General features: G+C 28.8%; 4 protein-coding genes and 1 non-coding gene across 6 annotated transcripts in view; 3 read left to right on the forward strand and 2 right to left on the reverse strand.

Moving 5' to 3' along the window:
• The first annotated feature begins 13,828 nt into the window (after positions 1-13,828).
• LOC123303690 (peroxidase-like) lies at positions 13,829-36,867 on the forward strand. 2 transcript variants are annotated; one of them, XM_044886300.1, is made up of 6 exons: positions 13,829-14,003; positions 31,270-31,359; positions 31,837-32,170; positions 32,608-33,214; positions 34,618-35,765; positions 36,069-36,867. In XM_044886300.1, the coding sequence occupies exons 1-6, from the start codon at positions 13,844-13,846 to the stop codon at positions 36,136-36,138; spliced, it is 2,409 nt and encodes an 802-aa protein (XP_044742235.1). In that variant the 5' UTR covers positions 13,829-13,843; the 3' UTR covers positions 36,139-36,867. The 2 variants fall into 2 exon arrangements, with proteins under 2 accessions (XP_044742235.1, XP_044742236.1); XM_044886301.1 differs by lacking the exon at positions 13,829-14,003 and adding an exon at positions 28,879-28,997 and having other exon boundaries at positions 36,069-36,865.
• Positions 36,868-40,627: 3,760 nt separating this feature from the next.
• On the reverse strand, positions 40,628-51,022 carry LOC123305142 (SWI/SNF-related matrix-associated actin-dependent regulator of chromatin subfamily A-like protein 1). The gene is made up of 4 exons (XM_044886769.1): positions 50,384-51,022; positions 49,161-49,527; positions 45,327-46,308; positions 40,628-41,368 (listed from the first exon to the last, which is right to left on the reverse strand). The coding sequence occupies exons 1-4, from the start codon at positions 50,892-50,894 to the stop codon at positions 40,751-40,753; spliced, it is 2,478 nt and encodes an 825-aa protein (XP_044742704.1). The 5' UTR covers positions 50,895-51,022; the 3' UTR covers positions 40,628-40,750.
• Positions 44,142-44,223, reverse strand: Trnas-aga. Its single transcript has one exon. It is a non-coding gene; the product is annotated as a tRNA-Ser (tRNA).
• Positions 51,023-54,781: 3,759 nt separating the features above from the next.
• LOC123302628 (histone chaperone asf1) lies at positions 54,782-57,864 on the forward strand. The gene is made up of 4 exons (XM_044885656.1): positions 54,782-54,899; positions 54,961-55,090; positions 55,151-55,348; positions 56,702-57,864. The coding sequence occupies exons 2-4, from the start codon at positions 54,982-54,984 to the stop codon at positions 57,070-57,072; spliced, it is 678 nt and encodes a 225-aa protein (XP_044741591.1). The 5' UTR covers positions 54,782-54,899; positions 54,961-54,981; the 3' UTR covers positions 57,073-57,864.
• A 3,346-nt stretch (positions 57,865-61,210) lies between these two features.
• The window catches only part of LOC123305077 (homeobox protein 5-like), an 11,944-nt gene continuing 1,065 nt past the window's right edge, over positions 61,211-72,089 (forward strand). Inside the window, exons 1-6 of the mRNA XM_044886692.1 lie at positions 61,211-62,053; positions 64,251-64,404; positions 66,824-67,302; positions 68,548-68,796; positions 69,938-70,454; positions 70,832-72,089. The exon at positions 70,832-72,089 is cut by the window's right edge and continues 165 nt beyond it. Of these exons, the coding sequence (XP_044742627.1) occupies positions 61,211-62,053; positions 64,251-64,404; positions 66,824-67,302; positions 68,548-68,796; positions 69,938-70,454; positions 70,832-72,089 (3,500 nt within the window). The remainder of the gene's footprint in view (positions 62,054-64,250; positions 64,405-66,823; positions 67,303-68,547; positions 68,797-69,937; positions 70,455-70,831) is intronic.

Genomic DNA, 72,089 nt, shown 5'->3' on the forward strand with positions numbered 1-72,089 from the left:
AATTTTGAGTATAAGATTATAAGAATACCCGCCCTCTACATTTAAAAAAATTATATACAGTGTGTCCCCGGATAGAGGTAACTATACTACTAAATTTTCTTATTTTACATTTTAAGAAAAAAAGTCATTCGAAATTTTTGGCTACCCTGTACATTATTAAGTAGTTTTACCTACATACTTTTCAGAATAAGCAAAACTTCTTATAAAGAATGACTTTTTTTCTTAAAATGCAAAATAAGAAAATCTACAAGTATAGTTACCTTTATCCGGGGACACACTCTATATCCCAAACTGCTATACCATTTTTTAGCATGTTTTCAGTACTTCACTAAATAAAGTAAATTGGAATTAAATTCATCAGTTTTATGTGCTGAATAAAACTTAAAAATTAGGTACGAGCAACTTTCTTTTCATTATAACTCCGTTAATTTTCATGCAAATGACTTGAAACTTTTTTCATTTTCAAGGTAGTACTTTAAAAAATGTATGATATAATTTTTACAAAAAAAAATTTAAATTTTTTATGTTTACAAATAAAAATAAAAATGACAAAAAAAAAAAAAAAAATTTATACACGAAAAAAAAATTCACGGATTTTTTACGATACTACTATCGTAATTTATCTTACTTATATTATTGCAGCGCTAGATTATACTTTTTAGAAGTTAACCTTGAACTAATCATTCGCTTTACAAACTCAAAATAAAAATATAAGTATTTGTTCTCTATTTACCTTATTTAAAGTATTTCTAATGAAATGCGACTAAAAGTAGTTTTGCACAAAAAATTTCAAACAATTAGTTTTCAACGACTTAAAGTTGTTAAAAAAGTTGTTAGAACCATCCGTCTACATGTTAACTGTTATAAAAGTTCAAAGTTGTCGATATACATATAACAAGTAATAGTCTAAGAGCTGAGTGGCTATTTTGAGTACATATTTGAGGCACATTGAAAATATTAAAGTTGATAACTTGCGAATGTGTCGATGGTGAAATCGACAACCTGGCTGGGAGGTTGGGGGGCGTTAGTAACCTATGAAATTTTTAATTTGCAATTTTTCCTATGCAAAAAATGTTCTTGAGGCACTTTGAAACCTACATCATTTTAAAGTCAAATATTCAATCATACGAAATATCATCGACTGGCATGATTTGGTGTAGGTTTCAAAGTGCCTCAAGAACATTTTTTGCATAGGAAAAATTGCAAATTAAAAATTTCATAGGTTACTAACGCCCCCCAACCTCCCAGCCAGGTTGTTGATTTCACCATCCACACATTCGCAAGTTATCAACTTTAATATTTTCAATGTGCCTCAAGTATGTACTAAAAAAACCCACTCAGCTCTCCAGCTATAAAGGATAGGAATCTATATTATTTAGAAGATATTTTTGAAAACCTTTTGTAACCTCGAAAATGTTTAAAACATAATTTTTAACAACTTATTTTATGCAAATATTTTAAGTCATAAATTGAGTAATTATAACAATTATATCTTTTTCACGATTATTTTTTATTATTATTAGTATTCAAAATTAGTAAAATGAAAGTCTTTTTGGAATATTTCGGTGTCCATTCGTTCGACAAATGTGATTTCTCTGTAATTATTAACCGATTTCAAACAAAAAAGGAGGAGGTTATCAATTCGACTGGATTTTTTTTTTTATGTGTTTTACTTCAGAACTTTCAACTGGGTGAACCGATTTCGATGATTTATCTATTTGAAAGCTGGTGCTTCCCGTGTGGTCCTATTTCATTTTGGTCCTCTTCTGAAAACGGCATCCATGAGAAAACCATAAAAGTATTATATTTGCATTAAGTATGCACGACAAGAGGACGAATAAATCAATATCACGCCAATCGATTTCGATGATTCTTTTTTTAGTGACAAATTAGTTAGTGTACTTCAGAAGAAAACCGACTTCAAAAGAAAATATTTTCCAAAACAAATTAATATGCACTAAAAAGTAAAAAAATAACGATAATATAATGTAGTTAAAATTATTGTTATTTTTTTACTTTTTAGTGCATATTAATTTGTTTTTGAAAAGTCGGTTTTCTTTTTTAACGTTAAAATTCCTTTAAATTTTCGATTAGAAAAATATATTGATAATATTCCAAACAGATTTTGCAGTATCGTATATATAGTCATCATCTAGGTGGTTTTGATACAAACTAATTTCTTTCCGGCGATAATTTCTTAAATGTAACAATTAATGTACAATTGCGAAACTAAAAACACAATAAAAATGTGAATGTAAAAAAATAAAAATATACCGCATACACCTTTTGTCTGATAAAATCAAACCACTAATTATTAAGCAATTTGATTTAGACAAATTTTAAACTTATTTACTAATAATTTTTCGCACTGTGATACCTTTGATTGTCATTTCCTAATTACTGAATACATTTTGAAATAATGTTAAAAATTGTAAATGTTATAAACAATATCGTAAGATTAATATTTCGTTAGTAAAAAATTACTTTTCATACAAAAAAACCGGATATTAAACTTTAAAATTAATTGTTCAACCCTGTTTACTCAAAAAATGTAGGTCAATTTTTATTATATTTTTTTATATATTTCATTGAACCAAATCAAGATTGTACGAAAATTATTTAATAATTTCGCAAATTATCAATTATTTAATTATAATTCTAAATATCTTTAAAAAAAATAATAGCAAATAATTAATATAAGAAGTGTCTATGATGCCGGCGCAATTTTTAAAATAAAATTAGACTTAGTAATTTGAATAATTAATGTGATTGAGTAGGTTTTATATTGAATTGTTATCTTATATCTTCATTTATGTGACATTGTTTTATATCATAAATTAGCGAATTAATATTAATGAATTTTTTAAGGATGTAATACCCATACCATATTTTTTAAGGGTGTAATAAAACCACTAAAGATATAAATACAATGGATAAGACGGAGAAAAGTGTCGAAAATGGAAAAATGGAGAAAGAGCATTGATTTGAGTGAAACTTTTTGTAACGTGTTTATAGGATTCCCAAGGAACATTCTACATTCAGTGAACTTAACCTACTTAGAAGGGGGAATAGGGCCCCAGCGAGTGGCATATGGAGCTCAAATTTTATAATGCTTATTTTGGCTTAAAATTATCATCTAGTAGGTGTTTTTGGTCGCTGATTACGAATCTGATGCCAGATAAACGAATTCTGTCACGTATTCCAAAAACTTAACTTTAGCTCATAAAAATACATAATAACAAGTGAAAACAAACATTCGACTGAGTTAATTGTTGAAATACCATGTACAGACAGTGTTGATTAGGATCGTGTGTTTTTTACGTCATGTAAGTAAAGAAAGATAGCCACTCTCAGATAGCCAAAGTTACACACAAAATAATAAGAGAATCCTTCTTCTCACTTCCTCAGTGAACATATTATACGCTGTAAACAAACACATACATATATACAATAAATGTACACTTGATACAATATAAAATACATACATACTATATAATTCCTAATTTGCGCCCTCCATGGCAGTTATGTTTAGGAAAAATGTTTCAAACAAAAGTTTTTTATTTTTTTTAACAGAAACATTTTTTACATTTAAACTTTTGTTCTATCCCTAACGGTTTACAAGATGGATCCTACGGACCCAAGATGAAATTGACCTATGTTGCTCATTTACGTACTCGATTTCACTTTGTACGTCCTAAGCACACTTTAAAAATACTTGATACTTCTTTTCATTTTTATGTTATCGTGCCCACAGACGGACTGACGGACAGACGGCCATTATGTGATTTTTGAACACCTATACCAAAATTTTGTTGGTATCATCAATATTTTTAAGCGTTACAAACTTGGATATAAACTTCGTGAAGATTTTAAAGGTTTATTCCAATATTTAAATTTATGTTTTTAATATTTTACAAAACGACAATAAATCAAATAATTTTGTTTACAAGCGATATTGTATACACAGGGTATACAAATAGTACAAATAAATATTATGTTACCTATCTATTAAGAATATTAATATCTAAAGTGTATATCTGATATTTATTACAAACTGTGGTTCGGCCAGAGTGTAATACCAGAAATCGTGTCATAATATAAAGTATAGGGTATCAAAAAACCATGATGAGGTCATCAGTCACAATTTATTATATTATTTAAATAATTTAACATACATTGCATTTTATATGACTTTTACAGCTTCTCGAGCTCGATATGACAATCCCTGTATTTTATAGTAGTAAATTATTTGTATAGTAACATGAATTTAACAATTATAAATATTTGTATGCATGGGCGCCGCCAGGATAGTGTAAAATTTTCAATAAAGCATTCGTTTTATTTAAAATATGATTAATTTTCAATTGTTTACACGTAAATGGTATAGTAATTTTAGTCCCATGTTTGTAAATTTTGGTATAGGTGTTCATAAAATAACCTAATTAGTCCATTTTCGGTTGTCTGTCTGTCCGTCCGTTCGTCTGTCTTTGGGAACGATAACTCAAAAACGAAAAGAGATATCAAGCTGAAATTTTTATAGCGTGATCAGGACGTAAAAAGTAAGGCCAAGTTCGTAAATGAGCAACATGGATGAAGGTCTTGGATCCGTACGACCCATCTTGTAAACCGTTATAGAGAACAAAAGTTTAAATGTAAATAATGTTCCTTATAAAAAAATAAACAACTTTTGATTGAAACATTTTTTCGTCAAGATTACTGTTTACCCGTAAGGGCTCAAATTAGCTTAGAAGCATTATATAGTATGCATATTCAGGTACTTATTGTTTATATTTTAAATTTATACGTTACATATATTATGTATGTTCTGTTTGTTTATCATTCTTTACTTACATGACGTATAAAAACCAACGAATGCGTAATCAACACTGTCTAGTGTCTATACATTGTATTTCAACAGTTAACTCAATCAATTGTTTATTTTCACTTGTTTTCATTTAAGTTCAAAGCTCGAGTGTTCTTAATGGAAAACTCTTCACACGCTAAAATTGCCAGTTTATGTAGAATATAGTAAATATTTTTTGTTTACAAAATACAAAATTATCATAATTTTTTATAGACATTCGTCTACCGTTGCACAATTATTGTTTGAACATATTTTTCGTATCATCCAGAAGACGGGGGGGTCTGTAATACATTACAAACTGGTTTTTCAAAAAGTAATATTCAATGTCCATTGAAATTTCAAAAACAATAGTGTATATAAAAGTAACTAAAACTCTACATAAACATGGATTCATTTATTAGGGTCAATGAATTCAAACATTTAGAGGGTTTAATTTTTACTACATTGTACGAAAATTGAACTATTTTTACAACCTTATAGTTCAGTACCCCAATTGGGAAAAAAATTTTTGGAGGAACACATTTCGTGACCATGGAGGAAAGGTTTCAAATGGTATCAAAAACAAAAGTATAAAAAAGCTGCCCAGAAAATATGAAAGTTGAAGATAACTCAAAAATACGTATTTTGAGCCAAGGCTCGATCTTGTATCTTTTTCCGTTCTCTAGTTATAAGCAATTAAAGTTTTGAAATTGACAAATTTTTTTTCTCGGAACCGGTGAGGTGGGGGATTATAATAGTATTAAAAGGTAGCACTTTTTATGTACTATTTATGAAATTTTTTATCTAAAAACCAGCCAAAAAAGATCGTTCTATAACATGGACCACCCTGAATTTGTTTTTTATGGTAAGAAAGAGATAGATAGTAAATATGTGCGTATTCTAAGGGGAATCGAACAAGCGGTCGCATTTTTTTTCTGTAGAACAAGCCAAAAAGCAAAATAAATTCCTTCCTGAAAATTTTAAGTTTTGAACCATAAGATAAAATTAACAATAATATATCGACAAACCGGCAAACATTCTGCTCTTATCAAGACTATAAATACACACAAAATGTGATGCGGAAGAAGCGATTTTATAATAAAATAAATCATTTGGCATATCTTTAAATCTGTATGTGTATGTTATGAATGTATGATGCGTACGTGACTTATGACTATTTTTAAAATGTGTGTTGATACTCTTACATTAAAATGTGTTTTTTAATTATTATTCTTAATTTAAATACATATTAATGAATTCAATTAAGATGCAGTAAAACAATTAAAATTTATATTAATGATCAAATCTGGGCTGAAATTCTTAAAAAATATTGCTAGCCGGGCAACTAGAAAACGTTTAGACGCGTTCATAATTAAATGTTTTAAATTTTTTCATTAAATTTGTAAAAAAATTAAAACAAGTTAAATTAATTTTATGTTCATGGAAAAAATAGTTAATTCACAATTGAGACGGGCAAACGCAAAGTGGTCGGCATTATCGATTCTGTTCGACGGATTGAGGAGGTCAATTTATGCTTAAAATATTTTTTTATCATTCATTTGCCGTAAGTTTTATCTTGATACGTCTTTTCTGAGCCGAGATATTCAATTTGTTTACTAGGCGGTTATTTTCCAAACTATGGGAGGGGGTTGGAAAATAACAATAATTTTTGGGCAAGACCTTGCAGTTGGAACATTTTCTCTCAGAGGATATATATATATGGCGAACGGCAGGTGAAGAAACCTGGGAAGAAAGTGGACCCTAGCCATCTGGAACTCTGGAAGCAACCGGGAAAAGTTGTGTCAGGCAAAACTTTATGGCGATTTCGAAGGGGGGTGTGGTTGAAGTAAACGGGTAAAAAATTTGATCCTAATCGGATAAACTTAAGTGCTATTTTTTTGTTACAACATGTACTTTTATGAAAAATAGTGGCAGACATCGCAGACTGGCAGTATGACGGTAATTTGAAATAAAGTGTAGGAGAAAGTGCAACTAGTCTTAAAACACCCTCTTCATTTTCTGACAAAAATCGGTAATTTTGACTTCAATACAACTCTGCTATACATCCATCGCCTTCAAATTTTATTATATATGGTTATGATATAATAGTTATAATAATAATTTATCATCTTACAATGAAAGTGTCTCTTCTGCCACCGACAACAGTATTTTCATACAATTTTTTAACATGGTCATTATGAAATAAGTTGGTCTAGTATCAAAGTAGATTTTAACAACACATTTAATTAAGAACAGAAATTCGAGAGTCTGTTGTACAGCTCACATCGAACAACTATTTCCTGTACCTTTAAAAATTCTCATAACCAAGGACTACCCCTGGATGGGGCCCGGCCTTGTATATTAAAAATTTGATTTATTAATGTGTATATATTAAAGTAAATTAATTATGCATTATATTTTGTGTCGATGGTTCAAACCCAGCTAACGTGTCTTTTTTTTAAATTTTACATTTTGTTTAATCATCCCTTAAGTAAGTTTAAAAAAGAAAGAACGACTTGTGGGTTGTTTATTCGCGCGTTGAGCGTTTTCGTAACTTGAGTTTAACATAACTATACTTATTTATAAATAACAAACATCCCAATCGATATGATAAACTGAACTGGTTGAACTAAATAATTTTTAAAAAACTTCTTCCGAAGTTCCGTCATTGGCTAAAAAACACAAATCCTTGTATCGATCGGAACTCCAACCGAGGAAAAAATGGACTAATTCGCCTTAAAACTAATAAAAATTAAAAGAAGTAATATTCTATAACATGGAAAAAATTTAGAATTCTATTTTATAAAATTTTCCCTTAAATAATATGTTACATAGCATAATTAAAACGTTATATTATTTAAAAACATGAATCTAATGTGCATAAATTGAGCTGATAATTTAGAATATCCGTTTCATTTAATGTATATTACAATACCATTCAACAATCAATCAATTGAATGAATAATATTTAATATGTAAATATAATATCTAATTATCTCTATTTCACGCAACATTACTATTATGTTTTTTTTTTTTTTTTTTTTTTTTTTTTTGTATTATCGATTAGTTGTTATTTACTTTTCTACGACACAATTTCATGTAATAGAATAAATTGATTGGCCGGCTTTTTAACATAAATATAAAACAAGCATATTTATACTTACTTAAAATAATTTTTATTTATAAATAACAAATAATATTATTAAAATAAAAATACTGTTGAACACTGACGTTTATTCGAAAACACAAAACACATTTCTTTAGAATTTTACATCTGCATTGGGGTCTAGTTTAGCATTGTACTTGACACTTGATTGTGTACATTTATGTTATGGTAAATGTTTACACTGCACTGTGTTATAACATCAACTGTCATACACAGATTATACACGGAAAATATATACATACAAACTTCTATTATTTGATAGTTTTGTTCATACTTCCACCACTAGTCTCATTTTAATGGAGTCTTTTGTATACTAGTAAACATTTTTTTAAATGTTATACAAATATAGGCATTTGTATATGACTCAATATGCCACCAGTGTGTACGATGAATTCATTCAACACCCACGAAATTACATACAAATATTTAGAAGCGTATGCAAAGTATATTACATATCTGATATGGAAATAGGCCATAACCTATAAATGATGAAGTTGACATTGTTAAAACCATAGAATTAAGAATGTAGAAATTGTAATTCCTGCTCTCATGAAACAATAAAAAGCAAGCTGTTCATATAAATGTCAGTCTAGGCTAGGACTGCCAACTCTCCGGTATTTGAAACATAATCTCCAGTTTTTTGGCCATTTTTATAAGAAAAAAATTATAAATAAAAATATACTTTTTAAAGGTCCGGCTGTTTGAACAATTACGCTGAATGATCTTTTTTTTGTGGTAAATGATAGTTCAAAGTCCCTTGATCACAATAAACACAGTTTTGGGGCCTCTTGCGGGGCAAAATTTTGAATAAAAAAAAAATTAATCGGTGAATGAGCTTCAAACTTCATTACCTTTCGGCGCTTTCCAAAATGAAAACATAAAAAACTTTGGTTTTTGACGCTTTTACGATATTTTTATAGCATTTTATTACATCTACGTCATACAAATTGCCTAGTTGACTACGCAGTTGACTACAAAACAGCCGGACTACCAAATGATATACAGTGCAACCTCGATATAACGAATCTGAAGGGAACCAGTAAATATTCGTTATATCAAGTAATTCGTTAAACTGAGGTTTGTTATATTGAGGTTAAGTTGGTCTAAAATTCGTTATAAAGAGGAAAAAAGTGTCGGAACCTCTCGCGACATGAATTACATATTATGGAGCATACTAACTGTCATATATTGGTGGGACTTTATACGTTATATAAAGGTTTTGAATTGACGAATTTCGTTATTTAGAGGTATTTAAATTTTTTATGTAGTTGAAAATTCGTTATATCGAGACTGTTCGCAAAAAATATTCGTAATGTAGAGGTATATTTTATATTGACTCTTATGGAAAATTCAAGGGGATTGCGAAAAATTTGTTTAATCGAGGAATTCGTTATATTGAGGTTCGTTATATTAAGGTTGCACTGTATTCATAAAATTCAATTTTCGTCAAATATTTCTGTGAATATTAGTTTTACATAAAAATTATTATGGTAAAACTAGTTTAATACAACTTTACTAACAATAAAAATTTCCAATTTTTTAAATATTTACTGAAAAATTTGAAGTCTTATTTTCCCAATATCCCAATATCCCAATTTCTTAAATTAAATAATAATTGTTACTTATACCTAATAATATCGCAGCTCTTGTAAATTTATATTATTCTTATTCACAATATGTTGGAAAAAGGTAAAATAAACATGTTTTAAAATGAAAGCACAACTAATTCTGAGCTGTTTTTAGCTCATTCTTTAAATTTAGCCTAATATTTTTATGCAATTTATATTACATATATCATATAGTTTTGCCGCTCTGCGCAAAACTCAAACATATCAAACAAGAGATTTAATTGTTTGTTTTAATTCTCATTATGAATTTCATACTTATCCGACGACCGACAACCTTCAGGTTCATATCATTTTAAATAATTTACTAAAAAACTCATTTAAAATATTTTTTACAAATGCTTTATTTTTTTTCATTTATACTTTCTTAAATATTCATTACATTATAGCTCTAAATGTAACAACACACACCATTCATTGATTCAAATATGATATCAATATAACCAACAAATCAGCAAAATGAAAAGCGCAAAGAACCTTATCCAGAATATGATATACAGTAATCTCGATAATCGAAACTAAATATAACCGGAACTAAATATAAAATTTTCGTTCAAATTGAATGAACAAACGAACAAAAAGCTAGATCAATTATGAATAACAACTGTCTAATTTAAAGCGTTCATCTAGTATGTGTCAGTTGTGAATCAGAGTGAGGTATTAATTGAACCTAAAAACTTAGATCCAATTCGATGCCGAAGATATGTTCCTTTGAAACTAATATTTTTCGTTTGAAGGATTTTCCTCGATTAAATTTATTTGTCGAGTTTCAAGCATATGTCAACTTAAAAAGGCACCCTGTAAATATATGGCATGGGTGTAAAGAACGATAAATATAATTATTGCCCGGAGCAACTAAATAACTAGATTAGACCCTGGAAAAGTGAATAAAAAAATCAAATAATTAGAGAAAGTTTTGGTAATAAAAGGATCATTTCAGAACGTAAAGTTAGCAAATCCTTACGCGAGTGGAGTTAAACAAGTATGTAGCAAGTTGCTCTTATTATTAGAACACGTGGAAAGTTGTCCCTTTATTAATCATTTTCCGTACAGCACTGGCAGATTCAGGGGATGGGTGCTAAAAGCATTACCCGAAACCCCCTGTAAGCAACCTGTAACATATAAATTAATTAAAACTCATATTATAAGATTTTGAATCCGCCTCTGATGTTAAAGATAATTTTCTTTTTCGAGAGCTAAAATCTTTCCCCGCAAATTATAATTGACTTCAACAATAAGTGGAAAAATCTACTTAGCCGACTAAACCGTAAAAATATAAGCATCCTTTTGAATATTGATAGCTTACTTCATCGCCAACAGATGTCAGAAAAGATTTTATTTTAAAACACATTTCTAATAAAAGTACATTTGGTGCCATTTACACGCAGTCTATGCATGCTACTATGATTGTTGAATATGATCCGAACACTGGCAATTTCATTTTTACCTCTATATACATAAAAGTACTATTCCCCACTCGAAAATTCGTTATGATTTGAACTGATCTTTACGTTTCAAGGTTCCTTGAATCCCTGCAAAAAACAATTTTTACCCATTGGTCTGTGTGAATGGATGGATAGTTGTACTTCCAAACAAAAATAGCTAGATCATTCAAATTTTACTCATGAGCAAAATAGAAGTGTATATAAATAAGCATATGAGCTTTTCGGCCCAATCAGAAATGGGGCTTAGACTTAAAACATTTCGAGTTTTTTTACCCGACTGTAAAGGAGTGGTTATGTTTTTTTGCGCAAATCTTGTATGTATATAAACAATACAAAACAAAATACCAGCTTCAAGGATTGTTTTATCTGTTTTTTACTTTCGGGGGGTGGAAAGGTGGAGCGAGAAAGTAGGGATGAATAACCAAATATTTTCAAATATACCCAAATGGGGAATCAAATAAAAGAGCATGATGTGTACATTACTGTAACCCATACGTAAGGTAATATGGGGGGAAAGACGGGTATAGTTCACATTATGTATATTTGTAAATACTTTATTATATCGTATCTTCCAAAAAAATCAAAAAACCCGATTACGTTAAATAAAAACTGAAAAGAATAAAAAACAAGTCCAGTAGTTTACATAGCGACTTCGACAATTGGGACTCATTATTGAAAGAGCGTCTAGATTTTAATAGACACCGACTGTTAAAGTTGTTATATGTAAACTACTGGCCTTGTTTCTTTCTTTTTATTAACGTAGTCGGATTTTTTAATTTTTTTAATAACTTCATTTTGATATGTATAATCTCTCAAAAAAATCTCATAAAAGAGGCGAAAATTTAGACAACTGATTTTTACAACAATGAGGTTTCCGAGCTCAATTCTCGACTGAGCTGAATCTTTTTTCTTTTTTTTGGCTTTTGCCTGAAATACACATGCCAAGTGGTTGCTGTAAAACGTATGAAAAATTTATTAATATTATGGAGGTTTATGTGGCGTTCACATCAAATTTTTATTATGAATAAGCAATATGTGCAGAAGAAATTATATTGCATTCATACACAAACGCATATCATTCTGATCATGCATCAAGTGCATGACCAATGCATGATATCTGCGTTCATTGATACTAAAATCAACATGTTTACAACTATTTTTATTTGCCTTACCTTACCTTAACTTACTTTAGTTGGCATTATAACTTAATTAATTTACAGAACCAGATTCAGTATTCTCTCAAAAAACGATAAAAAAAAACTTGCGGACAGCAGAACTTTTCCACAAAAGTCATAATTCTCCGTCATTAGATTTTTTTTTTTTTTTATAATTTTTTTTTCTTTGTTTTTGATGTTTTTGAACACAAGCAGATTTACAAACAAATGACATTTACAAAATTTAATAAACACCTGACAAATTTTTCGGGTACGGAATCCTAAACTCGCATTTGAAACGTATCTAAGAACGCTCTCCATTAAATAACCTTGTTCCTTAGAGCCTTTTCCAATCAGAACCAATTTTAAGGATCATAATCTATTTGGTAGTATTTCCGGGTACGGAACCCTAAACTCGCACATGAAACATATCTAAAAACAGTCCCCAATAAATTAACTTCAAACGAATCAACAAAAAAAAATTAAAATCGGTTCATCCGTTTCGGCGCTACGATTCCACAGACAGACACACATAGTTTCCAAACTTATAACACCCTTTTTTTTGTTCGGGGGCTAAAAAAGACAGTATGCATGCCTTTCGGGATGATCCTGAAAGACAGGATCGGGGGGAGGGCCAACACTATACTAAAAGATTTCCTCAGAATTAACTCAATTCTCAAATATATTTTAATCTCTCTAAATCAATTTGATGGATCGGTCTGTAGAGGTTCATAAAATCATAAAATCTACGAAAAAAACGTGATATTTCGACATAAAATAGGGGATAAGGTCACTGGAAAGTCGCCATCCTCAAAAGGCATTTCATTAATACTAATTTACATACACATTTTCAATCATCTAGCTCAATTTAGAAAAACTGTGGGGGTACTCAAAACCTAAAAATCGGAAAAATCCATGATATTTGAACACCAAAAAGAATCAAAGAGGACTGGAAAGTTGACAATACCAAAAGGAATTTCCTTGATATTATCTTAACTTACCTACCAAATTTCAACATTCCATCTCAATTTGGAGGAGCTGTACAGGGGCGTAAACTTTAAAAATGTCGAATAAAGTGATTTTTCTCTCTTGGAACTACTCCAAATTGTTGATATTCAGCGTCGCTTTATTATTATAGCTTTCTTATCAAATAGTAATATTTTTTTTTTACATTTATTTCAGGGCCCCACAGTTTTAAAGACATCCCTGATTTAACACATTCATATACATGCTATGAATTCACTCACAATATTTTAAACTATCGTTCACTAGCGTATATTGTGTAAGTAGTATGAGTATCACGTGAACAAAGCATGACTACTCATATAACGTGTAGGTATGTATGTTTTTATTATTGTATATACATGAAAGTACTTTTAACGAATAGAACTTTCTAGAGACTGTTTCGCTCCCAACGTTGCGTGTTTCATTGCGTACAAACGCTACTATAATCATATAGAATTGCATTCTAAATAAATAAACATTAGATCTAAGATTTTAACTTTTTGTTTTGTTTTTGTTTTTAAGTAATACGGCTTAAAAGTGTAAAATATTGATACCTAATTAAAGTGATTTAGGTACCATTTGCATCTAGCCTATGCCATTGGGAAATGGCCAAATCTCTTTTCAGTGATAATAAAAGTGAAAAACAAATTGATAATAAGTTAAATATTAAGAAGCAATTGAAAAATATTCAAACTACACTTTTTACCGCTAATATTGAGAAAATATCTGACGATTATTGTAACGAAACTAATAAAAGTTCAACTGGTAAGTAGTAAAAATTTTTTATTTAATTGAAAAACTACTTGCAGGTTAGTAATTGTGTGTTCTAGCAAGGTAAAAACCTTATAAAACCTTTATTTGTAATGTAATTGATTTGAAGGCAACAATGCTCAAAAATTAATGTTTTTTCTTCTATTCTCATTGAGTAAGGTTTTTAATTAAAAAATCCATACAAATCTGACCTTATAATTTCAAATCAAAACAAACAATTTTTTTTTGTATTGTTATTGTTATTTATGTCATACTCTTTACAACATCCATCAGTGAAACACCGGTTCGTAGAATCACGCATGCGTGAACTATATAATTTGAAAAATTAGATAATTTTATTTTTTGTTGACATTGAAAAGTGTACTTACTATATTTAGAATCAAAACAAATACAGGTGTAACTTTATAAATGACATTGGTTAAACAACTATAAATATGTTAGAAAAACTCAGATTATTTTAAGGAAATTGAGCATAAAAGATAAAAAAGTTAATTGGATAAGGATAAACTCATTAATGAGTTGAGCAGATAAAAACGCGCCAATTGATCAACCAATAGGCAATAAAAAGTGATTGACCTAAACAAAAATGTATAAGATTGTGATTAACATCGCAATTTTCGAGATGTTTGGGAAAAATTATTTTACTCTCATTTACTTCTCAATACCAAGAACCTGAAGGAGATAATCACAAGAACGCTCCTTTCTATAAATTGATATAATTTCAACGTTTTGCCCGGTTTTGAAAACATAACTAAATAATAAAAGTTCCCACAACATTCCAATTTCCAAAAGTTAAGGTTCACATCAACTTTTAATATCAATTGGTTTCCATTATATTTGAAATTAATTATTTTGTGGTGAAACCGTGATTGTAGTTGTTTGGCTTAGTTTAAAATTATATTAGCCAGGAACAGCCAGTCGACAAAACTAGGTGCGGTCGTCTATAGCGCCTAAATCTGGAGGCGGCATGACTTCATAACATGATGGAGAAACAAGATAATGACATCAAATTCAGCAATAGTTGAAAAATATGTAATCCATATAAAATAAAAAAATTGAACTGTCTGTTTTTGTCTGTCTGTTTGTACCGGCTAATCTTCGAATCAACTGGACTGATTTTGACGAGACTTTCACTAGTAGATAGATAATGTTATAAGGAATACATAACTTAGGCTACTTTTATTTTAGAATCCATGAAATTGTGAACAAAGGGGGAGGTAAGATAGGTCAAAGAAAGTGGAGGTTATAACGCGGTAGTCATTGTTTTTAAAATTTAAATGACCCAGCGAAGTCGATGGAGACATGCTATTATCTATAATAAAAATTAATTTATTAATATTTTTAGCCTAGAAAAAATAAGATGAAAAATCTATTAATTACATAATCTATTTTATTATCTGAAAAAGTAATTATAGTATTTTATTATGATCTATTTTTATATCACAGATAAGATTTGACCACGAATTGTTAAGACTTAAATGAATTAAAATTATAAAATCGTTTTTATCATGTCTTTTGAGACGAAATTGCTTTTGTTTTCGTACATTTGCGCATTTTTTACGGTTTTACGGTATCTATTTTAACAAAGAACCAATATTTTCAGTTACATTTTTACCAAAAAGAGTATTACCTAAAAAATGCCCAATAAAAATGGACCAAGTTTAATTTAAAAACTGATTTTAATAATTTAGAATTCTATTTTTTTACGATTTCGAAAGCACAGCCCTCACGATTTTATTTCTGAATCCGATCTACTTATACTTCTATACCTTTTGTGAATCCATTTCAATACTTGTTTAATACTTGAGAAAAAAGTGATCCGAAAACCATATTGACTCGAATTTAATAATACGGTTCAACGTATTTTCAGTTATTGATTCTCTTGGTTTTCCCTTTATTATTTATGTGTCTTTAATCGTCATTAGTGTGTTTTAGAATACATTCAAGATCTATAATCAAATCTTTCTTAGTTTTGTTTTATTAATTATTAATCGGATCTTATAATTCTCATATTAAACTTTTGTTTTGCGATGTCTTCTTACATTTTCTTATTATTATTATACATCTAATCTGAGCAAATTAGGAATTTGTTGAAACCTGGCAATTTATACATTGGGTGGGTCATTTTAATCTATAAAGACTAATAGCTCGCGTTTTGTAGTATATTGGACCTAGATCTTCGAATTTCTTTAATAGCCAATTTAGATCCTAAACGATAAAAGATAGAGAATAACACTTTAAATTAGAAAGTTGATTCTCATAAAAAAATAATATTTTTCATCTAAACCATTTTTTCGGAAATCGTCAGCTTTCGGAGGAATTGCGACTTATTATTGCATTTAATCAAAAGAAAACATGCTTACCTCGGGAAAATGATTTATCCAAAAGTTGTTGTGTTTTTGATTGGTTAACTACAAAACGAGCTATTAGCTGTTATAGATTGACATGACTCATCCTGTTTGTATTGATTTTCACTGATTTTTTCAAGATTTTAATGTTAATATCTTAAATATCGATTACAAAAATGAAATTATTCATATATGTGGTTCAAGTATTATTTTAACCACAAAATGCCAGTAAACCCTCAACAAGAACACAGAAATTTTATATTTGCCTACAAAAATTTTGAATATAGGCAATTTTGTTACACAAATGTATGTTATAAGTAGTAGAAAATATTAAAAGTTTCTCTAATCAATAAGGAAGGTGATATTATACTCATCATATACGAAATTACATTAACTTTGCCATTTTTTCGTTTTAAAAATTACAATTGTTTTAATAAAATTTTGTGTCTTTAAGGTATCGCATTTATCAAATTATTTTAAACAGCACACGTTCTAGAAACCCATTTAAAGATAAGGGTCATTAGCTGCTAAGATTTAATCAAGTTTAAAAATTAAAACTGTATGCCCTGAAACTTCTTGTACCTATATCATGATGCAAAGAAACTTTCCACAGCCTGTAATTTTTATCCAAAATCTAATACAAGAAGGACTGAGCTCGAAAAATAGCAGGTCTTACTCATAGTATATTTCAGAAGAATAGGTATTGTCTATTACTCGTCTTGTAGATAAAAATTTTTCTCCAAAATAAAGGAATTTTTGTGTTTCATATTTCATGTTATAATTCTCAGTTCCCTAATTCCTTGAATATGAAGTTTTTAAAAATTAATTAATTTGAATGAATTATTTTATTATTATTTTTTGTTCCGCTTAATAACAACATATCCCGCATAGTTATTGATTATTTTTCATAATGTCCTTTAGGATATTAAGAAATGTCCCGGAATGGCTTGTTCAATTATATTCGATATTATGCGGAAAGGCATTAAAACAATTTTAGCTTAGCAGTAAATTCGTTTATTTCGTCAAATAACATTAGTAACGCATGAGTTAGTGGCGCAAATGTCTCTATTTGTTAATAAACGGGACGGTTAATGATAAAGTTGACTTACCAAATTAATAAATAGGCAACTTGAATTACGTAAATGTTATACATGTATAACAGTTTTCGATTATTTGACAAACACTTAACATTTACGTCATACAAGTTGCTTAATTACTAATTTTTTAAGTGAATATTAACACATTCCATGAGGTTTTAACAAAATACGAGAGGTTTCTTTCATTTTCCTTTATTAGCTGATTTCTGTAACATTTTTTACTGTACTATCGTTGAAATGAGATCATTTTTCCGTAATATTTTTTAAGAGATACCGCTTCAAATAATTTATTACGATTTAGGCACATTTACCAATTCATTGAAAAAACAAACTAATAAATTTTATCTAATTTATTTGTATATATATTTCCTATTTTTGTGACGTTTCATAATATGTTTTTGCAAAAATAATGTTTTCTTTAAAAATTGATAACAGATAAATAATGAATTTTAAGAATTTCATGCTTGACCACATATTTAAAATGAATGAACCAATAAAAACACATTCTGATGCCACATCTATTAAAACGCACGAATAACAGCAAATTATAAAAATTTTAACATAAACTTTGATATTTTGTCCTTAGTTCAAAATATTTACGCGACAAGAGTTATTATAGACATAACAAAACTGCCTTCGTGTCTGACACACTAATTGCCATGTGATCTATTTGTAATAATCCCCTTTTTTTAAATTTGTTTGAGAAAATCTTCTGTTTTAACCCTCGCCGCAAAAAGAGTACTTGTGCCTGTGTCGGCATTGTAACTCCTAAATGGATGTCTCCTATTGTAGGTAATTTAGAAAAGAGTAGCTATGTATCAAGAAAAATCGGTTCGATGTGGAGAGAGTTACAAGGCAAAAACTGAATTATAGTCAAGGGTTTTGTAAATTTCACTTGTTGGAGTATTTACTTTTTTAAACTGAATTTTTTACTTTATTTGGAAGTATTCTATTAAAAAATTTATTTAAAATATGATGCAATTATGTTTATGCATGGAATTCAGATTTACAATAAAGGACCTTTTAACCAGCTCCGAACAAGAAAATACTTCAATATTACAGGGAACTTGTACACCCTGTAAACTCAATACCCTATTTCATTTACTTTAAGCAGTTAGTCATTATTATTAACATAATTTGCCCTAAACAAGATTATTTAAAATCTAAATTGACCCAAATGTAAAGTCTTAACGTTAATTTTCTTCATCTTATTATTAGCACAAAAGCAATTGAGAAATTCATTAAACTATTACCTGAAAAGTTGTACAAAATACGACATTCGGCACATCACTAGAGCGTAACGGTCTAGAGCTAGACTATACGATATAGTCTCGTCTCATATCATATTATTAATTTAAAATTAAAAAGTAAAATTAATAATTTTTTACTTTTCATAAATTATACTTAAAAAAAATCACCACTCATGTTTTTATTCAAAATCCGACTATGGAAAAGTTTCAAAAACAAGTCCTCAAATGAGATGCTGATATAATCTGTCAAATACGTAGCACAATGGTATACATATTAAACAATACGTACGATACGATAAGTTAGTTTTATGGCCTAAGTATATTCAATTCGGATGGCTTCGGCAATGTAACGATGGCCCATGAATGGCTACAGTTTTTTTTTTACAAAGTATGAATTGAATAATTTTTTTAATACATTATGACTATAAAAATTGTTGCTAGTTGGAACCTCACCCTTTTTTTTTGATAGACTGGTTCTTGTACGTAATTGATGATGTTACTAAGGGGTAAAAAAATAGGTACTTGATGAAACGAATAATTAATTAGTAGTATTTTTTTATGATAAGCACAATCGACATCGATGTCGTAGGATAGTTTTCGATAATTTTGAAAATATTGAAGTATTTTCTAGCAAACTTTTTTTTTCAAAAGCAAGTCAGTTCGAAAAAAAATAAACTCTGCACTTGCGCTTATGACGTGATGAAAAGGACTATTATATTTAAAATGGTCAAATTTTGTAAATTTTTAGTTATTTAGAGTTCGGTTTTTAACTTTTCCTATAAAAGAAAAAAAAGCATACATAATATACAAGGTGTTCTGTTATCGGCTGCAGATCGTTGACCTACAGAATAAGCTCATAAAGACGAAGGAAATAGTTATTTACCAATTTTGGATCTGAGGCCTAGTTTGCGAGATAATTAACAAAATAAATTAGTATAATATTAATAAAAAGTTAATATATTTATCGAATCACAATTCAATAAAATATTGAAGGCTGGTATTGTATTATTACATAAACTAAGAAATAGTAATAATAATAAGAAGAATAGAGAAGAAGAATCAATGTGTGGTACATTGTACATAGATACAACATTCCCACTACTATATTATATCAATATGCATATACTAAACTAAGCTGATGATGATTGATGACTCACGCCAACTAATTCAGACCTGCTATGGATACAATATTATGCATTTTTGGTGTGTTTTTATTTTATGTATGTAAATAGAATGTAGGACCACCTCCTACCTGCCTCCAATATTTTATTGAATTGTTATTCGATGTAGTTATTTACTTTTTTGTTAATATTATATTAATTTATTTTGTTAATTATCTCGCAAACTAGGCCCCAGATCCAAAATTGGTAAATAACTTTTTCCTTCGTCTTTATGAGCTTATTCTGCAGGCCAACGATCTGCAGTCAATAACAGAACACCTTATATATATTTTTAATGATATGATATCTATACATATAAAATGGTTTGTCCTGAATGACTGATTGACTGACTGACTGACGGATCAACGCACAGCCCATGGTAGAGAACTGAAACATGGAGGATGTGTTCTTTGTATGACGCTAAAAAAGAATGGATACAAGTACGGATGTTTTATTCATGCCATATCACTAAAGCGTACAAGGAAGTTATGTGGCGTGCATATCAGAATTTTTGTTGAAAAATGATTATCGTATTCATTTTTTTGATGAGATTTAACCTTAAGATGACATATAAAAGTAATTTATTTTATTTCGAATATACCTACCTCCCATTAATAGCTAGTTTTTTTTTTTAATTAAATGGAGAATAAGCAGTTCATTATCTACCTCCTAGATTTTAGAATATAATAAATTAATTAATTATGCATAGTAGTTAGTTATGTAACAAAAATATTAAATAAATAAAAAGTTTTTTTTTTGTAATTTTTGCAAAACTTAAAATTGCGACTTAAAACTTGTTTCTTCTTGAAAAAACAAGCATTTTTTGGTTTTCTTCTATCTCTTACTATTTGAAATAAATACACGTTTTACGAAATAATCGAAACAATTTTTCCTAATAATTTTCCATAATTTCCTAATCTTTGATAGAAATTTCTCATTATACTTGACATAGAAATATGCCGCTATCCAAAATTTTTAAGCCTTATTTCATGTCAAAAGTGTTCATGGAATACAGTAAACATAACGAAATGATTTTGGTTTTCATGCAGAATTTTATGAGAGAAGTTGACTCCTTCTTTGAAGCAGGAAAACTGTTCAGTGGTGCAGTAAATCAGTACAGTAAAAAAATGGAGCTTTTTCTGAAAATCGTTCGGATCCAACGGTATAATTTAATTTTGATTAATTTTTTGCTATAGATAATGAAAAATGATATTTTCTATACTTTTTGTATACTATAATTTTTGTATCTAAAATGTTGATTTTAGGACCAGCATGCACTAACGAGCCGAGCCCCGAGCACAATTTGTGTCAAACCGTGATATGGCTGGCAAGTCATGGTTGTTGTCCTTCGTCAATGGTATATTTAACATAGTTTGTAGAAATTTTGAGAAGCCATGGCATAACGAATATCTCAAAAATTTAAATTTTTCTTTTTACATAAACAAAATGGAAGTCTAATAGATTTTCCGGTACTTCCACATAGATTAATTCTCTTCTATAATATACATATACATTTTCGAGATAATGACATTTGCTTGATAATACCTCCGAAACCGTAGCTCAAGACAAAACATTATAACTATTCTTAATCGGGAAAGGCTTTTATTAGATAATCTTAAAGCGAGTTTTTAGGATTAGAATCTCTTTTCTATTATCTAATCTCTTTTCTATTATCTAATCAGTCCATGCGTAAATATCCATCTGAATCTATATTTGTTGAACCATATAGAAAGGCTTTTTCAATTTCTAGAATAAAGTTTTTAGATAGTATGAGATATGTTATTTAAAAAACTAAAATTTGGCACACTCATAGCTTTGAATTAAATAATTCGCATTGGAAATTAACCAATTAGGTCATTAATTAAAAGTAATACAGTAGAACCTCGATAACTTAAACCTCGGTAACATAAAAACCTCTGTTACTTCAAAAAATACTATGTTCCCTTCCCATCAGAGCCCAAAACCTCTATAGCTTAAAATACGTAACCTCTATAACTTATATAAATAATCTCTGTATAGGCCCTCAGTAACTACATAGAAACATGTACATACCTCTATATTAACTAGGGTACATAGAAACATGTACATACCTCTATATTAACCTTTACCTAACATAGACCCTTGATAACTTAAAATCTCTATAACTTAAAATATTTTGTGTTTCCCTTGGACTTTAACTTATCGAGGTTCTACTGTAGTACCTACCTACCTAAAGCATAATGTTTGAGTACCAAATTTATAAAAAGTACAACTCAAATTTATTAGTAATTTTCTTTTTCAAATTTGTTTTTTAAATACTTATTTGTAATAAGAAGATTAACTACAAAAAAATTTGTGATCTAATCATAAATAATTTCCTATTTAAAGTCCAACGAAATACAAAATTTAAAAAAAAAAAATAAATGCTCTAAGCACGACCTAATTATTGACGTATGTATTCATATTTACATCTTTCTTATTTTTAATCAATAAATTATATTTATATATTTCGTTATCAATACATTATTTACATCCTTGATTGATGTAAGAGATTTATTATATTAAAGATTTATTACTAATTAATGAATATTTATATTATCATTATATAGATAAGATATATTTTCCATATTTCTTTAATGTTTTCACGCGTACACACCCTCTAATATTGTTGTATCAATATTTATATAAATATTAATATATTTAATAATATATATATTGATAACAATAAGTGATAATATTGACATTATAGCCGCAAAAACAAAAACCTATAGTAAAATTTATATTTTTTTTTTTTTTTTTGTGTTTAGCTGCTAAGGCTATCAACACGAGTGTCTGAAGTATTCATTGTAAGTTGTACAGGGTGTAAATGGTTTGTTAAATTAAATTGTAAAGATTAAGGTCTTTCAGAACTTTAAAGAGTAGTTGTGTCGCATTCTCGTTATCTCTGAGTAAATGGTTTATATTTAGGTTTGTTTCACCATAGCACTTAAATTTTACTTTTGTCAAATTTATATTTTATTGATTTGATAATAAATTATTCACGATTTACATTTGCTTATAATAACCAAAATATTCCAAATTTTATGTTGAATAGAACATTTAAATCGTAAGTATTTTTGTGAATATTAAGACATAAAAAACATGATCAGACAATAAATTTGTTGCAAAATTTATTTTCTACATCTTATAATAAACAACAATTTGACCAAAAAACCAATATAGCGAGTGTAAATCACTCAGTTCAAAAGCTTTAAAAAATATGAAAATCTTTAACATAATAGAGAAGTTGCATGTGTTTTTAATTTTTTTCGAAAGTTTACTAAAAATTACTAATTTAACAATTGAAATTGTTTTTTTTTAACTATAAATTCAAACGTCAGTGACGCTGAAATAACAACACCGCACGAAGAAATGATATATAATATGCAGAATGATAAATTGTTTGTTTCTCAAATTGCTTTCAATATTGAATATAACATAACGTAATTTTCCATAGAAACAAACCGAAAAATGTTCAATAAGTCGTATGCCTACAGTCTAATTAATATTAGGGCATCGGTTTTTTTTTTGAGTAATTAAAAATTTGTATTTTAAATTTGACATGATACTTTTTTTTAAATAAATGGAATATTATTATACATGTCATAGTAATAAAAATATTAATTAGCTTTAGTAATTATTTATTTGTTATATATTTAGCTGTGAATAATTATTTATATTTGCACAGAAAATATGAATATTTATTTTTACACATAATTACTTACCAATAATAAATTGATTATTTCAAAGTTAATAAAATTACCTACAATAAATATCACTATAAATACTGTTCAATACAGAAAATAATTCCACATCATAAATTATTTCAACAGAAGCAGGAAAAGTTTTAAAAATTTATGAGTTATCTAGTCTAAACTACTGGACTTAGTTTTTTATTTTCAGTTTATATTCAACTCTGTCGGGTTTTTTGATTTTTTAAATTACATTTTTTATTTTACCCTCTTTAGTTAGGATTTTCAAATACCTATTCAACGATACTCCACTTATCATAGTCTGTCGACTTTCATTTTCAACTTATGTATGTATGTTTGGTCCTTTGGAGCGCTCTAGAGATCAAACGCGTGAATTAATTTTAATGATTATAACGTTAACCGATTTGTCTATTTAATAGCTATTCAATGATACCCCACTAGGCATAGTTCGCCGAAATTCTTTTTTTTTCTTTTTTACAATATGGCGTCCAGTGATCGCCATATTGCATTTTCACTATTGCCATATCTTCAGTAGCACTTGCAAGGTTAAGGCAAATCGATTGATGTAAGAATCTTCGAAATCGACCGAGGCGTTTGGTCTCTAGTGTGCCACATAGGAACAGACATAGATAGACTGATAAACAAATAATCCTTTGCGTTGCTCAGTCGGGTAAAAAGAGCCAAGTAGTTTGTATTTATACAATTGATTTTATTGATTTTCTATTAATTCGCAAGCTGTAATGCTTGACTTTGCCTGGTTGAATACCAAAACTTTCTAAAATATTCTGTAATTATACCATGCATATATGTAATATGCAAGGTATACTAAGCTTAGTTCCAAGTTTGTAACACTTAAAAATATTGATGCTACGCACAAAATTTTGGTATAGGTGTTCATAAAATCACCTAATTAGCCCATTTCTGGTTATCCGCCCGTCCGTCCATCTGAGGATACGATAACTCAAAAACGAAAAAAGATATCAAGATTTTTACAGCGCGCGCGTGACGTAAAAAGTGAGGTCGAGTTCGTAAATGAGCAACTAAGGACAATTGGGTCTTGGATCCGTAGGACCCACCTTGTAAACCATTAGAGGAGATAGAACAAAAGTTTAATGGTAAAAAATGTTCCTTATCAAAGAAATAAACAACTTTGCTTGAAACATTTTTTCGTAAACATCACTGTTTTCCCGTGACGGAGCAAATTAGGCGTAAATTGTATAGTATGTATTATATGGGAATATCATTTATGTATGTGTGACATGTATGTATGTGTAATGTGATAGAGTAATCAACACTGTCTATGCATGGTATTTAAACAATTAACTCGGTCAATTGTTTGTTTTCACTTCTTTTTTTAAGAATTTAATATATTCTAAAATATTCTGAAACATTTTGAAGCTTCTCATAATAAAACAATATTTTAAGAAGATATTTTCACTATACCCACCAGCATTCACTTACAGATCCTAGTGCTACCAAGCCTTACACTCTTACACCATAACGATATTGAATGAATATGACATCTATTGTTTAAATAAAAATTCGAACAGGTATAAAAAATATATTTTGGGTTGTTAACTAAATAAATTTCCAGACTTGCCCAAACAAACTAAAAAAAATTTTTTTTATCAAATGAAACAATAGATCGAGGATAAATAACATGGCTTTCAACGGTAATTTGAGACAATAGAATTTTGTTTATTTTTTTTTTCCTATTTTAATCTTAACAATGCCATAAAAATACTTTGTTATTTTGACAGGAAAAAAATATAATTTGTATACTTCAATTCTTCTCAAGTGTTCATGAAAATTATTATCATTAATTAAAAAAATTCGAATTTCGTCTTTTTAATAAAACTTCTTTTGAATAAGCAAATTTATTAATAATACCCAGGACCGTCTTATCCAGGGATGTAATAGTCCGTGGCGCTCAGTTGCAGGGACCTCGGAAGCGCAACCTGATCTTGTTTTCCACATACCATGCGTAACCTGCTTATTTTGAAAATTATCTAACAAATATTACACCAATAAAAATATAGGCCAGTATAGTTTTGGCAAAACACATGAAAATAGATCTGATATTAATGGGGGAGATGCATTTAATGAGTTAGAATTGCTGCCATCTCCACTTGATGTATTAAATTATATTTCTTCCAATAATTTAATGTCCGTGTTTTTTAATATTTCAACATCCTTACGCATATACAGTGTGTCGCATTTAAGATGAAGACACCCTCATATTTTCGTTATATATAGGAATATATCGATTTGTAATTTTGCACACTCCTACTGGGTTATGGGTCACATTTTTTAAGATACTTAACCGAAATCAGAACTATAAACTCAGCCTACTAAAAATTGAAAAATAGGGCCGTTTCTTAATATTTTACTTAGCGTCAGATTGGATTTATCGAAAAAAAACTATTAGAAAAAGTTGCTTAGAATATCTTTATATACCTATATACCGATTTTCATGACAAAATTTGCATTTTTAATTTTTTCATTATTTTGGTGTGTACTCAAAATTAGTACAAGTTTATTAAAATATTTGAATACATCACACTATTAAATCATCAATTTGTCCAGTTTTTACATTCCATAGCACACTAGTTACAAAAGTTTATTTTTTAATTTGCTAGCTAGTGTGCTATGGAATATAAAAACTGGACAAATTGATAATTTAATAGTGTTATGTATTCAAATATTAATATTAATAAACTTGTGACCAAATGAGTGTGGACTAAAATAATGGAAATTTAAGTCGTGAAAAACTGCACACATCCTTCAATTTATATTAATATGAACTTATGAAGATATTAAAACGATTTCAAGTTTGCTGGAAATTAATTATTCGATAAATTTTAATTTTATTAGCCTAATAACCAAAAAAATTTTCAAAATTGAAAAAAATAAAAAACTATTTAGGATCAATCATGACCCGAAATAGATTGACTTTGACCATAATCAAGTATCGAATCGAAAGTAGAATTCAAAACAGACGATAGATATCATTAAAAAGTTAAAAGCCAGACAAATTGATTTCGATGCTTAAATATATACCAAACATTATTTTAGAGTTAAGTACGTAATAAAAAAAGTGAAATTTAAACATTAAATTTGTTTGACAAGAGGAGGAATTTTCATTCCTAACCCAAAAATGTTAAGACAGTTCTGATAATATATGCGTAGGTATGTACGTCATTAATATTACGCAGTAATCGCTACCGGATTTTACTTTAGACATTTTTTTTTTTTTTTTAATTTTTCTGTTTGTTTTTTCCTTCTTAAAAAAACAATGATTAGTTGTTTTAAATGCATATTTTCAAAACAATAAGGAAATAGTTAATAACAGATCTCTATTAATAATTATTAAAGGCTATAATAGGCTACATTTCCTGCTATTTATATTTGTGGATTTTTGAGTATTGCTTTTGAGTAGACTTATATAAATAAAAATCCAAGAATATCGAATGATGGATTATTTACTTTTCAATGCCTTTTATGTATTCTTTAGTCGTTTTTGATCAAAATATGGTAATAATTATAAAGTAGGCCTAAACATTAGGCCTGGGAATCAAAAATTTCGTGACTACGATCCATAAAACATAAAAATCAATGGTCTCCTCGGCTTTCCTTCTTCGGTCTTCTTCTGTCTACATAAGATTCGCATACAAGTCTCTTTAATCTTGTTTTTGCGTTTGATTTCTACGGAATTTAGATGACTTTCGAAAAAACATGTCGCTGTTTATACATATATTGACCCGTATACAAGTCTCTTCAATCTTGTGCTTGCGTTCGTTTTCTACGAAATTTAGTTGACTTTCGAAAAAATGTTGTTAATAAAAGTTGTTAACTTTTTATAAGATGCAACTTTGGAAATTAAAGTTTTTCGAAGGGCATCTTATTATATATTGTATGCAAAGGAAATAAAGCTGATCATTTATAAACATGAATGTAATTTTTATTTTTCTGGAGGTCCACATCAAATTTGAGGTCTTAGCAAGATGTTCCCCTTCAAATATAACTACTTTTACTCTACTAAGATAGGGCACCCTAAATGTTATATACACAATGGAATCTGAAAGTGACGTAGATCAAACTTTAGAAGTACAACTTTAAAATGCGTTAGGTATTTAGGTTGTATTATGGTTAATAGGTTAAATTGATTAGTGAAAAAAGTGGACCCCTCTTTGTAGAACATTCAACTTCCTACAAAAATATGTGTTAAGATTTGCTGTACGTAATAAATGGCAAGATATGAATTTTTTATAATGGGTAAAGGTAAAAATGAAACCTTGGACGAGGAGCATATTTCTATTAATATTAAAATCTCATATATGCAGAATTTTCTATAGAGATGCATAGCAACCCTTTTTGTCGGTATCGTAAGTAAAAGAAAATAGTCGATTATTTTTACTAACCCAAGTGTAGATGCAGATGCACCCCCTTGAATGAAATCCTAGTGGCGCACATGATTAAAATATGTTCTCTTTAGGACCCACAATAAAATTGTGGGGTTTATTATGAATCATCAAGAGAAATATTTTAACAAAATATATAGAAATATTTATAAGCTGATAAATTGTAGTTAATTAAAATTCTTAAAAATGAATCCTAAAAAATTAATATGGTCTTATTGATATGAGCGAAATATTTGAAGAAAATAAAACCAAAAAAGGAAAATTATATTTTTAATTCAATGACTGTTAATAAATAATCTTTCCAACAATCATTACTAAAAAGTTAATTTAACATTCAAAAGATTTTCATTAAATTGTTTTAAAAAATAAAATATTCCAAGCGGAAAAAGATACACTAAGTGTTATCATTACTATAATTCATTAATTAACAAATCACGTATTCTTCGAATAAACATTTAATTCTGCTTACTTAATAAAAGAAATTCCCCAAATTCTATGAATTAAACTATACAATAAAAGAGTTTGAGATCATAACAAGATCACGCGGAGAACACGCTTCTTAATAAATTGTTTATACTTTTTAAATATACTTTTATACTGTTCTTAATTGAAAATTTCTTCAATTTACCTATAAAAATATAATGTTATGTATGGCGTACAGTGAGTCGTCATAGTATTAATTAAGTCAACGATTAGTGTATAATTATATTTTATGTTAATTAACAATAATATTATTGTAAACGGCATATTACGATTACATATATGTATCTGTATGAATAAACGTGTGTAGATTTGTTTTTATATAAATAAACGGACAAACACATCTTGATATAATAGTTATCAGTAAGCTTTCAAAAGCAACACAAGTTTATAAGCACCTACTACCAACTAATGATTCAAGTTTTATATCTGTTATTATTAATAAATATTGCAGTGATTGATATTATTATATTATTATTATTTAATTAATTTATTAAACATGTATGTATTGATTATATTAATTTATTAATTTATTTATGATATTTAACCATTGTTTTGTTTCAATTCATTTGTTTTTTTAACTAATTATACGTTTTTTTTATTAAATATTAATTTTAAAAGTTTATTACACTGTTTATGTATGTTTCAATTTCTTATATTCTTGTTTTGTAAACAGTTTTTGTTTTTGTGTTTATTTGATTAAAATCAAGCAACTAGTTTCTATATATAAATATTATCAAAGATAATGAATGAGAACTCTAGGATATTTCGAAATAAATTTCGATTTTTGCCCCAATTTCCTAGATCAATTTTTTTTGTATTATATAAATACGTATTTCGACTACTAAGTAGTAGTTATCAATAAATAGTTATTTCGACTACCAAGTAGTCATGACTACTTGGTAGTCAAAATACGTATGTATGTGCAGTCCGCCACCAAATTAGCAACGAGTAACATACACAATAAAAGTAATTACGATTAGCTAATTCTTACTAATGATACTTGGTAGTCGAAATACATATTTATATAATACAAAAAATTGATCTAGGAAATTGGGGCAAAAATCGAAATTTATTTAGTTTCTATATTAGTATCTTTGTGTGTAAAGAATCGAAACCCGATCCTCTTTCGACTGTGGAAATCCATTCGATTATTTTCTATGAACTAATAGCTATTTAATCATTGTATATTTTAAATTAATAATTTTTATTACCTAAAAATTAATAATAAAAAAATGCTTACTGTTTTATTTTTTTTAAATTCAAATATAATATGATTATTCAATTATTATTCAATTTTTCAATATCAATTAGTTTTAGGCAATATACATTACATAGGTGTGTGATAGATATTTTTAGAGTAGAGAAAATCGATTTTATTTATTTATTTATTTTATTTAAGGTCGCTTTTAACGTCTAGGTCATAAGCGACCGCAGAGATTTATACGGAAAATCGATTTGGTGTCGTTCAATATTGCAAATTGAAAGTCGAAAGACTTAAAAACTTCATCTTTTTTCGTTGGGCCAACGGTAAATTTTAGATAGACTTAACAGATAGATTATCTTATAAAGAATTATTAATATTCAAATTTTCAAGTTTATTCACATTAATAAATTTCATCTTACGTAAAGTAAAAATAAATACCAAAGACTGGAAATCAATTTTTTTAATTTTTTCATTAAAATAAGTAATTAAACATTTAAAAATAATTTCCGAAAAATGAATAATTGTCGAAACAAATTTAAATTGTTTATTCCATCTTTTAATAATTTACAAATTTAATGGAGTAGAAAATCGATTTTTGTATTTATATGAAAATAATACCCTGTTTTATCGGGGCAATGTATTTATACCCATTCCTGTTAATGAGAATCTTCTTAATCAGTGTTGGCTTTACCAGCTAGATGAGTAGGCTTTAAAAAACAACCTTAATATTTGTACATGATGATACATTGTACATTTTGTTGCAAAAGTGGTAACAAAAGCAGTCATGTACATAATGTGGGAGGTGGCTATTTTTCTAGTCTTAATTACCGACAAATTCCTGAATCCGGCCCTCAATTAACTTAATTTAGAACTTAATTAAATTGAGCTAGTTAAATAAGATATTCTTAAAAAAGAGTTGCAAAGTATATATACATTTTTATATTTACATAAATATAAATCAGAATAATCAATTTGATAAAACTTCTTTTAGTACCTATGGGCGTGGCATTATGAATCTTATTTAAATTTTACAGAAAAAAGTGAAAACATCTAATCCTGAAAAAAGGTCTTATTTCATAAAAAACTTCTTTAAGTGCTTTTCTTTTCAAGTACGCTAAAGCTAGATCTGTTAAATTTAATGCACTCAAACAAAACTAATGATTTTACTTCCCTTAAAATAATGGAAAATTTATCTTGCGGTGAAACTACTATGCCGAATACTAATGATATTTTCCCCCAAATGTTCTAAGTATAAATTTTGGAAATCAGATTGGAAAGTTTTTTATGAACTTTAATAAATATTCTTGTGCATTATCTATTTTTATTATTTGAACATTTATCATTTGATATCATTTATTTGATGTTTTCTTGACCTCCTTATCAAATTTACGTCATGCTTTAAATACATTTGGAAAGCAAAGCAAGAAAAAAAGAAAAAAATCAACCAATGAAATGAAATGAAATGAACTTTGAAGTATTACAACATTTTTGATTAGAAAATAAATTTTATTGAAACGTTATAAATAGATGATCAGTGACTAAATATAACATTCTCTGTTGTTTCAGATAACATCAAAATGATGGTTTTCAAGTTCTGGCCATTAATTGTAATTATAGCATATCAATTAATTGCCCAAACAACTGCTAGATTTGAAGGTAAGTCATAATATTTGTTAATATTTAATTATTTGGCTAATCTAGAAGTCGGGCTTCACTTCCAAATCGATTGAAAATATTTCGAGTAATTTAAGACGCAGCGTAGACGTCGTTAGTTATTAAGAAACAACTTTTTAAAACAATTTTCTTCAGACCATTAAATTTATTTTTTCAAAATATTGACGAATAATATGGGGCATGCACTCCTCGTGCCTCTCATGGCAACAACTTTAAATGGATATATGAAGAGGTAACTGTAATAATTTAGGGCTAGTTTCGTCTTATTTTAACTAGACGAATTAATTATCCAGAAATTTAGCATGAGTTATAAATTACATCTCCGATATCGCCAATTAGAAAAATATGTGATTACCTTTACCCATTCCCATTAAATCAATCTCCAAATCTCATTGAAATCGGTTTTTTCTTGACAATTTCCAGCTATATTTATTAATTGATATAATTTGATATCCGCAGATTACAAAGATGTGACACCAATTGGTACTGTGATTGAATTTAATGAAGTTAGACAACAGAATGAACCACCAATTAAAATGAATTTGAATAAAAATGATATAAAAACAGCTATTGAATTTAGTAAACATGTCATACAGAAATTATCACAATTAGAAAAAAATATATTAGGAGCTAATATACAAATTAATAATAATACGATACCAGCGTATGGACAATACATCGATGATTCACATATTACAACTCCCGATCAACAGGAACATATATTACAACACGGAAAATATGCTTTAATATTATCAAAAGCTACGCAGTACATTATTAATTCGAAGTGTCTATCGTAAGTATCTAACAGTAAAATTTACAAAATTTTAAAAACTCCTTTTAGCTCTTGCCAGTTTTTCCTTGTAGTTCTTTCCAAACTGAACCGATTTTGAAAATCATCACCTCTTTTTACTTGTTTTGGGTACGGAACCCTAAACTCGCATTTAAAACACAGCTAAGAGCAGTCTCCATTATTTACCTTTCAAACAAACAAACAAACAAACAAACAAAAAATCGGTTCATCCGTTTATAATACTATTATCAAGATCATTTTCTTCACTTAATGTTATGAGTTGAAGAGTTCGAATTGTTTTCGAGACTTTCTCTGTCCTGCTTTAACGTTTTATACAACTTACATCTCTGAATGAACGCTTATTTTAAGCATAGTGAACTGATGTTAAAAATATGATATGCATTTTCAAAATTTCAATTAATTATCGTATTTTGTTACAGACGTCAAGTATCACCAGCCCAGTGTTTAGAATACATAAACAACGACCCAGAATTATCATCAACCATCTGTGAAAGTATGGAAACATATCCAAAATCTTTACGAATTCAATATCAAAAATGTAAAAATAAACTCTATCGCACATACGATGGTAGTTGTAATAATTTGAAAGGAACCAACGGTAAAGCATTAACAAGTTACAAACGTTTAATACCACCCATGTACAGTGATGGCGTACAGGAACCACGTCGATCAATTACAAAACGGCCATTAACAAATCCACGCTATATTAGTGCAATGATTAACGACGATAAATTAGTAACACCAATTGATCGAACAAAAACATTGGCATTTACATTATGGGGACAATTCATTGAACATGATCTAGCGCATACGGTATCACGACATATGGTGTCAAATGATAAGCCAATACAATGCTGTGATATGTATGATAGTTCGTTATCACCACGACATATTCATCCGGACTGTATGCAAATTGATATATCTGAAGATGATCCTGTCTATTCAAGTGATTATGTTTCATGTATGCGTTATGTTCGATCCCAAATCACTACAAATCAACAATGCAAATTTAGCCATGTAAACCAAGTAAGTATTTTCAAATAATATAATGTTTTATCATTGGTTAGGTTTTGCTGATACGATCGCTCAGTAAATTATCAAGTAGGCTGCATTCAAGTTTTGATAAGATATAATAACAGTTAACACTCACAATGAGCGGTCAGTATTTTGCTCAGTAGTGCTCAGCTTATTTCATTTAAGTTTGTATAACCCAATAAAATAAATCTTGAAATAAAAAATAGATATCGAACTTTTGAATTGAAATTTGTTTGAGGCATGTCAAAAGTATAAAAGAAAATTTTTTTTGTTTTCAATCCACGACAAGGGTTAGGGAAACAATAATCAAGATGGAGGCCCCAGGAGGATCTTAACAACCTGATTATTATTTACAATAATATTCTAAGAGTAATCGAGAAATCGAAAATTCGAATTCTTCCTTAAGCTTAAGCTTCCTCGATTTTAAACAAAACTTACTGCATTTAGTTTCAAAATGCTTCAAACAAATTCGAATACAAAATCCAAGCTTTTAGTTTAAATTTTCATTTGCTAGCTCATCTTAAGTTTAAAATTAGTTTTGAAATTTTATTCCAAAATTTTACTTCAAATGCAATAAAATTAGAATAGACTTCCATTTTATAAATGTAACAAAATTTTGAACACAAACTATGTCTAATCTAATTTTCGTAGTATTTGAAGTAAGTCATGTAAAATCTAAATATTTTTTAACACAATATTTCAATTTTGAAGCAACATAACTATTGATTGCTATGCAGTGAATGCACTTGTCTGCAGAATAAAATTATGTTTCACGGTGAAATAATCACCTATGTGGATTTTCAAATTCACCTGGAACTGAACTGCTCAGTTTGAAGAACAAAAGCCTTATCAATTTGAGGTATTCAGTTCGAATTTAATTTATTTTATCGAACAATTTCTTCATAATTCATACCTTCTAAAACCAAATGATAATACTAAGGCCAATCAGAGACAGTGTGTTAATTGCTAACGTTTAACCTTAATTAAAGAGAATTGAAAAACGAATACACTCGCAACAGGAATAAAACCCGGACCTATACCGTATCATAATAAAAATTTCAATTATAATCGAGAGACTTTAACGGTAAATAAAATTGTATACAAGAGTTTAGTGAACAAACACAAATAATAAATATCTAAAGGTTAAGCTTATAATCTCTTACAAGATACATTTATTTCAAGAAACCGGATAAGCTATACTTATAACTGAATTTTATACTTTTACCAAAACGGATCTTTAAAATTTTTGGTGTCTCTTGGCGCAAATTCGAATTGATTAGATTACTTTATAGTTAAAATCCTACTAAAAGCACGAATTATCACATCTCTGCATGGCTTTAGCACATTCTTTTATTTTTATAATTTTGATATCATGAATAATTCTTTATTTCTAGATGAACGAAGCAACTCACTTCTTAGACGGTTCACACATATATGGCAACAATGAACAAAAAGCCAAAACTTTACGTAGATTCCAAAATGGATTATTAAAAACATCTAGTTATAGTACCAATGAATACTTACAATTATCAAATAACTCCGAAATAGATTGTCAACAATCCAAGAATGGAATTTGTTTTACCAGTGGTGATTCACGTGTAAATTACCATCCACAATTAACAATCATGTATACAATCTGGACGCGGGAGCATAATCGTATTGCCAAGGAATTAAAACGATTGAATCCCACATGGAATGATGAACAATTGTACCAAGAAGCCAGACGTATTGTTATCGCTGAAATTCAACATATTACGTATAACGAATGGTTACCATTATTGATGGGTCCAAATTATGAATTTGATTCAAACAAATATAATCCAAATATCGATCCATCAATAACCAATAGTTTTGCAACAGCTGTGCTACGTTTCTTAAATTCAATGGTTGATGGTAATATTCAATTAAGTGATGAATCACGGAATGTTATTCAAACATTAAAATTAAGTGACTACTTTAATCGACCACAAATTATCGTTGAAGATGGTTACTTTGACAGCATAATACGTGGATTCACATCAAATAAATCACCAAAATCTGATTTGTATTTCACCCAAGAATTAACAACAAAATTATTTAAAGGCTCTTATTACGGTTACGATATATTAGCGTTAGATATTCAACGTAGTCGTGATCATGGATTACCATCATATAATCATTATCGTGAAGCATGTGGATTAAAAAGAGCACAAACTTTTGAACAATTAAAGGATGTGATACATACAAATGTTGTGAAATCATTACAAACAGTTTATCAAAGTCCTGATGATATTGATCTATTAATTGGTTTATTAGCTGAAACGACAAATATTACAAACAAAGGGAAATTATTGGGACCAACTGGTTTATGTTTGTTGCAAGAACAATTGAAACGTACACAAATTGGTGATCGGTATTTCTACACCAATCAAGGGCAGCCAAAACCATTTAGTAGAGAACAACTGAAAGAAATTGAAAAAGTCACGTTAGCCAGAGTATTATGCGATGACAGTGATAAAATCGAAGAAATGCAGCCAAATGTATTTGAAGCTATTGCAAATGAGTAAGTAATTAAAAATAATTGTTTTTTCCCAACTTGAAGTTGATTTTAGTTCTTTCTATCAATCTAGCAAATCATGTGATTAGTTTTGTTATTATTAATAACAAATCTTGCTTTTTTTACCACAATAAAGGTACCATTTTTATTGTTTTAAAACATATCTTCGTAATATCGATATCATCCGCGTATCGTGATTTTGCACTGATTTGAAGCATGATTCGATTTCTAGTGACTCCTCTATGATTAAAATCCCAGTAGATGCATTATTTAGTTTTTATACTAAATTTGATTTTTTTTAATTTTCAGATATCCATTAGTCTCATGTTCCAATGAAAAAGTAATACCAAGAATGAAATTATCAGCATGGAAATCTTAGAAATGCTTTGATCCGAAATTTAATCGTTCATTTTCACCATGATTTCGCTTCACTATTTTTAATAATGAATATTCTCATTTTCGTACGACTGATAATCCTACATTTACTTCATCGATCGTCGTGTTCAAAATAAGACTGATTTTTTTAACGAATGTATATTTATTTACATCGATATTGGCCCCATGAATAAATTTAGCAGCTAACGACAAAGCGTCAAAGATTTCTACTATTATGGATTTATGTCTCAAAAAGGGGATTTTATTTAACATCATAAAATGTAAATTAACTTTGAAACATTGAAACATCCATTTTATAAATTACAGTCGGAGGAAACTACCGCGCAATCATACATTTTTTTCGAGTTCATCGCTAGTTGCTACAACTATGCAGGGTGCTAACATACTGATTCACCTAATGAAATAAAAATCAAAAGTATATATTTCAATTAATTGAACGAATTGAATTTCTCTTTTGTCATAATTTTCATTTTTTTAAATCATCATTTAGAATTTAGGCAATTTCCAATCACTTTAAAATAGCAGACATCGATTTTAGCATATATTAAACATTCGCCATTGTTCAAACTCGTTAGCTTACAATTGAAATCATTTCAAGAATAACTCTTTATGCACAAATTGGAAATTGACTAAATTTTTATTACTGCATACTGTACTGTGATATTATACCATAATATGCATAATTTTAGAATTAATTTAGAATTTTCTAGTTAGTATACATGATTTTTTATAATAATTGTGAATTAATATTCAAATTATATTTGAATGTTAATCAGAATCTATTAATTAATAAGTACTTGCAATACAATTATTAATTATTTGTATGTATGTGTTAATAAATATGTACAAACGTTTATATGTACATAAGAAATATTTATTTACTTTTAATAAAAATGTTTAATATAATTATTATTTTTTATTTATTTCAAAAGCAAAACCTATTCGATTTTAAGATTAAGATGTCAGCGCTACGAGTAAAAAAAAATACCTACTAGACTCATACATACCTACAGACTACTACTAGCTAATTTTTTCATTGAATGAAATGGCATAAGATGCCTATTATACATTTTAATAATAGGCATCTGCTATATTTCAACCCTAGTATTTTATAATCGCGCTAATTTTTCCTACCTTTTTTTATATAAACTTTATGTTATTATATAAATTTTTTACATATAATATTTACATTAAATTTTTGACCTTTTGATTTTTAAGATAAGTGTTTTCATGTGTATTTTTAGTTTTAATTTTATAGTTGTGTGTGAAATTTTTATTTCCTTCCTACAATTTGGAAATTTATAAAAACTTAACTCGTTTTATTTACATTTACTTTTTTTGAAGAGTTGTAAATTGGTATGCTATATCGATACTTAAATGACATAAGGAGTCAAATTAAAATTATTTTAATGTTTTATATAATTTTTTAATAAAATTATTATCAAAATTAAGGTATGATTATGTGTAGATTTTAAACAACATTCCAGTTAAATATTATGTATGTATGCGAACTGACACCTATAGTTCTCTTTTCTATCGCTAGATAAAGTTTTTCTTAGTGTTAAAATCCAATTCAAGATTGAAAAGAAAATCTGCCCCAGAATAAAGTTTTAAGAATGACAATATAGTTTTATCAAAATAGATTAAGTTTTTCCACATAAGTTGTAAATAAACACTTGTATTGTCAATTTAAGATTGAAGCAAAGTAGTATGATGAACCAGTATCGTAAGCACAGGGTTGCATATTTAACGAATTTTCGTCTACTCAAAAGTAAAAACCATAAGAAATATGCAGTAGCTGAGTTGTATGCCTCTTATCGTTCACTATTATCGCATATATACAAGTTGATAATAGTAATTACGCTCATATATTAATTCATTGACTCGCTTATCGTTTAAGATAATTCTATTGCAAATACGGTGGTATGTGATTATCCACAAAAAAATAACGTTTACAAGCTTTCGAAGTTCGGATATTTTTATTAAAAGTAGTCTTGACCATATTTTTTAGGCAACCAGTTACAGGGATATTTGTAATATTTTACATTTCATAAAAAATAACTATCATTCGGTATACAAATCAGCGAAGGACGATCCTAATTCGGCTCCTGTACTATTATATATAACTACCAGTTGATACTTACACTCAATCTAAATAGTGTAAACAGTGCAAAAAGAACTTACATTTAACATTCGATAATTAAACCAAAGATATGGGTTGAATTTTAGCGAAATGAACGCTCGTAAGAGCTGTTAGCATCGACACTCCTATATGGCTATCCATTTTTTCTTAAAATTCATATGGTCAGGGGTGTTGTGTGCATGGAGACATAGTATGATAACCGAGTGCTCCAATATGCGAGTCCCCAGTCCTGCTAAACACAGTTAATGTTATCTAAACCAATATTTCTCAACTGTTGTTATGTCGAGACTATAGATAATCGAATTAGATTGCATAGATTTTTTCGTTTACAAATGTACGAATATAGTCTTGTTAAGATGGCAATTTAAAAAAAAATTCATAATGTATAAAAATATATAATTTATTCACCTTATACAAATAACAATTATCTTTAATATTTAAATTGTCTTTTTAATATCAGTAAATGTCTTCGATGAGTATCATCAAATTGTCGAATTAAACTTGATGCAAAAGTTCCGCATATTTGGAATATACGAAAAATGTCCCATGCGCGTACCTTAGCGTCAAGTTGATGCAAATTCGTTAATTTGTCATCACACATCGAACGCAATTACTACCCTTAGATAAATACAAAAATATAAATAACTTTAGTACATTACTTTCGCTTTAGTTCTAATCAAATCATCAAATTAAGGAATAAAAGAATTGATTATCAGTTTAAGATTAATTATTCCGAAAATATTTGAAAGAAGCACCTACACATAAAAATAGTGCAAAATAACAGATAATAGAAATAATTAAACAAAAGAAGTAGTGATGAAAATGGATTTGAAAGTGTTTTATTTTCGTATATTCTATTTATCTACAGGAATTTAAGTCTTTACTCTTCTTAACTATGTTGAAGTTTGTGTTTGTGCACTATTTTCCGTATACTATCAATAAATTATTTGTTTCAAGAATAAAACTGGAAGCGAAAGTATAATTATATAAGATCAATGTGCACAAAATATAGCTCCCAAAATCGAACTTTTACTCTACATATATAAACTTCAAAATCAAATATGAAGAAAATATAAGGGTGGCCTATTTTAATCTATACACCTAAATATTTCGTTTTGTAGCTAACCAATCAAAAATTAACTTAAACAAAAGTTACAGAGTTTGATGGGGTACATCCTGTTTTGATATAAAATTGGAACTAGTTCTTCGGGTTTCTTTAATAGCCAATTTAGATCCTAAATGGTCAGAGATAAAATAACACTTTAAATTAGGAAGTTGATCCTCATAAAAAACTTACAATTTTTGTACAAAATTTTTTTTCGAAAAATGTTAGCTTTCGCAGGAAATGCGACTTAAAATATGTTGCATTTAATCAAAAGAAAATTAAAGTTTATCGATAATTGCAGGTCAAAGTAATGGACGCAGACGAATGTCCTCTATTGCCCTTGGCAAATTTTGGTTAAAGTAGTTATAGTATTTTCTTTGGATTAAATGCAATAATGACATATTTTTAAGTCGGAAATTTTTTTCAAAAAAATGTTTTAAACAAAAATTATTAGTTTTTTATTAATTAATCAATTGTGACTCAGTTTCCTCAAGTCGAATTGGATGGGCAACGAAAACCATGAGTCGTTGCTTTTTCGTAGTTAAAATGGATTATTGTGGTACATTTTATTTTAATATCCATACTGTGCCTAGATTGTATGACATATTTTCGGAAAGATTTTTTTTTAAATATAATTTTGTAAAACAAAATTCCAAGTTTTATTATAGGCTTCGGCAAAATTTAAAAAAAAAAATCTCATTTAACCAAAAAATAATCCTTTCTCGAAATTTGTCACATGCATCGAAGAACGTGAGAGATTTATGAAGAAAATTCGATCGATACCAGCTCGACAATTTAAATATGACATAATTTTATTGGACCGATTGTCCCGGTGACCGTCAGCATATGATGATTGATGCCATTGATAAATACACCTCTAGAAATTCGTATGTGGTTTAATTATGCTTAGTCTAAAAACCCAACAACGGATATCGAATATTTTTGCCCGACTCTGAATAAGAAGTATTTAATTAATTGTAGAGAGCTTTATTTTGTGGAATTCCATTATTAGGATAAGAAAAAAATTTCTAATTTACTTTGCTTAGTCCACTTTTATTTTTTAATATTTTAATAATTTAAAATATTTTGACTAGTTTCGTCTAACATAGACATTTTCATAACTGTGAAAAATGTTTTCGTAACATCGTAAGTATTTAGTTTAACATCCTGAAAATTATGATTTTTTGAAATATTGAAGATTTTCCGTTTTTCCATTGTTGGGCATAATAATTTTTGCATTTGTTGGGAGGTATATTTCAATAACACCTTGTGCTAACAGACATCTAGTATATAAATAACCCAATATATATATTTACATTCACCTTGAGTGACTTCCAAAAGTTAATTTTAAATTTGAACATTTGCTAAAATATCATCATCTTCATCATTTATAAAATCTAACAAATCTGAATCAGTAAAATTATCAACCGGATTATTTTCATTTTTATTTGAATTTTTTAATGGTGTTGTTAAATTTAATAAATCCGCATCACTAATATTATTAATAGAACTATTTTCAATATTATTTGAATTTGTTAAATGTGTAGTCAAGTTTAAGAAATCTGTATCAGTAATATCAAAGTCTTCGATTTTGTTGGAACTTTTTGAAGGTGTAGTTAAACGGAATAGTTCTTCATCAGTAATAGTTGAAGTTTTGTTAATAGAATTATTAGCAATATTCGAATTTTTTAGAGGCGTTGCTACTTGCGGGAAATATTCATCTAAAGTTTTATTTTGTGACATATTTTCTTTATTTTTACCGTTTTGAGATAGAGTTTCTTGTTTCTTTTCAGTAGCATCATCAAATGAGTCTTTACTTAAACCAGCTGCATTCAAAACACTTGTTTTTGATTTGATCATATTCCACATATCATCATCTGCAGTATTTTTTGCGATTAAATATCGTACTAGTACATTATTTTCTTGTCCAATACGATGTGCACGACCTTCAGCTTGAACTAGTATCTGCAATAAAGCAAAATTTTATTCTTATAACCCAGGCGGTAATACCATGTTTCAGAACAACCTGGCACTTAATAATTAAGCATGAAATTTGGTACACAAATATTACCAGATCCTCTCAGAATCTACCAGACCTCTATCAGAATTTTAGGAACTGATATCCACCGATCAGCCCTTGCAGAGCCACGATGCACGGGTTTTCGTACGTTTCATAAATTGAAAAAGTATCATTCTTAAATTTGATACTGGAAAGTTGTATAAAAAATCAAAAACGTGTAGAATTACGTCAGCTGCAATTTTTGTTAAAACTTCTTTCAGTTAACGCATTATTTTCAAGTTTTTGGGACAAATTTTTAATTTTTTTAGCTAAACAAGCAACGCTTGTATCAATCTATACGGTATATACCACTTATACTGGTAGGTATATACCATTTCTAAAAGTTACTTTGGGATTTATTAAATTTGTGTACCAAATGCCACAGTGCAAAGTTGATATCATTAACCTCCCGACCATAGAGAAGTTGTATGTTTTTTAACTATATTTTTTTTCGAAAGTTCACTAAAAATTACTAAGCAAAATTTAAAAAAAAAAATTTTAATTGATTTTTTATGTAATTTTACAATTGAAAATGGTTTTTCTATATAACTATAACTATAAATTCAAACGTAGTGACGTCAATACATCGTTTTAGAAACGCCACCACACGGAGAAATTATAAAATAACGTGCAGAATGATAAATAGTTTGTGTAATTAAACGTAATTATGGTAATTTAGCATAGAAACAAACTTAAAAATGTAAATTTAACGTGATTCCGATTTGCTTACAATATCCACGGGTGTAAATACGTCACTAGGTACTTTTTTTTTTTATTCAAAAATATAAATCTTTTTTATTGATAATTAATAACAAAATGGAATTATTAATTTAAAAAAAATTGCTTTAATATACTTTCAATGAATTATTATGTCATTTATACATGAATTTGTGGTTTAAAAAATTGATGCAAGTTTTCTATTAGAAGTTTTGAAAAATGAAAAGACCTCGCACAAATTAAATGTAATCCTCATTTCGGTCAAACTTTTTCAAATTTTGGGAAATGATAGTTTTAAATTCGAAAATGTACTTATTTGTATTAAAAAAATTATTGTAAATGAATTGTCAAAAATTGTCAAAAATCATGCATGTAACGTATATATGTAGCTATATCGATTGTAAGCTATCTTGCTAGCCATATAAAATATGTGAAGTGAGAAGAGTTTTTATGGACGTTCTTATGTATAATGTGTTACTGTGTGTAATTGATATGGTATGTGTACCATTTCAAGTGACGATTCTGACGGACTGGGATCATGTATACTCATATACAATCTCTCTTTGTTTTATACATAAGAACGTCCGTAAGAACTCTTCTTACTTCATATAATATAAGTGGCTTACGATATGGTTTACAAACAGTATATATGTCGGTATGCTATCATCCAAAGAAGGTATATGATCAACAGGATAATAACGTGATTGAGATTTAAGTCCTCACGTTTGAAAAAGGACTCATCAGATTGAAAATATACTCACGCTTTCAGAATTCCCAAAGACATCAGATCTGGATTGCTTATAACAAAGAATTCGTCCCTGATGGAGTGACGATGCAATCTTTAGGAATTACAGTACTTGCAAATCGGGTGCGAGAATCGTAGGTTAGGTTAGAGTGGCTGCCCTGGCGTGGGACACACTTAAACCATGGGGTCCGTTCATGAGAACCGCAGGTGCATGCCCTCATGTGACAGCTATAATATAATACGGTTTTAGGGTTTTCTCAACATCAGAAAAATCTGAAATGTCCATCAATAACACTGTTGAATACTGTAATAAGTGCTGAAAATATCGATCTTAACGCTGGAATTCATATTATTGATACACTGAACATTTAACACAGCTTCTTCTTTGAATTTCCTAACATATTTTTCAAAAAAACAAGAATTAAAAAATAACACTCGTACATTAAAAAACATACGTATGTTTATAATTATAGATATCTATAATATATGTATATGTATAATTGTGTAAATATGCGTATACACACATAGACATATATGTAAAAATGAGTACATTTTCCAACTTTAATTTAGCTATAACTCGAAATCCTGTCATTTTCATGACTTGTGTCCATGGGAACTTTTGAATGACTTAAACTATCATTTCCTAAAATTTGAAAAAGTTTGACCGAAATGCAGATTACATTTAATTTGTGCGAGGTCTTTTGTATAGGTCAGCTGAATGGATATTATGATCGTTAAATAATAACAGATTAAAATCACTTTCATCATTTGATCGTTATATTAGAAGCCGAATGGTTTGAATAAATATTAATAATACGAACTTCTGATGATACAAAATTAGCCCAAGTTTGAATATAAATATTATCAAAGATAATAAATGGAAACTCTAAGATATTTCGAATTAAATTTCGATTTGCTCCAATTTCCTAGATCAATTTTTTTGTATTATATAAATACGTATTTCGATTACCAAGATGCCATCATCAGTATGAATTAGCTAATCGTAATTACTCTTAGTGTGTGTTACTCGGTGCTAAAAAGGTGACTTGCTAATAAATTGGGACAAATTGAAATTTAATTCAACTTTGAATAACAGATTTCACATTTAGTCAAAATCTCCCAGCTTTTTCCTCTCAAAGGTTGATGCGAATAAAATTAATTCAAAACCAAACTATAAAGAAGACAATTAGAATTAAAATATACTAAAAAACTTTGAACGCAGTCGGTAGGATTCGAACCTACGCTCCCAGAGGGAATCTGATTTCTAGTCAGACGCCTTAACCACTCGGCCACGACTGCTGATGAAATAAATCATTTTTAACGCAACCTAATTAATAATGCCTTCAGTTTTTTGGCAATGAAAATCAGAAAATCTTATATAACCTTTAATTTGTAAGAGGTAAAAGAAAACTTCAATGACAAAAATTGTTCGTTCTTCAAACTCATTTACATAATATCAATGAGTTTCAAATAAAAACTATTAAAAAAACTTTTCCTACGTCTTACGGTTTAAAAGATACATTATTGTTAATATAATAATATAAGATTTCCTGATTTGCAAACGCCTTCTTCCACTCATTTAAATTAACAAAATAAACTTTTTTTAATTTAATTTAACTGAATCTTTTGACAAAGCGACAAAAAATGATTAAAAACAAGTGAAAACAAACAACTGACTGAGTTAATTGTTGAAATACCATACATACACAGTGTTGATTACTCTATCACATTACACATACATACATGTCACACATACATAACCAATATAACTGATTTTCCCATACAATACCTACTATACAATTTACGCCTAATTTTCGCCCTCACGGGTAAATGTTTACGAAAAAATGTATCAAACAAAAGTTGTTTTGATTTTTATAGGTAACATTTTTTACTTTTAAACTTTTGTTCTAACTCTAACGGTTTACAAGCTGGGTCCTACGGACCCAAGACCCACTTGACCTGTGTTGCTCATTTACGAACCCGACCTCACTTTTTACGTCCTGAGAACGCTATAAAAATTTGAGCTTGATATCTCTTTTCGTATTTGAGTTATCGTGTTGACAGACAGACAGACGGACAGACAACCGGAAATGGACTAATTAGGTGATTCTATGAACACCTATATCAAAATTTTTTTCTTAACATCAATATTTTTAAGCGTTACAAACTTGGGACTAAACTTAGTATACTTTGCATATTATATATGTGCATGGTATAAAAACTTGGGACTAAACTTAGTATACCTTGCATATTACATATATGCATGGTATAAAAAAAAAAGATTTAAATCTGCAAACAAATTATTTGCTTCTTAACTAAAACCCAACTGAAATGCTGTATTTTTTCTAATAGGCAAAGGCGACGCTAGATGTATAAAAAAACAAAAAGGACGAAATACTCACACTTGGATTCCAATGTAATTCAGCAAATATAACTAAGCTGGCAGCAGTTAACGTAATACCAGCATTTGTAGCTAATATCGATAGAACAGCACATCGACATTGATCCTTTGTATTAAACTTATTAACAAAAAATGCACGTTGGGCCGTTGGAGTTTTACCATCTATGCGTACAAAATGAAAACCATTCTCACTTAATACTTCGCAAATACTATCTAACATAAATTGATGATGGGCAAATATTAATAATTTTTTATTATCATTAATATCTTTTTGTAATTCGTTTACTAAATACGAGCACACAGCGGGTTGTTTCAATTTCGATGTATGATTAAAATAAGTTAGCAATAATTGTTTATCAAATGAATTATTTTTCGATGTTTGCTTAAAATTATTTCGTAATGTGTTTAAACATTTTTTATCGTCTTCCGTTGAGGATCGATCAATTAACTGTTGATCTAACATAATTAATTCACGTGTTTTATTCGGTAAATGTGGTAAGACTTGTTCTTTAGTACGTCGTATCATAAATTTTATATTTAAAATGATTTCTAATTCTTGTAAATTTGATTGTCCTGATGCATCCCAACCAAATTTTGTTTCATGCCCAGCACAATACCGTAAACTGTACTCTTTGAAATCCTTAAAAAATGTGTCATCAATTAATTGAATTTGTGTGAAGAGTTCGGATGGCCTCGATAATGCTGGTGTACCACTTAATAATATTACGCGTTTAGCTTGTTTTGCTAAACGATATGCAGCTTTTGTACATTTTGTTTTGAAATTTTTTATTGTATGAGATTCATCAATGATTAATGTACGAAATTCTTTTGTTAATAATTTATCAATTGTACGTGCCATTAAATCATGTGTTATAATTAAAATTTTTGCTTCATTTATAAAATCTTTACTAGTTGACATATATGTGACATAATATAATGGTACTGATGGCATGTACGTTTGAATTGTTTCTTGCCAGGAATTTCTGTAACAATAACATACAGTTAAGGCTAAGATAATTAACAGAGAAAATTAAATTAGTTCCAACCTACAATTTTCTATAGATTTCAATAAATTTTTATACTCTACAAGAAATGAAATGTATCAGAGATAATTGAAATATTAAGTTTGTATTTTGTAACGTTCAGAAATATTGATGATCAAAAAGTGGGTATATGTGATTACCTGTGCAGTAAAATCGGTCAATTTTGTCTTTTAAGCTCACTATAGATTCGCCATAATTTCAGGTTAAATTTATAGGCCAATCAAATGAAGCAAAACGATATTGAGTTAGTAAAGTAAATCCTAATAGATTAAAGTACTTTTATAAGGTCGAGTATAGATTAAATATTGATATGCGTGGTAGTGCATTCAAATAAAAGTTACAGAAACAAAATGGTGGATCCTCTTTCGATCGAATAGCATGAAAAAATCGGTTTTTCTAATCTAGCGGCAAATCTCAAAAAAACACTAAAAAATGGCATTTTTTAATTTTGCAATTAATTTAGCAATAGTTAATTTATAGAGTAAATTATCTCAGAAATTATGCAAATTGATGTCCTCAATAAGTGGCTTCAAGCGGAATTCTGAGAGATGTATAGTTGCCAAAAAATTTAATTGTTTTTGAAAATTGGCGTTATTTTTAAATAAAAATTGTCCGAATTGAGAAGTTCTGATTTCAATTTTCTTGCACATTCTCTTGTCGAAGAGTGAAACAATGAAATGCAATTGAAACCAGACTGAAAAATAATTATTAATTTGTTTAAAATCCGATTTTCGAAACGAAAATAACAAAGTTTATAGAGTAGAATTGTAATAACTTGGTCAATTGTAGTTCTATTGACACGAAAGTATTATAATCGTGTGGCTTACATTTTTACGCGTATTTTAATAAAAATGGTACTACCTACGACTCTCAGCAGTCGAAACAGAGGGATAGAGTATAGATCGGCGCTTTATGTGTATACAATTCAAAATCGCCAGTTCAAAATCAACGAACAAAGTGAAGGTTCAACTGTCCACTGTAAGCAGTCCCTTTTGGAAAGACTTATCTAGAAGAGTTATTCAGAGTTAATACGGCTTATTTCACTCCCATCTTTGTTTGGGGTGTCGAAGAGAATCTTATACAAACGTAGAACAAGCGTTAGTGATAGAAGAAAAAGACGACGATTTAAATATTATTAACAACATTTTTCTCGAAGAAGGTAGCCTTGACTCACAACTACAAAACGACAGTAACATGGATAACAACGTGAAACTTAACAATTTTAATGATATTAAATAGTTCAAACTTTAGTACACAAGTACTCTACCCTCCATAGTACTCAAGGATATGCATTGTATTTAAACAATTAACTTAGTTATTTGTTATTTATACTTGTTGTTTATGAGCTTAGTAAAACATTTGTTAATTAATTCTAGAGCTTTATAATTTCTTATTATATACGACTATCGATAAGTAAAGGTGCCTTTAAGGTTATGATTTCCTATCACAGATGAGTGGCTTATTATCTAATTACTGAAGCCCAAAATGGAAGTTTATGATTTTAGTACCGTATGTATAAATGTGTGTTCGGACATTCCCTAGCAGTAGAATCTGGATCGTTGGTTTTTTTTCACTTACTCTAGTGATAGAGACTAGATTTTTTAAGAAAAAAAAAAAACAATATGACGCCTGTGATACGCGATAAAGTAACGACCTTAAAAAAAGTTAAGCTAAATGCATCTTGTTTGATATCAAATGAATTAATGAAAGTCTTGAAGGGCATGTTCTAAAAATATATACGTCATGAAATTAAAAAAATCGTGTTAGTACCATATGACAGGAATTTTAGAATCCAAAGAATAAAATAAGATTTAGTAAAACTAAATAGTCCGGACGCCAGCAAGGCTTGCGTATACTTTTCAGCTTTAATGCAGTTTTTTGATAGGCTGATTCAAATTTTAAGGGGTAAGTAGTTATTAAAAATTAAATTGTATAAATGGCTACAAAAAATTATCTATGCTATCTATGAAAATTGTAGCACATAAAGTAGGTAGATAAGTTTATTTCAAATATTTTATTTTTTGGATCGTCGAAGAATATTTGTTAGAAAGAAAGTTATGCATAAATTACTGTAAAAATACATTTTCTTGAACTTATTCAATTGTAACTCAGCTTTTATTAATCCGATCGAGGTTAATAATGACTCTTTTTAAAGGTAATAATCTTGGCAAAGAATTAAAATGACATTCTTTTTTTTTAATTTAAAAAAGTTATAGTCGTTTTTATTTTAAATTACTAAATAGCATTTTCAAATGCTGCATTCGGAGTAAGTGATCATCGAGGCGTCCGCTTATGTAGAAACTGAAAGCTACAAGAAAGAGTTACAAGTGAATAAGGCAAATAAAATGCATTTTTGCAATAATTAATACATAATCTAATTTATAATTTTCGACGACCTAAAAAATAAAATGTTTCTAATGAAAATATCTATATATTTTATTGGCTACAATGTTCATAGATAGCATAGATAATTTTGTATATCCATTTAAACAAACATTCAGCAGCGCATAAAAAAAAAAAAATAAAAAATGTATTAAAATCCAATGGAGCTGAAAATTTATACGAAATCCTTGCTAGCGTCCGGGCTGAAAACACAGAGGAAGTAAGATAAGTAAAACACAAAGGGCGTAAAATGTAGAGGAGATTAAACTACTGATTCCATTTGAAATATAAATGAGTATGACTGAAGTACTCCCACTTTATCTATTTTTTAATCCTAAATCATAAAATTGGAAACATGATTCCTTAAATTTTATGTTTGTTTTTATTTTTTATATTTATTTTTTACCCACCTAGTTGACGATGTTGTTACAATTAACATTGGCCAATCGTTACGATAATAACATGCAATTGCTAGAGCTTGAAATGTTTTTCCTAAGCCCATTTCATCAGCAATTAAACATCGCCCACGTTTATGTATACCAAATTGTACTCCATCTAATTGAAATTTCATTAATGAATTTAATAATTCTGGATCGATTGATGATAAGTCAATTTGTTTCGATGAATTCTGTTCTTGCTGTTTAACATTATTCTTTATTAAATTTACAACACATTGCGGTATCGTATCAATGACAACATCAGGGCGTAATAATTTTAATTGATTAGTTAATACATCGTATTCAGTTATATCGAAGGTCCATAGCTTTGTACTTGGTTCTAAAAACGAAATATAGTATTTATAAAAAACTTCTTTGCAGTAGAAATAACAAACAAAGTGAATAGCTTAGATCCATTGTTAGGCATATATGAAGATAAATATATTAAGGATATTAATTAATATATATTAAGGATATTAAGGGTATTAATTTTTGTTACGCGTGTATAATGGTGTTTTCAGTCTGTTCGACAATGTACATAGCATTGTCAATAAAACGACACAGATGAATTGGTTTAAAAGTTTATACAATCTACAAGATTAGAATGTTCGTTTTTTCAAATACAAACAACTTTTATTTGAAACATTATAATTTCAAAAATACCCCATCCCCTTTTTATTTCTCAATTGCACAAAAAAACCTGGCTCTCAGATTAAATTTAAAAGTACAGTTCATTCAGATGTTACCACTTATTTGTATTTAACACACCGACAACAGTGTGTCAAATACATAAAAGGGGATTTGTGTAGTAGCTCGAGCGCGTCATATTAAGATATGGGGGTTCCTTGGACCTTCCTTAGCACCTCCTCCAAATATTAGCCCTTTATATGGGAGGATGCGTAGAATTAGTAAAAACGAAATTGCAATGGGTGAATTAACTCAAGCGCGTCAGATTAAGATATGATGGGTTAATTACATGCTAAAAAATGTGAAGCTTGCAAAGTCCCCCTAAAATTTATTATTTTGCGGAGGTACTAAGGAAGGTCCAAGGAACCCCTCATATGTTAATCTGCGCGCTCGTGTTACTACACAAATCCCCTCTTGGGCTCCCCTATAATAATAACATCTTACTTAAAATTCCTGTTTAAGTTACAAAAATTTGTATCATTCAGGCATGACTAAGAGTTTACACTTACCCCACCTTTTCGTTGACATTTTTTTACAAATATTATGTACTACTTCTGAATATTTATCTGTTTTTAAAACAAATCTTCTTTCGGTTACCAAAGCAATATTTCCAAGAAGAGGATTTTTCATTAATGTAGAAAATGCAGATTTCTTCTGCATTTCAGGAGTGTTGTTCATTTGTTTTTGATTATTTTTTGCATATGGCGAATAGGATGAAGTCCTGCCATTACTATTCGATTCTTTGCTAATATCTTTATTGAATAATACTTTAGTGACAACGGATCTGTTTTGATATTCATTATTTTGAAAGCTAGTAGTTGGAGATAATACTGTTTTGGGATAAAATGTTTTTGGAGCAGTAGATATTGCAGTAGCAGGTTTATTATTTTGTAAATTAGCTGCTGTAGGAAATGATGCTGTATTAGAGGAAGATGTTGATGCTGATAAAGCTTTTTTTGCTTGCAATTTCTCTAAAGCTTTCCTCCGTTTCGCTTCAATTTGTTCTGGTGAGCACAACATTATTAATAACTACATTTAATAGAAAATGGAAATTATTCTCAATATGATTTCATGATTCATATTTTATCTTTTCAATGCAATATTATAATGAAAATATTTGTTTAACCACAAATTTAACACTTGTGTCAAAAAACGCACACAAATTTAAAAGTTATCTTGTTTTGTCGATAATAACAAGAATAATTTCTACAGACATTAAAATATTAAATTATTAAAAATTCACGTAACTGTCAAATGAATAAAGTTTAATTTACATGTTATGTTAAGAGGAAGAGGACGATATTACGATAGAGAAGTTATGGACAATTGATATATTATCAAATTTTATACGAATATCACTTTTCTAACATACGAGCTACTTAAAAGGCTAAACCGTCTTAAATAAATAAATGTAACGAATCCTTCGCTTTTTAAATAAATAACATTTATGATTTATTTTATATGAATATTTTAAAAGGAACAACTTTTAATGTTTAAAATAAAAACGTAAACTGTAAACTGTACTTAATTAATGGGTTTTATTGCAAATATACTAAATAAGTAAGTTGACACAATAGACCTTTTCGTCGATTTGCTTTTGTTTCGGACAGATGTAAAAAATTTATTCAATCTAAGAAAGTTATTAAATATATTTTATCTTTTTCAGACAGCGCTTTTTGACAAGAATAAGAGGAATTGAGACAGAACTGTAGAGGCAGCACTACTGCTGAAAATAGAGCGCCCTAGTGTTAAAAATGTTAAAGAAAGTTATGTAAACAGTGCAATAAATAGTATTGGTAGTAATAAAAAATGAAAAAAATAATTAAATTCGGATTCTTGCCCGTCAAATATACTGAATCACGGGGTCAAAATCAATTAAGAAATTTATTAATTTAACAACTTTGTTTTGTATACCACTTGCCATCACTTTGTTTCACATTTGCCTCGCCAGGTGGTGTCAAAGTCATTTTTCTCAATCCCTTTTACTTGATTGAAAACAGTCCGAAACAAAAAAGAATCATTTTGTACATGAAAAGCCCTATAGACAATTTTTGTTTACAATGTTTACAACCGACAACGGTGGCTTTAAACCTTTTTCTTTCTATATTTAAAAAGTCCTTGACTTCAAAAACAACCATTTTATAAAGTACTAGCTGTTTCTCGCCCGCTTTGCGTGGCGTAAAATATACCCGCTTTGCTGGGCAACATCCCCACTTGCACCCCTCCCTCCACATTTCCTTGCGTTGGATAACAGTTTTGTAATGTACACGTCATTCTCTTTTATTTGATACCCCACTTAGGTATATTTGTAAATATTCGATATTTCCTTCCCACTTTCTCGCTACACCTTTCTACCCTCCGAAGGTTAAAAAAATTTCTAAATGTAATTTAAAACATTCTGACCAAGTTTTGAACTATTAAAGGCCATAATTGAAAAATATGAATTTTTTATTCATGAACACCCCCGCAACCCCCCTTGTGGATGGAATTTCGTAAAATCCGTTCTTAGCTGACCTCTACTTGGCAAAAGGAATATTCCTGAAAAATTTCAAGTCTCTAGGTCTTATAGTTCCAGAGATATCGTGATGAGTGACTATCTATATCTATAGAAAGTCTCCTATATATTATAGATTAAAAATTGAAATAAGTTTTATACTTTCGCTAAAATTGTTGATATCCTTTCTTATAGAAATAAAAAGTTCAAGTTAAAGTTTTACGTTCATGTATTTAGCCTGAATTTTTATATATTATTACTGTAATATGTCCTTTTTCTGTAATAGTGTCCCATTTTTTACGCAAGGGCTAAAACCTTCAGAACCCAACCAACTCTTCTATAGTCAACAAACTCGTAATTAAAACAATACAGAGTTAGCAAAAAATAAAATAAGAAACGTTCAAGATAACAAAAATATAATAAATAAAAAAATCCAATACAGTTACATATGATAACAAATTTTAAAAAAAATTTTGTTACTGTTGCTGGATTCGATTATGATTCACACGGCTATCTTGTGGTTACAGAAACGATCACCATATAAAATATAAATACAAATATTAAATATTGGGTGCGTTTGGCAGAAAAAAGCGCTTGAGAGCGCTTACTAGCGCTGAAAAACAAACTGTACAGTTTTCGGCCAGGACATGTTTGCTAACTTCAGTATCTTCCATCTCTTCTTCATCATTCACAACATTATTTATATTATTCATTATTGGTAATTTTTTAATATGAATAATTTACAAACATATATTTAAATTAGGTTAGGTTCCCCGGTTAAAGCTAACTTAGCATCCTAGAGGGATATAGCTATTTACTATTTGACAGCGCTTACCGCTTAACAATCGCCATTTTGCTTACAAGCGCTTCCTAGGGCTTTTTTCTGCTAAACGCACCCATTATGTGTGCGATGCGCGCGCATGTAGTCCGCAAGTGCTCGGCCATGGCTCGGACTAAAGGGAAGTGTTATGTTCAATTAAGAAGCCCCCACTCTCCAAGCGTCTTACAACTAACTCAACGAGTATCGAAGCTTCAATACATATCTATAACATCTCTTTCATAAATGCATAGGGCTTTTCATCATGTCATAAGCGCAAGTGCAGAGTTTATTTTTTCGTACTGACAGCAATAAGTAGGACTAAGATAGAAGATATTTGTTATTCATTTTATCACATTGGTTATAAATCATTTAGTACGAAACAAATGTGAATCGTGATTTTAAAATGAAAAGCCCTATTGCTTAACGCATGTGTTCTACCATACTCGTGGTAGACCTACGATAAATGTTATGATTGCGTAGTGCGTACACAATATTATCTATTAATTATCTGAAGAGTCTTTACTTGTCTTATAAATAAGAATGTCCATAAAAACTTTTCCTACTACATATATGATAATGGAAAACAGTATAAAATCCAATCTGTATAAATCAAATTGCTGTTTTCAATGAAAAAAAAAAACTGCAGCAATATATTGGTTGTAATAGGCCATTCGACTATATTATATATTTTTTATTATAGCCATGTGCATAGGAATATTACAATTTTCCTATTCGTTGTGTGCGTAGTCATGTTAGGGACAATAAAATCGATGCCAGCGCTTTAAGTGAAAAATTTCGGAGTTAAAGGGGGCTGTTATGACTAATTTGCAATTCTTTACATGTTAATGTAATAGAAATGTCAAATTAAAATAATTGAAAAACACGAATTAATTAAACTTAATGCATTAAAAATTGTGAAAATAAGAAATCAAATTGAACAAATATTATTTTTCAAATGTAAATTATCATAATTAATTATTTAAATTTGTGAGACAAGAATATTAAATTTTAAATGTAAGTCTTAAATGCAATCCATACAATTATATATGCATCCATACAATTCTATAATTAAAGTAGTGTATCGTTACGATGGAAACGAAACTCACGCACGGAGCGAATATCCATGATTATAACCATTTTTAATTATTACGGTACAAGAGTATAATAAAAAAGAAATATTTCTAACAACCAAATAACCTATTCTTTTTTTTTTTAAACAGCCATATTTGACCTATATTATTTTTTAAATAGAAATAGGGTATAGGATAGGCTTTGAAATTTTTTTCTTTTTATGTAGTTAATTTTTTGGATTCTGTTTACAATAAAATGTTACAAAAATAACATGGCTCTAAGCTTCTAGTAATTTAACGCAATCCGTCAATTTTACGCAAAAAATGCGATTACGTGCGTTTAAATAAAGAATATTCTAAACAATCTGAACGTTCCATATTTACGTCATACGTAACAGGCATAAAAGTGCGAGTGTTGAACGTTCGTAATCGGTTAGATGCACAGAACACAAATAGACAAAAATATTTTAGCGCCTTTTTACTTTTAATTATAAGCAGAAGCATTTTAGTGTTGCAAAGAATTTTAAGTTTAAATAGATAACAAAATAATTAAAATATTATATAGTTTTTTAATTTATTATAATTTGAGTGCATCATATTTTCAACGTTATATATCTAACCTTTTTGTTATTTTGAAATCGGTGAGAAAAATAAATTGAATTTCTTATCAACAGTTTTGAAATGATATACTTTTAATTTTAGTTTTCCAACTTCTATTAAATCATGGCGAAAGTACAATTATGCAATATTATTGTTATGGATAATCCAAGCCCGTTTAAAAATCCATTTCAATTTCAAATTACTTTCGAGTGTATAGAGGAATTAAAAGAAGGTACTTTGTAAAACAATGCATTTAATTTTCAACGTTTTCATATTTTATATTTGTGTTTAGATCTAGAATGGAAAATGATTTACGTTGGATCAGCCGAATCGGAAGAGTATGATCAAATTTTAGATTCTGTTTACGTTGGACCAATACCTGAAGGTCGACATATGTTTGTATTTCAAGCAGATCCACCAAATGTTGAAAGAATACCTGAAAATGATGCCATTGGCGTTACTGTCGTACTATTAACTTGTTCTTATCGTGGTTAGTATATTTTTAGTGTCTAAATTAAGTCAAAATATTCATTACGATCATTTCAAATAGGTATGAGTCATCCTCCAGCAATAGTAATTTAGCAATAAATATTTAAATAACCATTTTATATCAATAATACTTCATACATAAATTTTACTAATATTTCTAATAATTTATTAACCTATGAATTTCTTAGGGATTTAAAATATATTTTGTGAGGGTAGTATTGAAAACGATTAGAAAAACTTGACTGACAACAGACAAACTTTTCGAAAATAACAAAAAATATGATTTTAGAATTGTTTATCATTATTTCAGAAATTGATATTGAGTTTTTACTAACTTAAACGTTTTAATTTTGGTCTTGAATATTGAGATGACCTATTTACAAACTTAATCCAACAGAAAAATCATGGTCATAAGTCTAAATGTTCATCTACCAAAAAATAAAATCAACCCAACGAACAAACAATGTCAAGTCTATTTTAGTTTCCAATTGCTGTAGTTGAATAGAGCTTATCTTTGAGAACATCACGTCAAATTACATGAGATATCATCATCCTCCATTTGCTTTTTATTTGTGTAATCGACTGAGTTCCAAAAATTATCTCTGATAGTTCAGCTGATATATTGTGAAAAGATCCGTTATTCCTCTCAGCTGTGTCCGATTCAAACTCCACCGAGAACTACTTTATCTAGTCCTGTTATCAGATGTGGATTAAAAAAATTTAACGCCCGTATTCAATTTTACAAATAAGCGACCAAACCCCTCTCCCCTTAACAGAAATTGTATCAATAATCTATCCCTTTCTGTAGAAATTATATGAATTAGACTGTCATAGATTTCAATAACTACAAATGCTACTTAAACAATTCATTTTATGCTTGCTTAAATTAATCAGCCTGTTATGCCTAGCTTAGCGCATGCCCTTCGTGGATCCTAATAAAATATTCTTAATTTCACAGACTGAGTGCCAACTAGGCCACTGTCTTCCCCAATCACGCCAGAGTGAGTTAATCCTCAAATGACTAATTACCTAACCCTAGCTTTGTTATTCAGAACAGTGTTGTTTAGCCTCGAAGACCGGCTTGACTGTCAAGAAAAAATACTAATTGGTGTTCCAATTAAACGTTTTGTGTTACTAGTTCGAAATATCTTTCAATAAGTGAAGATTTCAGCTTGAAAAAGATTTCTATTTCAATTCTCACAGTAAGAACCCTGCGACATTTCCACAAGTTGTAGGACCCGTTTTTGTGCTGTTATTTCATTGTCCTTCTCATAGCATTTTGAGGGGCGAAATTGATTCTTATCGCACCTCGTCTTTTAAATTTATAGGAGTAAATATTTTTATTTTTTTCTAGGACAAGAATTTATTCGCGTTGGCTATTTTATAAACAATGAATATTCCGATCCAGAATTAAAAGAAAATTTACCCAGCCCACCTCAATTTGATAAAGTGATTAGAAATATATTAGGATCAGAGCCACGTGTTACACGATTTAAAATTAATTGGGATGATACACCCAGTAATGGTTTACCCGAACATAGTGTCGATGGTGCTAGTATGGATGCTACAATTTCAACATCAGTACAAGAGGATTCAACAAGTACAATTATCAAATCAACAAATAATGACATGTTTAATTTAAATAATGGTAGCAATAATGAAACAAACAATATTAGTTTATTAAATGAAAATTCTAATTCATTAGCACAAATGGAATGTGCATAATATTTTGTATATTTTTATTTTAAAAATATATCAGCCATTATTGAGTGATGGTACAACTTATTTTTCTCCAACCAGAATTGTATGTCTATTTTTGTACGATTGTTTCTTGATTCAAGGGTAGTTAACTATTATTCAATTATTTACATTTAAAGGGTAAGGATGACACAGAGCGTCTTTTTTGAATGCGTTGTTTCTATCGCACGTTGATTTAAACTTGCGTTTTTTTAAAATACATCTTGTTAAAAGAAGCTTTAACGTGCGTTGAAATTTACGCTCATGTAAATAGCTCTTTTAAACATCGTATTACTAAGTAGCATGTTGGACGCATCGTACGGCCTTGGAGATAAAGACTTAAAAAAATTAAATTAAATTATTTGGTCAATTATTGAAAATAATTTTGGTATTTTTTTTCAACATTATGTTCACTTTAGTTAATAGTAGGGGACTGGTGATTATTTCTTATTTCGGTTATGGTCACTATGATCAATAATATGAGCAGAAAAGGGGATTTCTCCTCATCGCGTTTATTAACAAAATTAAATTTCAAAAATATTAAATTACTCTATCTTGCATCATTAAGGATTTTCTTAATATTTCAAATCATTTCATCCTACAAACTTTTTGTTTTGATTGTTCACGAGTTAAAAAAGACTAAAAATTCTATTTAAAATCACTTTATAAGTCTGCTTTTAATTTATTTTAATTTTCAACATACTAACAAAATATTTATTAATTAGACAAGCTTTAAAATAGTATTGTTGAGAAATATTGTTCCTAACTTACATGGTTTGAAATCATATGATAGTTAATAAAAGTGATAGTTAATTACCCTTTTAAAATATAATAAAAAAGGAGAGTATATTTCAAATTATTTACAAATTTGCTAAAACTTTCAATTGAAGCTTATTGATTGATTAAGTTTTGATGCATGTTTCATAAAAAATTGGTTTAATTTGTTTTTAAATTTAAACTTATTTTTTAGTATTTTTTAACGTTGTCTTTTATAAAATATACCTACATGCAAAAAAATTTACTTTAGACGTAAAAACAAATTATTTATTTGGTTCTAAATTGCATTACTCAGTTATTTATTTTAATAAACTAGTTAATTAAAATTTATTTTTATTAACTAGTAATTTCATTCATTACTAAATTTATAAGTTTATAATAAGATTTAAATGTTAGTAACACTTTAAATATACACAATTTTGTTACATATAAATCTGTTTTTTAATAAACCATAATTCCTTGTCCTTACCTAGGGAATTTGTATAAACTGAGAATGTCAGGGAATATAAAACTCGCATTTTTTAAAATTATTTTTAAATAGAAAATTTAATCGAAAAAAAAAGTCGGAAGTGAAAAAAAATAGAGAGCCCCAGACGAATAACTTTCCGTGACATATTAATTATTATATTTATTGATCGATATTTTTTTAATTTCAATTTTATAATAAACTTTATTTTGTATAACTTAATATATATTCGACGTAAAGAAGGTATAGGCAGAAGTTTTCTAAAAGAAAAGCTTATAATTACTGTGTATTAAGCATACACTTAAAAGTAAAAATGATCCTATAAACATTTTATGTTTCCCTCTTAAATCCAAATATCTGGGTCAATATTAGACTTAGAGAACTGGTCTATTCATATATTATTTTGTAAACGATGTTCAGGTAAACATTGTTTGTCAACTACTTTGCTTATTATAAAAATATTAACAGAGATCAAGAGACTCTAAATTTATATATTCGATATTGTTAGCGGTATGCAAAATTTTGCTACTGCATTTTTATTTTTTACCTGCTCAATTAACTTAATTAAGCAGCAATTTGGTTACCTATCTGAGAATGAGAGTAAAAATGCAAAATCTTTATTATTTTTGATATATGTAGTCTGCGCGAATAGCTGTGAAAGGATGATAAAAATAACTGATAGTTTTATTAAGTTATTACGACTTGATTAGCCACATCCCTCATGGAATTATTTCAGTTTTCACTGAACTAGCATAATAATTTTCTTATTGCTCTGTACAAACCATCGACTTGCTGTAAAAATATAGATGGTAGTAAGAACATATCACAAATTTATTTCAATATCATGCATATGTTTTAAAAATGCACTCCAACACGCTGATGAACATTCATGGAACAGCATTTCCATGTTGAAATTATTTCAGAAAATTTCTATTCTTATATACACGTTATGTATGAAGATAATTACGAAGTTATCAATTTACATTCTGTATTTTAGTTTAAATAAAAAATGGTTTTTTTTTTATTATGAGTCTATTCTGTATGTATTATACATCAAAGAAGCTACAATAGTATTGTGTGTTATATATAAAAGTAAGAACGAGACGCAAAGTTTGGTTATTGTATAGTATTGTTTGTCTATTCATTCTTTATATTCATTTTGATTTTTTGATTATTATAATAATGATAATATTCCACAAGTTGAAGAACCGATTAAAAAAGAGAATCTATTAAGAAGGAAGGCTGGAAAATATTTCGGCGCCAAGAGGCAGTGTTAAAAGTAAGACAAAGTCACATGCATCAACTAGTAGTAAATAAAAGAAATAAGAAATGTATGATCTATTAACACATATTTAAGTCTATGATTACTACAAAGAACAATAATTATTACAAATATTTGCTTGTTGATGGTAACATTGCGCTAATAATATTTATAACTAAAGATTGATAAAATATTACGGTTGGTACTTTTGTTTATACCTATATAAATGTCGATACACATAAATACAAATACTACGACAAATGATCACACAATTGTGTGTATACGTTTTTAAATAAAATGATAATAAACGTATGTATCAGACATAAACATACATGTATTCAGCACGAGAGATAAAGATGACAATATATGATGTAAGTGTACAATATATTCTCGATGAAATTTACTACTTATTCCGCCATAAGTAAGTATTATTTTTGTAGTACCATAATAGTAACATAGAGTGTGCACATGTGTGTATTCGTTTATTGTGTTTATGCGCACACCCCAAGGTGCCAATGGCCGTCGTAATGCTTAATATGCTATCTGTTTACTTTGTGTCAAATGTGTTAAATAAACTTTTATAAAAAAATGGTAGGATTTTTGTATATATTTTATAAAAATGTGTATTATTTAGAAAATTATGAACAATTGTTATTAAATTATTTAGATTGAATTATGTTTTATGTTAAATAATGTGTGTTCTATTATCATTTTCAACAAATTTCTTACATCAATGTCTATATTTTCTATACCTTATAACATAACATCTAAAAAACATTTAAATAACATTATTTTACATAACTTTTTATGTTGGTTTGTATGTTAATTTTAATTTTTATGTATAATTAATTAATTTAATTGTTTATTTACAAATATTAATTATTTAAATATAATATAACATATTAACACATATATACATATACGAGACAAACGTATTAACATATATAATACAAAAATTGTATCATGTGTCTTACATGTTTTTGTTTCAATTTTCAGATGTTTTGGATAAACAGATGAATGCAAACATAAGAATACGAATCGACAGCCAATTGGAATTATTTGAAAATATAAATTTGAAGAAATTTCAAAGACGTATCCAAAATATGAAGTATTTACGTTTACAAAACGTGGTGATTAAGTGATTTGGTGGTGAATTTAAACAAATTATATGTGCTAGTGTCAACTAGATTTTAATTAAATAATTATTAAATTTTAATAAAAATATATTAAAAATGTTCGAATCGTATGTTTTGTTTAATATTATATATGATACAAACATGGGTTTATTTGAATATGGATAAAAATATTACTTAAAATTCAAATTAACTGTATTTTTAAGAGACAAGTTGTGTATAAAACTGTTAAAATCAGTGTATGAAAAGTGATTTTTACTCTTAAATGCACTCTTATTATTATAAATAAAACGTTAATTCGATAGACTAATATAATTATCGAATACAGTTTTGTTTATATATTTAAAAAGTCAAATTAAAAAATTCGATTTATTTGTTTTTAAATGAAAATTTTATTAAAACAAATTGTGTTGTGGGGTATCGCGTGTTTTAAACATTGGATACCTCGAATATTTTTAATACAAAATTATTTTAATAGATGTATTAAAGATGTCAGGTAATTCAACAAATATGAATTTAAATGCAACAAATCAACAAAACATTGTATTAAATCAACAGAATTTAATTAATCGCGGTAATATCATTGTAAATCAAACACAAAATACACAAAATTTAATATTAAATCAAACAAATATTATGCAAAATTCACAAAATATCATCTTGAATCATTCAAATCCACAAAATATTGTGTTGAGTCAAAATAATTTATTATCAGCAACAAGCCGTCCATTATCAACAAATAATAGTAATAATAATGGTATGGGTGGGGTGGGTGGTGTACAAACAACTGGAGCTGGGGGTGCTACAACAAAACAACAACAAGCCAGTCCAATACATCACCCAAGCCCATGTCAAAGCCCATACCAAATATTTAACACGAATGCAACAATGATTGGTTCAAATAATTTAAGTTTAATTTCGAATTTCCCACAAAATGTTGCTACGAATGCGTTTACAAATTTTCATCATAATCAACAATCAAATAATGGTGGTAAAAATATAACAATGAGTGCAGCGGCTGCGGCTGCAGCTGCTAATATTATTGCTGCACAGCAATCGCATCATCAACAATCAACAATAATACAGACAACAGGTGGTGCTGGGGTTATAAATAAACAACAGTCAACAACACCGAACTCAATAAACACAACATATTCAACAAATCCAAGTCCGTTGTCGAATCAATCGATACATTCGCCATATTCAAATCAAATATTGAGCCCTTCGTCTAACATTAGTAGTGTACAATCAACGTTAAAATCACCGGTGCAATCGCCGTCTCCCGTACATTTACGCCCAACTACACCGCAACCGTTACCTTTATTGCAACAAGTAAGTATTTATTTATTTTTTTAAATATTTTTCTAAGAATATCTTGTAAAATCTATGTCACAATAAACGCATGAATTTACATAAAGTATATATGTAAAAATGTGCGTTTTTACAAACGTAATATACTGCTACATCTCTCAAGATCTTAAAATATATATACATTTTTTTATATACCACTAACGCACCAGAGACATAGCGTACTACAGATTAAGAAAACTTGGAAAATTTTATCCTTTTTAACACCTTTAAATTTAAGTGTACTCGGTTGAGATTGGTTTGGAAGGATCATTCCGCATTTATGGACGATGGTGAAACTTATATCCATGCAAAAACTTCTAGCATTTGTAAAAGCTCTTAAGGAATTAGGATTCGAAACTTAGAATCTACCTATACTGGAAGCCTTAAGCTTTGATAGAATCTTGTACTTTCACTTTTGATTTTTCCTCTTATAAACTAAACCCCCCCCCCAATTTATTTAGCCCTAGAGAAGCGAGTGATAAAACACTGTTTATGATTGGCTCCTTGGTACCACACGATACAGGAATTGACAATGTGATTTTATAGTCAAAATCATACAAAATTTATTAGAAATTTGTTTCAATACTTTTGAAAATAAATTTTGAATTTCTTGTCGGATATTCTTTTGAAGATTGTTAAGTACACCAATCTAAGGCGGTTAAACCGAGCCATCTTATGCGGTAATTGTCTGACTCTTTGCGTGTTTGGTGTTTAAATTATGTGCCTGCACACATCCGTCTTGGATTTGTGCAGTTACAGCGGCGATGTTCTCAGTAAAAAAGGAGCCTCGGAGCTGTTAACCTTTACTACTGTCCCTTGTTGGATCTGGCCTCTTCGAGTGAATGGTTGAACGCTTAATCGAGGTGAGTGATTAAACGCCGTACTGTTTGAAAATTTGCGGGTAGATGATCTTAGAATAGGTGATCGAATTATTTTTAAATTCGAATATTTAATTAACTCATAAATTGGATACGAAAATTAAAACCGTATAAATGAAGTGGAAAACAAATTTATATTCTCTATTCGCACATATCACTGACATGTGCAAAAATGAAAATGTATCTAATAATGTATTTCAAAGTCAATTTTATTGCAGGGTAATGCTACAACTGTGAACTATCACTTTCATCAGTTTTTCTTTCCAAGGTCAAATAGTTTTTAATAACGTTTTCTATAAAAAAAAAAAAATTAATTTTATTAGGAAAGTGATTATTCTTTATCAAAGAAGTTTGTAGCCATTATTTTTTCTCCTTTTTTGAAAATAAGGCCTTACTAAACTATGAATAAAATAAATAAAACGAAATTAAGCTGTTGAACTTTTGATATCCCTCTAAGCATAATAATTCACACATTTATATTTTATGCATTTTATAATATATTGCATTTCAGAAAAAAATTAAAAGGTAGTATATAGTAGCTAAAAACTTACCTAGTCAATCGTTTAAACACCCTGTATATATTGAACAAGTTTCAATCGATTGATTCATTAAAAAAGTAACATTTTTTGTTCTTAAAATGTTCTTAGACCTTTTCCGATCGTCGTAGCAAATGACTACTCCTCTCACTCTACAGAGCAGATATCTAAATTCTTTCAAGTAAATTGAGTATTTAAACAGCTCAGAATATCGTACACGTAAAAACTAAGAGCGTTCACGACACTGCATGAGTTATTATCACTACACCTTGAATAAATATCAACCAATAACGTGATAATTTGAAAAATAGTATAAAATTTATTTTATATCGCTTCTTGTCTCCATATCCTGTGCCGAGGTGCTAAGGGTCCAAGCATTTTAGCCTAGGCCCAAGAGGTAAGAACCCGTTTGCGGTACAGTAGATACAAAATTTCCATATATGAGTTCATAAAATCTTCTAACAAGTCAATTACACTCTTCCGCTCGTCTGTCCGCTGTCTGTTATCACGATGACGAAAAATAGTGTGCTTTACGCATTAAAAATGATTTGATGTAGTATTTCATAGTTCATATATTGGTCTGCATAAACGTATTTTGCGTATTTTAACAATATTAATATCATTGATACAAAATCATATGCAGGGTATTTAAAAATTAACCTTGTTAACTGTTATCTTTACTTGTTAATTATTATTATCAGTTTTATAGATCAGTATTTCGTATTGATTATCTATAATAATATTTGTTATTTATTTATTTTCTAGACATTTCAACAAGTTGCAATGCCAACCGCAGTGATGACATCCGGACCAAATCATCAACTTGTACAAATAATACAAGCATCAAATAATAATATTGTTGGCTCATATCAAAACCATCATCCAATACAATCTATTACACGCCAATCGATCATAGCTGGTAAGTTTCCAAATCAAATAATATACTAGATTTAAATTTTATTCTAAAAGATTAAATTAAAAATAGAGCCATCTTTAAAATGTTTTCCTGGCTTTATTTTTTTTAATTCATAATAAAAAAGCTTTTTGTACCAGAATAACAAATTAAAATATTTAAAAAAAATATTTTTTTTACCGTAAGAATGTTCTCTGTTTTAAATGAGCGCCAAAGTCAAAGAAGAATTGAAATTGTTAGGTAGCATGAAGCGATCCTAACAATTTTGAAGAGAGGAGTATAAAGTAATCGTTTTTATTAATTTTAAAGAGAAAGGTACAAAGTAGATCAATCACTCCTAAAAATCAGCCGTTGTCATTTCCGAAATATTTTCAATCTAATGTTTTTTTGCTTAAAAAATCTCTTCTTCCTTTTGAACTTAACCTTGAGATATTGTGTACCTAACTACGGAGTATCTATAAATCGGCGAAAATGTTAAATTATCAGGTAATATTATTAATAGGGAACTATCCAAAACTTTTGGAAATTATCCTACAATAATTTGGAAATTATCCTACAAGAATTCTGAGTACCAGGGATGGCGAACCATTGGCATGTCATTGATGGCACGTGACACAATATTTTGGGTACGCCACGGATCACAAAGTTCAATATGAAGTATTATATTACGAACGAACGCGTGCTCGTTTGTCATTGTAGTTACATCCTGGACTACAATTGGCATTTTGAAACAATTGCAAATCCGTTAGTCAAAAAAGCGAACCAAATCAAAAGGAATTAACTGCAAATGCAATGAAAAACAGAAATAAACAGTAGGTGTCTATGATTATATATGTTGACAAAAATTGTCATACGAGCGCGACAAGTTTCTCGGTTGCAAATGCCACTATTTGGTATAAAAAACCTTATCGGATGGAAAGTTTTTAAAGGAAGCCTGGCTAGCGTGCGGGTCCTCACATATTGATGATTTCGATAATATATATAATTCAATCAATCAAATGATACAATGATACTCCTTTATCCAAAAACACAATAAAAGAAAGAATATTAAAACTGATCGAAAATGTAACAGATGAACAAAAAACTGACATTCACTCGTTCCTTTTATATCGCTATGCCTTGACGAAAACACTGATATCACTAAATTGTTCGTTAGCAGTTTTTGCTCGATATTGCGAATCCTAGACAATGATTTATATCACAAACAAACTTTTTATGATTTTTTCAATTTTACTAATACCTTATTTTTGAAATTTTATCGGTACGTTAAAAATGATAACAAAAATCAAATTCATTTGAAAATTAGATGAGTAGTTACCTTTCCAAAATAGGGTTTCAAGAATAAGATAATCCTGTAGAAAATATTCAACTTGACGAATGGTGAATGATTCAACTTGACGAATGATGAATTCGATTTTTGTATTTTGTAGGTCAAAATTGCTCTATATACACCAAGTTTGCTTAAATTCCAAAAAAAAAAGATAGAAGTGGTTTGTGATTTTTTTCAAAAAATCGAGAAAATTTTTTGCCTTCAATTTCGATAAAACATAGTATGTAAGATAATTTTGACCAAAAAAATATAAAAACCTTGTTCATTTGACTTGTTTTGTTGATGTCGTAAGAATTGCTATACAATGAATGATTTTTGGATACAGTGATTTTTGGGGTCGATTTCAGACAATTTCTTATAATAAATTTGTCTATATAATAAATTTGTCTAATTATCAAATGAACTAAATTTCCATTTTATGCCTTTTGAGTTATACTTTAGAAAAATAAAAACTGAGACAATTCTTTGTTGTGGGATATTTTTGCAACTTTTAAAGTTAAATTCGAATAAATTACAAAAAACTGAATGCAAAATAAAATTTTAAAATTGCAATTTTGTTTAATAGGATAATTGTTACCAAAAAATAATCATTTGACCTTTAAACGTAGGTTTCCAGATAATGATTGAAATTTCGTAAAGAAAAATACAAAAATAAAGGTTATTTGGTCAAAATTTCTATCTTTAATGACGATTTTATTTAATGAAAATTGTATGTGTGTAATCGGTATGAATCAGGAAAGTTGATGGTTGTATAAATCGGCACTATTGGATAGATGCCTGATACTGAATTTGCTTCATTAAAAATCAATCTGTTAAATTAGACATAATTTGAAGTTAAAAGTATTAAAGATTATAGTCATCTTCCTTGCGAAACAGAGTTATATACAGAGTCTCTATAAAGATTCACAATGCGACGTTCATTCTATAAAATTCCCTTTTTGGCTAATTAGGAATTATAAACGTCCATATTTCATCTTCACTTTGGTAAAAGTGAGGTACAAATTCTTGACAAAGTGAGGTACAAAATTAAGCCGTCATCATAATTTTTATCTTTACTAATATAATTAATTAACTTGAATAAAAATTTGTGTACAGCAACCCCAACAGTCTCCGGACAACATATACAGCAACATCAACAACAACAACATCATCACCATCATATTCAACAAACAACAAATGCAACATCAATAGTTAAAATCAAACAACCATTAAATATATTACCAAAACCACCATCAAATCAACAACAACAACAGCAACAGCAACAACAACAAACCCATCAAACAATACAACAGCAAACTAGTAATATTATTACAAGTAATAATATTGTAAATAGAAATCAACAAACAACAACTAGAAATCAACAGCAACAACAAACAACAACAATACAAATACAACAGAATAGTCATCACCATCATTCACACCATCATACCACGAATACCAGTGGTCCAGCTAGTGCGAATAATGCAACGACAACAGCTAACACGGCTACACCAATTGTGTTACCAACAAATCATCAAGCAATATTACAAGCTCAGGGTGCTCAAGGACAACCACAAACATTAGTATTAAATTCTGTGAGTTTATTTTTATAATTTTCATTATATATTTTGTTATATTTTTCAAATTTTATTAAAAAATTTAGCAACAGAGCCCCATCACTAAGGTCATATTTCACTCTAAATTGATGCTTCTTGGTTGAATTTTATTGAAATGGGAATAAATGCTTTTTCATATAATTGAATGTATGAAATATCTAGAAAAAGGGCAAAAAGAGACTAAGGAATTTGCATTATTAAAAAGTACATCCTAGATATTAGCTCAATTCACAAACAAATTTTCAACCCTTTTCTCAATTTGATAAGACTATGAAAATGAAACCGCGAAAAACGATAATATTTCGACATAAAAAAAAATGTATACCTCCGACAAATTCGTTTTTTTTTCTCAAAGCTTTCTCTAAACTAAAACGATTTTAAATATCGTCGCCTCTTTTTTAGTTGTTTCAGGTATGAAACCCAAACTCGCTCTTGAAACAAAAAATCGGTTCATCCGTTTAAGAGCTACGATGCCACAGACAGAAAGATTAGGAAATTGACACCAACGAAACTTGCATATAAATTTTCACACACACACAAAGTAGTCAAACTTATAAGATCCCTGTTTGGGTTCAGGGGCTAAAAAAGATGTAGAGAGATTAGGAAATTGATACCAACGAAATTTGATTGCATATTGATTTTCAATCGTTTAGCTTAATTGTAGTATCAACAAGTAATATTAACGTGTTCCTAATACCCAAAATATTGTTTTGGTGTATTCTATCACCCCCTTGATTATTGACCATTTATTTTGATACATCCTATATATGTTTATTGTATATGTAGACATATCGTCCCCAAAATCACATAAATTTTGTCCTATAGATTATTAAAGGAATTTATAAGGCCCTCACGCTGACCTTCAATAATGTAATATGATATTTTCGGGGTGAACATGAGTAATAACTAAGACGACTTTTTTGCTTTTATCTTATGCTTAGTTTACCTGAATATTTATTTCAAATTTTAATTAATATTAAAACTAATCTATTATCTCTTCACCCGTCTCTCTACTAGTTTTCCCGTTTGTGCGTATATAACTCAAATACCACCAGTCAGAGTGACATGATTATTTTTTAGTATGGGGTAGATTAACGGGTGTTCGCTTTTTTTTGTTACGGCGTCAATGTCAGGGATGTACTAACTTAATTTATTGCCTAATATATTTATTTTACAGGTTTCGTAAATAAGATAACAATTTTCAATATATTTTTGTTTTAACAGATGCCAATATTGGTACAACAAAATACACCACAAGGTATACAGCTGGTATTACGGCCAAGTACACCAAATAACAATGGTGGTGCAACTTTACAACAATTAACGTCAAATAATCATCAAATCAATCGACAAAATTTGATATTGCAACAACAAGGTGGTAATTCTTCTCAACATCAGCAACAACAAACAGTATTATTACAGCATACACCACAGCAATCACCAGCTGGATCACGACAAACCACTATACAACAGGTAATTTTATTTACCAATTTATTTAATGCTACATGTAGGCCAAAATAGTGCATGCAAGACAATAGTGACGTCATCCTCATTTACGAAAATTTGATAATGAGCTTTTGGTTTTTTAAAATTTATCTCAGTTTTTTTAAATACACAGGATAAAAAAGATTTTAAAAAAAATCGTCAGCAGCGAGCTACATCACTAAAGTCACATTTCTCTCTCATTTAATGTTTTTAATTGTTGTTTGCATAAAAGAGGAGCTGTATAGGAACCTAACTTCATTTACAGAGAGAGTGTGGGGTAACGCAGTCTTAAAAACCGCGAAACATTATTTTTGGAATAAACAAATTAATACCCTCAAATGGCAAATCGATATTAAACCAATTTCAATATGATTAAATTACACAAAAAACTAGTTCATTTGACGACTAGAGAGAGAATAGTTCTCGAGATAGCGTCAACAATCTCTCCAAAATATAATACTTCGGGCGATACTATAGAAAATACTCGAACATTGAGCCTGATTTTTGAATTTTTTGTATAAAACTGTATGTATCATGTTTTATCAAATTAGTAAAACAAAAAGGTGATAGGTGATATTTGATACCTCTCAAGAAAATTTTAAAGAAATATATGACAATTATATTGCCTCCAATTTTGATAAAACTATATTATCTTAAAGATCGATTTCTCGGATTCAGGAAATTTTTCTGAAAATTTTTGTATATTAGTCAAATTCACTGAATTTTCGTGACTATTCGGTCCTAATTAACAGAGGTAACAATTTTTTGTATTTTTAAGTTTACCTATTAAGAAAATAAAAACCGATAGTAAATTCTATGAAGAAGAATCACAAAAATGTTTATTTGGCCTAAAATTTTCCTTTTTTTCTTATGAAACTTCACTAATTCTCTTAATGATTATACCGGAAAGTCGAGAATCATTAAGGAGTTTTAACATTTGATTTTATCTTGTGATCATATTCATTTTGTTATATTTTTATAGTTCTCACACTTTTAACTATGAAATAAATTTATATAGGCAATGTAAAAGTATATGCTGCATATAAATTACTGCAAATTTTTGGAAAGTTTGCCGAAGAACAGCAGCATAAAAGAAAATAACTAATTTAAAATAATTAATTTCTTCTAGCCGCAGCAATTAGTTCGTGTATTAACTGCAAACGGTATGATACAACAATTAGCAACACCAACATTTATTGCAATGAATGGTCAACAATTAAACATACAACATTTAACAAATTCGATATTACAACAACAGCAACACCAGCAACAAGTACAACAACAACAAAATACAATTATTGGAAATGCTCAACAAATAATAAATGCGGTTGCAACGAATACAACACCAACAATGTTATCAAGTAATAATAACACAATGACTATGTCTATAAATGCTGCAGCGGCTGCAACAATGACGGTGGAACAAGAACAATCAATACAACAACAATTAACATCATTGTCATCGTCTATGTCATCGACTACACCTACAGTTGTTACCGCGAATAATAATCATTCGAATAACACGACGTCTGCTTCAAATAGTGGTGCTAGTTCAACGTCTTTTACAGCTCCGAAAAAGAAACCAAAAAAGAAAAAGAAAATTAAGGAGACAAAAGTTGATTTAGCAAATTTAATGAAATTATCAGGTAAATTATTTTATTTTGTAATCTCTAGAGTTATATTTTGTAACATAAAGAATTCAAGCCCTGCCTGATTGTCAATATGCCAAAACTTAATTTATTAATTAGGTTGAAGGACTCGCTCAGCAGTGCCAACATTCAATCGAAAGATCTATGACCAATCCTTATTAAAAACATACTAATCACTCTTAAAACTTCGGTTTGAAGCATTTTGATGTCCTTTTCTGTCGCTTCTTCCAGACGTCTTAGAAAATTTTAGATCAAGATTTCTTACGTTAAATAAGATAAATTACAAGTTGAGACCAAAATTTTGTTTTATTTTACCATGTTCCTTGTTATGAACAAATTGTAACTAATTTGCTTATTTTTTAATTTAATAACAGGTATAGGTGACGACGACGATATATACGATACAGATGTTGATACAACCAGTACAACAAACACAAGTACCAATATTATGAATGCAACAAGTTTACCATCATCTTCAACAATGACAACAACATCAACAATAACAACAAGTACAAATACGAATAACAATGGAAATAATAATAGCAACAACAATAGTGTTATTATCAACAATATAAATGCTATACAACAACAAATAAAACAACAGACAAATAACAATAGTAATAACAAACAAACAACAACAATTATAAGTACACCAAAACAATCACCGCAACAATTTCAATCACAACATGAACAACAACAACAACAATTCACATTAAATACAACAAACAATAATGAATTATCAAATTTGTTAACATTCCCATCACAAATTGGTAGCATACAAATATCAGCAATTACACCACCACAATCACAAGCAACAACATCAACAATAACAACACCAACAACAACGAAAACATTAACAAACACAACAACAACATCAACAATACAACAACAACATCAACAACAAAACAATAACAAGAGTAATGTTATTACATTACAACAAAAACAAATGAATAATAATTTATTATCTCAACAACAACAACAAATTAATTTAAATAATAATATAACAACAATACCAACTCAAATTGGTAATATACAAATATCACAAATAACACAACAAACAACACATCAATCACAACCACAACCACCACCACCTCCGCAACAACAACAACAATCTCAACCACAGCAACAACCACTTGGTGGTTTTAAATTAGCAATGTCCGAAGATGGTCGAATTTTATTACAACATGATCCAACGTTACATCAAGATATTCAATCACAATTATTGTTGCAACAATTGTTTGGATTAAATATAATACAACCACAACAACAACCACAAATAATACAACAACAACAAGCACCACCTCCTCCACCCCCACCACCGCAACAAACACAACCGTTATTGTTTAATGAACCATTAGTGCTGGCACCAAGTGGTATAAATGGACAATTCATGTTAAGTTTAACACATGAACAATTGGAACAATTAAAAACACAAGCAACGAGTGGTGGTGGAACACAACATCATCATCATCAACAGCAACAACAACAGACAACAACGCAACAAACAACACAATTTAATGGACCTACGTTTATTATAAATAATAATTCGAATACAACAAATCCATTAAATAATGTTGTTACAAATGGTACGGCTGCGAGTGGTAGTATTGGTACGACTATTATTGGTTTAGG

Source organism: Chrysoperla carnea, chromosome 1 (assembly GCF_905475395.1).
Source record: "Chrysoperla carnea chromosome 1, inChrCarn1.1, whole genome shotgun sequence".
In the NCBI taxonomy this organism is placed as follows: domain Eukaryota; kingdom Metazoa; phylum Arthropoda; class Insecta; order Neuroptera; family Chrysopidae; genus Chrysoperla; species Chrysoperla carnea.

What these genes read in the sequence shown, in the direction of transcription:
- LOC123303690 (XM_044886300.1), top strand. Translation starts at nt 13,844, where the DNA reads ATGGCCAAATCTCTTTTCAGTGATAATAAAAGTGAAAAACAAATTGAT. An exon ending in ATTAATTCGAAGTGTCTATC is followed by an intron (nt 32,171 to 32,607) that starts GTAAGTATCTAA and finishes ATTTTGTTACAG; the next exon opens with ACGTCAAGTATCACCAGCCC. An exon ending in TTTGAAGCTATTGCAAATGA is followed by an intron (nt 35,766 to 36,068) that starts GTAAGTAATTAA and finishes TTTAATTTTCAG; the next exon opens with ATATCCATTAGTCTCATGTT.
- LOC123305142 (XM_044886769.1), bottom strand. Translation starts at nt 50,894, where the DNA reads ATGTTGTGCTCACCAGAACAAATTGAAGCGAAACGGAGGAAAGCTTTA. An exon ending in GTAACAACATCGTCAACTAG is followed by an intron (nt 46,309 to 49,160) that starts GTGGGTAAAAAA and finishes TTATTGTTACAG; the next exon opens with AAATTCCTGGCAAGAAACAA. An exon ending in AATTACATTGGAATCCAAGT is followed by an intron (nt 41,369 to 45,326) that starts GTGAGTATTTCG and finishes GCTTTATTGCAG; the next exon opens with ATACTAGTTCAAGCTGAAGG.
- LOC123302628 (XM_044885656.1), top strand. Translation starts at nt 54,982, where the DNA reads ATGGCGAAAGTACAATTATGCAATATTATTGTTATGGATAATCCAAGC. An exon ending in TATAGAGGAATTAAAAGAAG is followed by an intron (nt 55,091 to 55,150) that starts GTACTTTGTAAA and finishes ATTTGTGTTTAG; the next exon opens with ATCTAGAATGGAAAATGATT. An exon ending in ATTAACTTGTTCTTATCGTG is followed by an intron (nt 55,349 to 56,701) that starts GTTAGTATATTT and finishes ATTTTTTTCTAG; the next exon opens with GACAAGAATTTATTCGCGTT.